General features: G+C 37.6%; 2 protein-coding genes across 30 annotated transcripts in view; both read left to right on the forward strand.

Annotated features, from left to right (window-relative positions):
• Positions 1 to 7,488: 7,488 nt before the first annotated feature.
• lrrfip1a (leucine rich repeat (in FLII) interacting protein 1a) lies at positions 7,489 to 59,506 on the forward strand. Of its 28 annotated transcripts, XM_026936090.3 has the most exons (25): positions 7,822 to 8,389; positions 15,917 to 16,003; positions 21,507 to 21,524; positions 23,759 to 23,815; positions 24,795 to 24,839; positions 25,386 to 25,436; positions 25,831 to 25,863; positions 28,898 to 28,975; positions 29,098 to 29,139; positions 32,052 to 32,108; positions 33,793 to 33,870; positions 35,033 to 35,134; positions 37,188 to 37,223; positions 37,343 to 37,468; positions 40,124 to 40,195; positions 41,269 to 41,439; positions 44,298 to 44,390; positions 44,549 to 44,641; positions 44,825 to 44,917; positions 45,242 to 45,350; positions 52,836 to 52,885; positions 56,508 to 56,628; positions 57,261 to 57,340; positions 58,030 to 58,134; positions 58,247 to 59,506. In XM_026936090.3, the coding sequence occupies exons 1-25, from the start codon at positions 8,300 to 8,302 to the stop codon at positions 58,352 to 58,354; spliced, it is 1,995 nt and encodes a 664-aa protein (XP_026791891.1). In that variant the 5' UTR covers positions 7,822 to 8,299; the 3' UTR covers positions 58,355 to 59,506. The 28 variants fall into 28 exon arrangements, with proteins under 28 accessions (XP_053090166.1, XP_053090172.1, XP_053090174.1 ...); XM_053234187.1 differs by lacking the exons at positions 52,836 to 52,885; positions 56,508 to 56,628; positions 57,261 to 57,340; positions 58,030 to 58,134; positions 58,247 to 59,506 and adding exons at positions 7,508 to 7,623; positions 48,651 to 52,296 and having other exon boundaries at positions 8,272 to 8,389; XM_053234191.1 differs by lacking the exons at positions 7,822 to 8,389; positions 52,836 to 52,885; positions 56,508 to 56,628; ... (1 more) ...; positions 58,030 to 58,134; positions 58,247 to 59,506 and adding exons at positions 7,489 to 7,623; positions 48,651 to 52,296.
• Positions 59,507 to 61,588: 2,082 nt separating this feature from the next.
• plbd2 (phospholipase B domain containing 2) overlaps positions 61,589 to 72,089 on the forward strand; it is an 18,072-nt gene continuing 7,571 nt past the window's right edge. The window contains exons 1-6 of one of the 2 annotated variants that reach the window (XM_053234221.1): positions 61,589 to 61,860; positions 65,724 to 65,817; positions 68,706 to 68,858; positions 69,580 to 69,680; positions 70,988 to 71,202; positions 71,286 to 71,380. In XM_053234221.1, coding sequence (XP_053090196.1) covers positions 61,604 to 61,860; positions 65,724 to 65,817; positions 68,706 to 68,858; positions 69,580 to 69,680; positions 70,988 to 71,202; positions 71,286 to 71,380 — 915 coding nt within the window. In that variant the 5' untranslated portion in view covers positions 61,589 to 61,603. The other variant, XM_026936233.3, reaches the window with a different exon arrangement.

Raw genomic sequence — 72,089 nt, forward strand, 5'->3', positions numbered from 1 at the left:
CCACCCACCTACACCCTAGTAACCACCTGAAATGCCATGGCGACTGGGTATCAACACCCTAAAAAACCAGGGATACCATTGCAACAACTTAGCAATACCTTAGCAACCAACTGGAATCCCACAGCAACCACCTGGGATACAATAGCAATTGTCTAGCAACACCTTAGCAACCACCTGAAATACCATAACAGGCACATAGCAACACCCTAATAACACATTAACAACAGCTTGCTTAAGCTGTGTAATCACTGCATTTTCTTCAGGAAAATGCACTCTTGTGTGAAAGGCCCTTTACCTTTTGAATGGACAAGTTTAACTTGAATGTTTTTAAGACCACATTATTACAGTCTACTGTGTAACTCCCATGGTTCACTTACAGTATATAGCCTTAGTAGTGCCAAATAGGTTCATGTCAACATACTTGCATGTTGATTTTTCAGTGATACAGGGTCTTAATACACTTCTAAATACATGCTATTTTTATTAATTGAATAAAAGGTATTTTCCTTCCTTAAATAAAATTAATAGAATGAATGAATTTTAAGGCAACATTAATGTGATGGAAATGTATCCTCTCTATAAACAAAAATACAATATGATGGTGTGTGCCAACATCTATGCAATATACTTTTGCCAGTGCTTAAGTGTTTATATATGTGCATTTGCCAGCATATATCTGCCCCCTTCTCAGATATAACGCCGCCTTAATATCCCATGGTCTACCATCCCCGCCTTACCTCCTTAACCACTTCACATCCAAGTACAGTTGCAAGAAAAAGTTTGTGATCCTTTATAACATACCCTGATTACTGAATTACTCATAACATGTTGTTTGAACTTCATCCAATTCATAATAATAGACAAATGCATTCCACCTGAACTGCTAATACATAAACACTTGTACACCATTTATTTCTTAACACTCTCTGGAAGTTCGCTTAGGGACTGCGGAGAAAGACCATTCAGTGCTTTATTAGTCAATAGTTGTATTTTATAATCAATGTAAAATTTTACTGGGGGTATTGCAGTGTGGATAAGATAGGGGTGATGTGGTCATATTTTCTGGTTCTAGTAAGGACTCTTGGTGCTGCATTCTGGACTAACTGGAGCTTGTTTATGCAACTATTGGAACATCTAGACAGTACGGCATTACAATAATCCAACCTGAAGGTAACAAAAGCATGAACTACTTTTTCTGCATTGTGTAGTGACATTATATTTCTTAGCAATATTTCTGAGATGAAAGAAGGCTATCCTAGTATTATATCTATAAGAGCTTCAAAGGAGGGAGTGGAGTCAATAATCACACCAAGGTACCAAGGTATCACACCTTTTACTGTGGCACATAATGCAACTGAAAGGCCATCCAGAGTTACTATGTAATCAGAAAGCATGCTTCTAGCTGCCTGTTGTCCTAGTAGAAGTACTTCTGTCTCTAAAAGCAGACCTTTTGGCATTTGGGTGTTCTAAATTGAAATTCGTCATTCTACAGTTAGAAGGATTGTTTACAAGTGGAGAGCCTTCAAGACAGTTGCCAATCTTCTCAGGAGTGGGCGTCCCAAGGTCAGACTGCTTAATGTTAAGTGATGTAAAGAAAAACCTACATCAGAAGAACTACTTTCATCAAAAGACTGAACAAGTATGTCTTTCATGGAAAGGCAGATAGGAAAAAGTCCATTCTCTCCAAAAAGAATATGGCAGCATGACTTAGGTTTGCAAAATTGCATCTGAACAAACCACAAATGATCTGGAACGATATCCTTTGGACTGATGAGACCAAGATTGAAACATTTGGTCATCATGCACAGCACCATGTTTAGCAAAAACCAAACACAGCGTATCTCCACAAACACCTCATACCAACTATCAAGCATGGTTGTAGAGGGGTGATGATTTGGGCTAGTTTTGCAGCCAGAGGACTTAGGAAACTTTCAGTCATTGAAACAACGATGAACTCCACTTTATATCAGAATATTCTTGAGACAAATGTGAGGCCATCTGTCCGGCAGCTAAAGGTGGGCCGAAATTGGGTCATGCTAAGCACACAAGCAAATCAACATCTGAATGGCTAAAGAAGAAAAAAAATCAATGTATTGGAATGGCCAAGTCAAACTTCAGACCTCAACCCCATTGAGATGCTGTAGTGGGATCTTAAGAGAGCTGTGCATGAACGAATGCCCTAAATCATCAATGAACTGAAGCAGTGTTGTACAGAAGAATAGGCCAAAATTTCTCCAAAACGATGTGAGAGACTGATAAACTTCTACAGGAAATGTTTACTTCAAGTTACTGTTGCTAAAGGTGTTTCTACATCTTACTGAATTGAAAAAAAATTGAATACATATTAAAATATGTTGTTTTTTTTTTGTTGTCACTGGAGGTGATTTGTTACTCAAAAGGAAACCCATCCTCATCTGGGTGACACTGGAGAGTGTGATTTTAAATAATCTTCCTTCTAAAACTGTATACTGTATAGTCAAAACGTGCAATTGTGTAACCAGAAATTTGTGAGCTTATGAGCAACGTATGAATATGAGCATCAGAGTTATTTCTTCCAAATTCATTATAGTTTTAACATGAAGTCTATTTTTTGAAATTATCCACTGTTCAATGATGGAAATTTAAGTGCAAAACTGTTCATAGCAATTGCAGTCCTAAGCCATCTTTATGGTTTCTATGTGGTGCCATCCACAGTAATCTCACTGATCTTTAGCAGTAGTGAGTGGTTTTCAGCTGATGAGAACTCCAACTAGAAGTAGGGCATCAGGATAGATCAGGCAGGTCTATAAGACTATATTAATAATAAGACCTGAACTAGGAGAGGGCCATTCCCTTAACTCCAACAACATTTTCTAGTCTATCTAGATGGATGTTATGATCTATGGTGTCAAAAGCTGTACTACAGAAATGAAAGCAATAAAAGGTCATTTACCACTTTAACCAGCACTGTCTCTGTAATGTGATGAGGCCTCAATCCTGACTGATAGATTTCATGAATGTTATTCCTATGCAAGTATGAGCATAACTGCTATACTACAACCTTTTTGAGGATTTTGGAGATAAAAAGGATGTTTGATATTGGCCTATATTTGGACAGCTGACAGGGGTCGAGGTCCGTTTTTTAATCAGGGGTTTGATAACTGCTAGTTTAAAGGATTTAGGTACACAGTCGGCATAAGTGAAGAATTAATTATTTTTAAAAGAGGTTTGATTGCTTCTGTTAGTATCTGTTTGAAGAAATGCGTAGGTAAGAGATCCAGTACACAAGTTGATGATTTTGATGAGGAAATTAGTGAAATTTGTTCAACCTTCATGTTAATACCAACATCAACCATCACTAACTAGCCAAGCCAAGTCTCTCTCTCAACTCAGCGCAACTGTGTCATATAGCTGCAAAGCATTTTGGAACGTTGTGTCCATCATTTGTTGTCTGCACTGTTTCTACAGTGTATTTTATTTTTAATATGAAGTTGAACATCACTGGAAAATAGTGAGTGAGAGAAGAAGCTTTTGCACTTTTTTTAGGAGCTAATAGCAAAACCTGAGTGCTATCTCCTATGTTTGAGATTGTTGAAATGTTTTATCCTAATAAATGCCATTGTAACTGCGCTAGCAATGTCCCCCAGTGATGTCCCACAGAAATAATGAAAATACAGAATCAACAAATTTGCACCAGAAGTATAATACACTGCCTGGCCAAAAAAAAAGTCGCACAATCTAATATTTTGTTGCACTGCATTTCGCTTTGATTACAGCACGCATTCATCCTGGCATTGTTTCAACAACCTTATGCAACTACACAACATTTGTTTCCATCCAGAGTTGCATTAATTTTTGGCTGAGATCTTGCATTGAGGTCAGGAGAGTTGGACCACTCCGTAAAGTCTTCTCCAGCACATCCCAAAGACTTTCAATGGGGTTAAGGTCAGGACTCTGTGGTGGCCCTGAATGACTCTTTCACAAGTTAAGCCTGATGAATGTTAGCATTTTCATCCTGTAATATGCCTGTGCCATCAGGGAAGAAAAAGTCTGTTGACGGGATAACCTGGTCATTCAGTACATTCAGGTGCTCAGCTGACTTCATTTTATTGCTGCACAATGAGGCTGAGCCTAAACCTGACCAGTTGATGCAACCCCAGATCATAACACTGCCTCCAGAGGCTTGTACAGTAGGCACTATGCATGACGGGTGAATCTCATGCATTTCCCTTCTTACCCTGACACGCCCATTGCTTTGGAATAGGATAAATCTGATTTTATCAGACCACATGACCTTTTTCCATTACTCCACAGTCCAGTCTTTATGCTCCCTAGCAAATTGAAGTCATTTTTTCCGATTAGCCTCACTAACAAATGGCTTTCTTGTGGCCACACAGCTGTTTAGTCCAAATCCTGTAAGTTATCATCACATTGTGCGTGTGGAAATGCTCTTACTTTCACTATTAAACATAGCCGTGAGTTCTCCTGTAGATTTTTTTTACGATGTGACATCACCAAGCGCTTTAAAGATCTCCGATCACGATCATTCAAGATTTTTTTCTGACTACATTTCTGCTGTAAAGGTTAGGTTCACCACTATCCTTCCAGGCTTTAATAATGCACTGGACATTTCATAACCCAGTTCCAGTGATTTCAGCAATCTCCTTAGTTGTTTTCTTTGCTTGATGCAGGCCAACAATTTTCCCCTTCAGTAACATCTTTTCCACGACAATAGGATACGTAATGTTTAAGAAATGAGACGCTACACACTGCATCAGTTAAGGTTAAAAGAACTGTTGCCAGCTGAAACATATTAATCACTGCAGTAATGATCCAATCATAGGCTCTTAAGTATTTGCTTATTTAAACCCAAACAGGAACCTTTTTTTTGGCCAGGCAGTGTATAAACATATTTAAAGGTGGAGGGTGGAGGTTATGGTGAAGGCTAACTTGTAATAAAGGCTGCAGGAAATTGAAATCAATGAAAGTAAACAGGAACATACACTCCATACAGTCCACTTTCATGCAATTATCTAATCATGTGGCCACAGCGCAATGCAAAGAATCATTCAGATACAGGTCAAGATCTTCAGGTAATGTTCAGATCAAACATCAGAATGAAGAAAAAGTGTGATCTCTGTAACTTTGATCATGGCGTGGATGTTGGTGCCAGATGGGCTGGTTTGACTATTTAAGAAACTGCTGATCTCCTGTGAATTTCACATTCAACAGTCTCTAGAGTTTACACAAAAGGGTGCGAAAAACAGAGTTGACTGAGCAACAGGTCTGTGGGTGGAAATGCCTTATTGATAAGAGAGGTCAGAGGAAAATGGCCTGATTGGTTCAAGCTGCCAGGAAGGATATAGTAACTCACAATCCCTCTTTACAACAGGAAAATGTGAACATCAATAATTATCAAAAAATGCTGACATGTTAACAACAATATGGCTGTCACATGCCAATCATGATTGGTTATATGGATTTGTACAAAATCTAAAAGGTATACACTGGAAACCATTCTGAGGTCATATGCAAAGTTTGTTAAGGGGCAGGGCTGGGCTAAGTTCAAATAACTATTTCTCAGGAACCACCTATTGAGCCTATTGTCCTATTGAGCTGAAATTTGGTAGAGTGCATATCTGGGCTAATCTGTAAGTGGACTTTTGATGATGACCTGGGACCTCATTTATCAACCGTGCATACGCATGTTTTTGTGCGTAAACTGTACGTCCACACGTTTCTACATATAGAATGGGATTTATCAAGTTTTTCTTGACTGCGAGAATGTGTATATTTGCTCCCACTCATGACCATGCATATACCCCTAGTGGTAGAAAAATGTATAGTGGGTAAACTGATTACGACAAGCTCCTCTCATAATTATTATCAAACAAATTGGCATAATTAACAGCAGACTTAGTGATTTTCTTGCTCACTTTAAGGTGACAAATTAATTGTTAAGTAAAATAAAAATAAAAGGCACATCTAAAGATTAATTGGGATGATGCAGACAATGGCCGACCTTGTCTTGCTTGAAGATTTGGCACATGCAGGTTTGCGTTGGGAACATGTTTTTAAGGACCACAGGAACCTTTTTGCTGAGAGTGACGATTTTATTTGCTCCATGCAATTTTAGTTGACCTCTGTCAGCAACTAGCCCCACTTTTGGAGAGGAGACAATAAAATGCAGCAAAAGCATCCCTGTACACACTCAGGTTATTTCTGCTGTAGGGTTTTTAGCCACAGGTACATTTCAGTGTTTTGGCTGATTGGTGTATAGTAATCCATTACAATACAGGGTGTCCCAAAGGTTACAAAGAAATGGTTATAAAGAATGTTTTATAAAGTCATATTTTGCTAAAAACTGTTAAAAACTGTATCTCCATACATAGGGGAAATTAACAGTTTTTAGCAAAATATGACTTTATAAAACATCCTGTACAAGATTGCCATTTCTTTGTAAACACAGAGTTGTCTCTCCCACTCATAATGAACTCACGATGAACAATGTTCAATCATGATGAAGATTGCATGTCCATTGCAACCTTGTGACAGCTTCTCGATCTAGCCATGAGAATGATTTCAATACATTTTTCTTTTGTCAAAGGCATTCTTCAAGGCTATCTGAAAAAAAAAAAAAATATATATATATATATATATATATATATATATATATATATATATATATATATATATAACTAAGTATAAACAATTTTGGAAGACATTTTGCTAAAAAAAAGTGTTAATTTCCCCTATGTATGGAGACTTTTAAGACACCTTTTAGTTTGAATCCAGTTTCTTACTGAAACCTTTTACATTTGAAAAAAATAACACTAATATTCAGATTTGATTATAATAAATTTTGGATGACCGGAGAAAAACTATCACAGGTAAATTCAGTTGTTTACACAGCCTACTGCAAGTGCTCCTATTGCTGTAAGTCCTTGATCGCTTAATACATAGGACAAAATTCCTTGAATGTTAAGCCATTTTATTAAATAGGACATAAACCTTCCCTCACACATTAGCTTTAATCTGACTACTTGGTGGCAGAGGATTGCCTGTGGAGTAGCCAAAAGCTTTCAGATCAAAGCCCTTTCCCATGTCAAAGGTCTCTGAAGGCACAAAGGTCAGTGGTGCCTTGTTGTGGACCCTTGCAGTCAAGTGCACCAGGCTCCGACCATGCCCTCTTGGCCTTCAGTGGATACATGTTGTGTCACCCAAAAGACCTATGGGGAAGGACCTGGAAGCCACAGTATTTGAAGATGGAATTTCAACTAATGTGAAAGTCTTATACCATTAAAATCCAAAGTCTCATTCGTGTTTAGTCACAGTCTAGCCAGAGATACCAGGCCTAATGAAAGCTGCAAGAAATGTCCAAGCTTACCTGAAGTTTTTTTGCTGACTCAATACCCACAAAGTTTTCTCTTGGTTGCAATTTAATGCGCGCTTCACTTTACCACTAGATGTCAGTAGGCACCCGGGTAGGATCATCTGACAAAACCCTCACTTGTATTCTAATTACTTCAAGTGATCATCCAATGTCCTTATAAAATTTAGAAGTAGCCTACCATACAGTACAACACCACAAACAGAAACAACGGAACCTACACGACCTGCAGCAGCCTGAGATGGGAGATGCTGGTGGGTTAAAATAAATAAGAACATTAAAATGGAACTTTAACATTAGTGCTCGCCGTGTGCATTTGAAAAGCATGGTCTTTTTGCCATGCTTTAATGTTATATAAGCGACGGGCATGTGACTTGAGAAGGGCAACGATAAGGTAGCTGTTTTTAGCACCGACCTCTCGCCACTAAAGTAATGAGAGTGTGTGCGTGCGTGTGTGTGTGTGTGTGAGAGAGAGAGTAAAACAGTGCAGCCTGGGAACACAACTTGACCGCGCACCGCTGTTACAGAGGAAGGAAACTGACGAAACTGAGCGTCGCAAACTCTGAAGTAGCTTAACTTTTAGGCTCGGAGTTGTTAAATTAACGAGTGGAACTGGTCGGCACGTGGCTGTAAACATGTGGATGTGGTAGTTCGAAATTTTACAGATCGTTTTAATTTGGTATATTATTTTATCTTTTTTTTGCCGTCTTCTTGCTTCGGTGTTAATTTTTGACAAACACCACAGAAAAGGAAGCGTGCGAGGAGCGGATACACGCGCGACTCTTCCGCACCGGAAACTCTCGAAAAGTTCTACATTTTTGGAGATTTTTCTTACACATGAAGAAACTGCGTTTGGAAATGCTGCAGTTCTCATGAAGGACTACCTCTTTTCACTCTTATAGGGTATACAGTAAAAAGTACCGATACCCAATGGCTTCTCAGGGGCCGGGACGCAAAAGAACTCCAAACAGAAATGGAGTGACTCCAGAGGAAGATGCGCTGAATGTAATAGCAAAAGAGGTAATATTATTGATTTATTGGTTGATTGACTGATTGATTTTAGTTTTTTTTAATAACACGCACATACAAATGGTTGTATCTTGACTGCTTCTGTGGCTACCCGGAACCAAGTTATCAAATCTAAATCTTCCTCCGATATGATACATTGGTAATTTGAAGACTTAATACCAGTGTAGAGGATAATTGAAAGTAGTTTCTTGTGTCAGGCAGGTAATACTGGGTCTCTGCCCCTGCATCACAGCTGGTTTAGTAGCAAACCTTGCACTGTTGGGTAATGGCCGTGGTTCCGGTCTTTTTTAATATCTTTGTTTTATCGGATGTATTGTACGTAGTACATAATAGTTGAGAAAGTTATTCTTGTGTAAGATTTTGGTGCGAACCTGGAGGGTCTCCAGCCATAGATCAGCACAAAGCTGACATACAGTCACAGGTGCTGTGTAACAGATGGTAAAAGTCATGCTAGGCTTGGGAGGTAGATTTTGTGCACCATGTGTACACAATGTAATACTACTGTAAAACGCTAATTTCACCAAGGTGTAGAGCCTGTACTGTAGAAGATCATTAACTTTTTTTAAACAGCAAAGCTGATTTCCATTCCCGTGTTTTATTTAGCATCTTCCGGTTCTCTTTTCAAATTAAGGCCACTGGAGAAAGGCTTGAATTATGTGACATCATATTACTGATCTCATGATAAATTTATCATGGGGTATTATGGGTATTGCCTGTATTTCTAGAACACTGACCAGATCCACTGTTACAATGACAAGCAGGGGATTAGATGGTAAATGTATATATTTTATCGAATGTTATTTTCTGTTAATTCTGCAGATTTTGTTTCTCAGGGTTTTTTTTTTTTTTTTTTTTTTTTTTTTTTTAAAATGATGTTTTTTTTTTTCTCGAAGCAGAGCATTGGGAAGTAAAGGCTCTGAGCACAAGAGATTTTTAAAGGAATGAACAGTGTATTAGACAAAGTAGAATGACTACAACTGGTTGCAAAAAAAAAAAAGGTATTTTAGAATATAGTAGTGAACTATAACATTAGTGAATATAGTGAGCAATTCAGCAAGAAGTCAGAGGATGATCATGTCACTCAACAAGAAATGTAAAACTAAACACTGCATGTACATCTCTTTGAGCAGCAACGTACTGGCCATGTGCTCTTGAAGAGATGGTCCACAATGCTGATCTGTCCTGCTGTCTTGGAGTCCTGGCCACAAATCTTCGGGATTTGAACTTGTGATTTCTTGACAGTTGGGCAGTTCCCTTCTGTTGCACCACATTTATAAAAGTTTACACACACACACACACACACACACACACACACACACACACACAAAAAATCACCAAGCCAAAGAACACACACATAATAATGAATGTAAATCAGGGAGAAATTATTACATTACACTTAAAAACATTTTACTTGTGTTTCTTGCACTCTACCTTGACTATAACATTAATACTCTTTACCCCCTACATAGTGAATGCCATTCAATGTCACCTATTTGTGAATGCTCACACACAATATATATGTATTTATATATTTACATACAATATATATTTCAATAAGTCTTGATACTCGGATAGTATATAAGATTTTACTTTTCTTACAGGTTCTACATAATTTTAATGTGACTCTAAAATATGTGTTGGGATAGGTTGAGTCCAGGGCCACCGTTAAGTGCTTGGAGTCCTACGCTGATTCTGTAACAAGAGTTGTAAAAATAGACGGCCCTTACCCTGTCAGCTGTCAGCACTGGCAGCTGTGATATGAGGCTCAGCACAAGGCCTAGAATTTCTACATAACACTAAAATTTTTGTGTCATGCATATATCCCTTTCTGACCATTTTACAAATATGAAACTCTTTGTTACTTTGAAAAATAAAATTTCATTAAAAAATGTGATTACAGAAGCAAGCAACAAACATCTGTGTTTCACTTTTTGGAAATGTCCCAGCCCCAACTGAAATTCTGGTTGAGAAAGGACTGCTGCAACCTGGATCTTGGGTGTTACTTTCCAGGAGTTTCTTATTGGTCCTTTATTGCACAATTCTTTCTGCTTTATTTGTTGAACCTAAGCTTTGTATGGGTGAGGGCAATGTGGTTTGATTTTGTATTATTTCGTAGGAATGAATAAAGTCTTAGCATTTTCAACTTTTGTAGTGTTTGGGGCTGAGGATGATCTTTCGCATGAAAAGTGTCCCATTCCCATTAGAGGTAACACCCAGCTACAGGAAGCAGCCAGACCATACCTAATGAGTTTGACCACAAAATGAAATAAAAACTCTAAACAACTGTCTCTATAAAACAAAGACCAGGATGACTTAGAAGTAACAATCTTAGAAGGAAGGACAGTAACTAAGAACAGATATTCTGAGAGGCACAGACCAAAACAAACCTGAAGTGGAGATAAAAGTTAATTTCAGCTTCTACTGTTTAGCCTAAGATGGAAGGTTTTTGTAGTGCTTAGAGGTGATATAGGTTTGAGTGTCTTTTGGAGTCAACACAGTCTGTGTGGATCTCGCTGAAAATGGCCAAATAAGGATAATCAGTAGCAGCTAGTTTTCTAGCCAAAAATCTAACAAAAACAAAACAGCAAAAAAAAAACAACAACACTGTAATAGTTTGAATTCTTCAGCAATTTGTTCAACCAGATGTTTCAGATAATCTGCTCTGCATTTGGGAAGTATGTTTGCTTCCCTAATGAAACCCATATTGCCAATAGTTAAGAGAACACTATTAATATATTTCTGTAATGTTTAACTGTGTGGTGCATTAATAATATGCTCAATGAATTCCCATGAAATTAACATAATTCTCGTTAAGCTTAACCTTGTGTCTTTGACCTCTCTGTGTCCTCATGTGCCCAAGAATCACAGATGCACTGCAGATGCAACTTCCAAATAATATTTTTAATGAAAATAAATAAATGAAGTTTAGCTTGCAATGATGGCAAAAATATTTATCAGGTTCTGTATGATAAAGCCATGGTGTATTCACAGAATTGTTTAGCTCCTAAATCAAATATAAAATAAGTTTGGATTTTACTGTCTACTAATTGGCCTTTCCACAAATGGCAGACTTTTTGATAATTATTTATGGAGAAAAAGCTTACACACACACACCAATCAACCATAACATTAAAACCACTGACAGTTGAAGTGAGTAATATTGATTATCTCATTACAACGACACCTGTCAAGGGGTGGGATATATTAGGCAGCAAGTGAACAGTCAGTTCTCAAAAATGATGCGTTGGAAGCAGGTAAAATGGTCAAGTATAAGGATCTGAGTGACTTTGGTAAGGGCCAAATTATGATGGCTAGACAACTGCGTCAGAGCATCTCCAAAACAGCAGGTCTTGTGGGTTGTTCCCGGTATGCAGTGGTTAGTACCAAAAGTGATCCAAAGAAGGACAGCTGGTGACAGGATCAGGGGTGTCCAAGGCTCACTCATGCATGTTGGGAGCGAAGGCAAGCCCATCTGGTCCGATCCCACAGCACAAATTGCTGAAAAACTTAATGAGGGCTGCAGCATATGGGGCTGTGTAGCTGCAGACCGGTCAGAGTGCCTATGCCGACCCCTGTAACACCGCGCAAAGCATTTACAATTGGCACGTGAGCATCAGAACTGGAGCATGGAGCAATGGAAGAAGGTGGCCTAGTCTGATGAATCACATTTTCTTTTACATCGTGTGTGTGGGCAGGTGTGTGTGTGTGTGTGTGTGTGTGTGTGTGTGTGCGCGTCGCTTGCTTGGGGAAGAGATGGCACCAGGATGCACTATGGGAAGAAGGGAAGCTGGCAGAGGCAGTGTGATGCTCTGGGCAATGTTCTGCTGGGAAACTTTGGGTCCTGGCATTCATGTGGATGTCAAAGGACAATTACACCCCTTCATGGCAACGGTATTCCCTAATGGCAGTGGCCTCTTTCAGCCGGTTAATGTGCCTAATCACACTGCAAAAAAGGAATGGTTTGAGGAACATGACAAAGACACATTGACTTGGCCTTAAAATTCCCCAGATCTCAAGCTGGTCGAGCATCTGTGGGATGTGCTGGACAAACAAGTCTGATCAGTGGATGATCCACCTTGCAACTTACAGGACTTAAAGGATCTGCTGCTAACGTCTTGGTGCACACCTTCAGAGGTCTTGTGGACTCCATGTCAGGTCAGAGTTGATTTGATGACACAAGAGCGACCTACGCAATATTAGGCAGGTGGTTTTAATGTTATGGCTGATTGATGTGTGTGTGTGTGTGTGTGTATACATATATATTACACACACATACAGTCAGGTCCATAAGTATTTCGATAGTGACACAGTTTTCATAATTTTGCCACTGTACACCATCACAGTGGATTTGAAGTAAAGCAATAAAGATTCAGCTTTTATTCTACGGGTTTAACAAAAGTATTGCATTAACAGTTCATGAATTACAGCCATTTTTTTTATTACAGAGTTTAACTTGTAGCAGAATGATGAGAAGAGTATGGTGAAGGAAAGGAAGGGCTCATGATCCAAAGCATACTACAGTATCTGTCAAACATTTGAAGGCAGTATTATGGCATGGGCATGTATGGCTGCTAATGGAGTAGTTGTAGCCTCACTAAAAATATTAATTGTACAAAAGAAATTAATAAAAAGTGCAGCATGCTATGTGGTGATGCCAGAAAGGACATATGTGAGGAGAAAGAAAGAGTGAGGCCTGCCATGGAAAAAAGCATTGGGCAGGAGAGTGCAGGTTTGGAATCAACTCCACACTTTTCATGTTACCACACAGTTCCTGTGTTAAGTTAATCGGGGTATCTGCTTTGTCCATAAGAGGTAATTTAAAAATATTAAGAGAGAGATTTATTTCAGCTTTTATATACTATATCAGATTTTCCGTGAGTCAGAAGTTTACACACATTTTTTGTTAGTATTTTGTGGTGTTGCCTTTTAATTGCTTGAACTTGAAACACACTCTTGGTGTTTTTTAGCCTTCCACCAGCCTTCCACGAGCTTTCCACAATACTTTGCTGAAATTTTTGCCCATTCCTCCTGACAGAACTGGTGCAACTCAGTCAGGTTTGTCTGCCTCCTTGCTCAGGCTATTTTTCAGTTCAATCCACAAATTTTCTGTGGAATTCAGGTCAGGGCTTTGCGATGGCCACTCCAATATTTTCACCTTGTGGTCTTTAATCCAAACTGAAATGTCCTCACAACATAATGCTGCCACCTCCATGCTTCATATTTGGGATGGTGCTTTTCAGATTAAAAACCTCACCCTTTTTTCTCCACACAAAGGGCTGATTATTGACACCTTCCATTAGGCTTCATTTATGAAGCTGGATACCAGTGGATTTATTTGTAAATCATTCGGGCGAGCATTTATACAAGAAATTTGGTGTTCATGAAAACATAAAGTTGGAAGGACATTTGTATCTTGCTCCATAGCGTCTGTAAATTTATGCATTAAAAGATGCACACTATGCGTTAACTAATGTACACCTTGATTGATTGGCAAATCATAAAATTTGCATGGCTTACTTCACTTTTATATATGAATTATGGTGTCAAGTTTAAATTGCTTATTTATTTACATTTACAGCAGATGCCTTTATCACAAGGGACTTATAGAAGTGCTTTGGAGTCTCTATCAAAAACACATCTTGCAAGTTCACTAGGTCAGTGACTAAGAGCACCATTGAGAACATTTTGTCATTTTATACTATTCGAATTAATTAAAGAGAAAAAAAAATCAAGTGAGCCAACACAAACTCATAAATTAAAACAAACAAAACTAGTCATTCAATAATGACAAAAGAAATGCTGCTGTATAAATGGAGGATGGGCTGGTCTGTCTGCGCAGAGCCGTAAGCTGTAAACAAATGCCTCAGCAGACAGAAAATTTAGTGACGGAAAAGATGATTAAAGGCTGGTATAATTTTTTTAGAGGATGAAAGCTGGCTTATAAATCGGGTTCTGTTGGCCATGTCATCATCTTTAAACGCTGTGCAACACTTTAGATCCAGCATGTCAACTGAGACACTTAAAACAAAGTAAATATAGCAGTTTCCCTGTAGGAAGTGCTTGATGTCCATGATCACCTGGGTACACTGTAGATCTTTTTTTTTCTCCTCTGTTTTCATGTATAACTATTTTCTTTTCACATAACTTAATTCACATCTAATTCACCTTCAATTTAGGAAATGTCTTAAATTAGAACATCTTTGGGACACCAATTCATATAGGTCATTAAAAATAGCTGTGAAGGAGTGAGAGAGATAAAAAGAAAGGTGAAAGAAATGGCCTAATTTTCTTGTTTTTTCAGTTTTTAACTGAGGATGTGTGGAAACCCAGATGACCCATATTTTTGGATGCTAACAAGTAGTGATTGAGTTCTTTTTACATCAGCTCATTTTCTATTAATAGTACAGGAAGGGTGTGCTCTGTGTATAAATGACTCGGCTATCTGACTTCCTGTTATGGTAAAATGAGTTCACTATTTGTAATGTGTGTAGTTTCTTGGTTCTTGCCATGATTTTAATTTCAGTGACAATTACTTTGCATTTTCTTTTTTCTACATTTGTAAATACATTGCGATATTTGGTGTATGTAGTGTTTGTGATGAATTTTGTTGTTTTGATTGTATGTGATGATAACATTACTGAAGTTTTTCACTTGTAGTAATGAGTGTATGGAGGTTCAAATATCTATCTTGTGGGTATTTTTTTCCTTTTTATAATTAGAAAACAAACTATGTGTACACAAGTGGACTGATATTTTGTGCCCATATATCCATTGAGGATATATTTGTAATTTACCATCAGACTCACCCAAAACTTAATAGAACACATAAATATTGTAAATACTATATATGTGGAACTAAAAATAGTTTAATTAATCTGCAAAAAAAAAAAATCTATAAAGAAAAAGCGTTATCAGGTTTTCATAATGTTTTGTAATTTTTTTATGACTCCACCACTAGAAAGTTTGTAGGATTTATATGGAATTAATGTTATAACCAGCAGATGAACTAATTAGACTTCGAAAGTGATCCAAAATGGTCAAGGTCACAGCAGGGTTAAATGTCTGAATTAGTTCTTCTTCATTAGCTTGTTTGAAGTGTATTTTAAGAGTATTTCTGGCACACAAATTAGATTTGTTGGCAGCAGAGGCATCTGTGTTGTACTTGTTTTTGTATTTTTTTTTTTTTTTTAGCCCAATTTAACTATCTCTCTTGATCCTGCTGTGTTTTATCAAGAGAGACTTTTGCTTCATGTAAATGTTTATATTTGAATAACAGAGAATATCAGATTTTAAGTCTAATAAACCTGATATTTATGTGATTATTTACTATCATTGTACTCTACTGAGGTCAGTAATTTTGGTTGTGCTATTTTATAGGGCCCTATAGATTCTGTTTTCACAGAATTGCAGAATTATAGAAAATTCATACGCCATCCTAAATTTTTGTTTCGTTCTGAGGTGGGAATTGTACACAAGGGTTGACAGATTATAGTAAAACAATTTCTCTTTCTCCTTCAGGCTGAGGCCCGACTGGCAGCTAAGAGGGCCGCCAGGGCAGAGGCTCGCGAGATCCGCATGAAGGAGCTGGAGAGACAACAAAAAGAGGTGAAATCTGATTAATATTATACTGTCAATTTTCACTTACAAATCATTGTGTAATTATTGCACTGAAGTACTGTTTCTGATCACACAGAAACTATATTTTCAACCTAATTAAAATTTAAATTAAATTCAGCCCCAATTTAAAATGGTAATTTCATCTCTAAAAATGCTTTCAGTTTCCGTTCATAATAATATAATCTGTGAGGAACCAGATGGCTGCTGCCTTGTCAGGGTTGTTTCTGCCTGCAGATTTTGCTCAGGTTAAGACTGGCAGTTCATCCTCTGAACTCTTTAGCTGAATGGTTATGGTTTAATTGGCTGGCTATATTGTCTGGTTTTATCCCATTATTTAATTTCTAATAATTTGGGGTTTATTTATTTAGGTATTTTGTTGTTCAGGCATTTCATAGTATCATGTCAGCCCTTTTAAAGGTGACTGATGAGTCATTCTCTGGCTGTGATTCAAAGGTTTTACTGAATTGCAGTGCCCATTGAGCATGATATAACCAAAGAGTCTTTGGAACAATGCATAAGCACATAATTAGCTTATTTCCTATTTCAAACATTGAACCTTTTTAATTAATATTTAGTGATTTTTTTTTCCCCCTTATGATCTGACCATAATTTTCTAGATTTATGATCTAAGATTTACAGGGGGCACGGTGGCTTTGTGGTTACCATGTTTGCCTTGCACCTACAGAGTTGGGGTTCCTGCCTCCACCCTGTGTGTGCACAGTTTGTATATTCTCCCCGTTGCCTGGACGTATTTTTTTATTATACAGCTGATGCCACATAGATGTTTAGATTGCTGATAGATCTTGTGTGCCTGTAAAAGCCTGTGAAAACAGCACATTAAATTAAATTAAGCAGTCTGCACAAATTTAAAGGAAATTCCGGCTTAAAACTACAATTAAAAAAAAATTTTGTTAGCGTGTGTATTATTATGTCATGTGATATTGCATCACTTAGAGTGCTTGCACTATTCATGCTTTTCATGAATTCATGATTTTCTATCAGGTTCCTGTTTTCCCAATTCTTGATGTGGCAAAATTAGGATACCCAACATGCATTGTACAAATATGTAAGTCCCTATTTGATCAACCAATCTGGACCTGACACCTCACTCTGATGCTCCTAAAACCGGAAGAGCATGCCACACTGGAAGAGCATGCAATATCAAGGACAGCATGCCACAATTTGTTTTCAACAATGTCACACTGTGCTGTCAGGTGTCAGAATCGGAAACATGTTCATAAGTATATTTGTTTTCCTGCATACTGTCATATTGGACAACTTTCCTAAAGAAGACAGTTGAAGGAAGGATAATCCTGTTAACACTAATTGCAATGCAATGCTAGATGCTAAAGACAACAGTAATTCCATCTGCATTTAGTACATAATGCGCAGAGAGAGAGTTGCATGCATGCTCAACCTGTCAAATAGGAGCCAAACTGAGGTAGGACAACTAGCCTATACACCAGCAAAAAATGATGGATATTTGAGTGTGCAACAAGCAGTTCAAACCGGAAGACTATAAAAGAGACTTGAAAGTGGAGTAACTGGGTTCTTCACCGAAGATGATGATAAATGGCAATTCTGTCTGTCTGTAGTACAAAACAGAGAGCAGAGAAGCTCCATGCCCCGAAAATAAGAAGCTGAACTGAGGCAGGAGAACTAGTTGTCTGTTAGCAAATACATGTCTTCACCCATTTAACTACTAGTAAGATGGCTAGTAAGGTCACTAACCCAAATGTGTATAATCATGAAACATGGTTAGTTAACAGTATGGTAGCTACTTGTGGTTTTGTTTGAATTTTGAAAGACCTACAGTTTCTCTCTGCTTGCCTCCTGTTGCTCTTCTTGCTAGTGCAGTTCTTCTTCTGTATATTCTGGCTCGAACATGTATGGCTGGATGTCGTTGTGTAACAGGCACTCAAAAAATCCTCATCTGTTGAGTCATTTCTGTCACTTGAGTAAGTAGGCAGCTAGCTCATAGTATCCTAGTGAGCACTGCCCCATTCTCTCCTTCTCTCCCCATTCCCTTCCCACCAAAAAGTTACCCAGTATTCAAACCAGGAAATCTCGCTACAGAGCTCACTGCAACTTCGCTGTAAGATGTGAGTATGCATGTTTACAGCAGCTGTATAGATGGTTAAACTTTAGATTTTGTCCATCTCTTTGGTAGCTGTTCATGGGAACTCTCAATATGTGGTGTTGATGCAAGTGAAGGGGGCTATCATTAGGCTGAAAAAACAAAACAGACCCATCAGAGAGATAGCAGAAACTTTAGGAGTGGGCAAATATTCAAAAAAGAAGGAATGCTTTGGCGAGTTCAGCAACACCCAAAGGCTTGGAAACTGTAGTACTAGAATAATAGTTTAAGCATGCAAAAATATCGAATTCCTAGCTGCTCATCAACATTGGTCCTTCTCTTAAATTTGAACCCTTGTAACTAAGAGTCGAAGCAATTGAAGTCAGTTTATTTCTAGAGCACATTTAAAAGAGCTGAAGCTGACCAAAGTGCTGTACAGCTGAGAGCAATTGAGATTAAAAAGGCACATCAACATTACAGCAGCAGACAAGATGACATAAAACAAAACGATAATGAAATATTCAAAGTATAAATCCCCTTATTAAAATAACTAAGTGGACACATGACATAAAATACTAAGGGTTAGATACAGTCATATGCCAAGGAGAAAAGATGGGTTTTAAGGCAAGATTTAAATTTGTGAATAGCTGAAGCAGATCTTACTTTATTCCACTATTCTACAGTCTAGGGGCAGCTGCTGAGAATGCACGCTCACTCTTGTGTTTTAATCGTGAACATGGGACGGCAGTACTCTATTAGTAGATCGAAGTGCCCTGCCTGATGTACTGTGGAGCCAAACCATATAGTGCCTTAAAACCAAAGAATAAAATATTAAAATCGATTCTATACTTGAGCGGAAGCCAGTGTAGAGATGCCATGGCTGGTGAAATACTGTCTCTTATTGTTGTACCAGTAAAAAGTCTAGCTGCAGCATTTTGGACAAGTTGCAGATGGGAAAGCAAAGTCTGACTGACTCCCATGTAAAGGGAATTGCAATAATTGAGGTCTGATGTAATAAAAGCATGCAAAACTATCTATAGATCCTTAAATGTGAGGATAGATTTCAATTTGGCAATATTTCTGAGCTGATAAAAGATACTCTTTACACCAGAGTAAAGAGTTTGTTTGTCAAATTTGTTTGTCAAATTTGATGATTCAAACACCAGATGATTCAAAAATGACCCCAAAGTTTTTTGTGCAGTTAGACAGGTTAGAGAAAAAAGCCTTCAAGTTGTCACCAATAATTTGAATGCTCTCAGAAGGACCAAAAATGACTACATCTGACTAATTATCATTTAGCTGGTGGATGTTTTTAGCTAACCATGACTTGACATCTTTAATGCAATCAAAGAGGCTAAAAGAATAGTTATTAAAGAATTGTTATCCCCAGGTTTCAGTGGTAAGGCACAACTGGGTATCGTCTGCGTAACAATGATATGAAATTCCGTATTTCTAGAGGATTTTAGCCAGTGGGAGCAAATATAAAGAAAACAAAACAGGGTCTAAAGTGGAGCCTTGGGGTAAAGCATAGGCAGTAGGGCTGAAGATGACATACATTTACCCATCTGAATGGTAAATGTGTGTTCTTTCAGGTCGGATGAAAACCAGCCTAATGCTTAACCCTGAATCCCCACTGCAGGATTAAGATGATCAAAGAAGGCTGTAATCAGTTGTATCAAATGCAGTAGTCAGGTGAAGCATGATTAAATGGCACAATAGGCATAATAGCAAGTGAATGCAGTAAGTCATTAGTCAGGTTTAGCAGAGGTGATGCACCCTAAAACCTGACTGAAACTTGTCCAGAATGTCATTTTCACGTAAGTGTGAAGACAGCTGGGAATAGACCACTTTCTTTAAAACCTTTGATAGAAACAGGATTTTCGAGATTGGTCTGTAATTATTAAAAGAGGTCTGGCCCAGGTTAAGCTTTTTGATAAGAGGCTGAATGTTTAAAACAGGATGGAACAGTTCCACTAGTGAGGCTACAGTTAATGATGGTCAGAACACTAGGACAACAGCATCCCAAACTTTTTTTAAGGAGATGGGAAGGAACAGCATCCAAAGAGGAAGTGGTAGGCTTCATATGAGTTATATCAGATAACGGAGAAAGTGGCACAGGGTCAAACTGAGTCAGAGAAGCAGAGCATATAATAGATTCAGAAGGCTCATAGACTGGTGGAGGAAAGACAGATCTAATGACCTTAATTTTAAGGTCTTCAAGGTATGGAGTCTCTGGTAGGTTTAAAACTGCATTAATAGTACTAAAAAGGGCCTTGGGGCTAAAATTTGTTAGACAATCTTTTAAAACTTGGAGTTTATCTTTCTTCCACTTGTGCTTTGCTCTCCTGCATTAGGGAATGAACATGGTGATGGGGAGTCAAACACAACTGGTCTATGATCTGATACAGATATCTTGAACATTACAAACTGGAAAACCTAAAGAAAGCATTAGGTCAAGTGTATACTTTGTTTGTGCATAGGGCTTGAAACAGACAAAGTGAGGTTAAATAGAGTCCAACAAATTTTGGAATTCAGCGTCCAGTGGCATGGATGGACAGCAAAGGTGAATATTGGAATCACCATGAATCAGCAATAACTCGGTACTGGGTACAATCAGGGACAGAAAATCTGACATATACATATATGTTTCAGATAATTTATAAAATATAATTTGATTGGAGTTGATAAGTGTACAAAGCAAATGACTGGGCAGTTCCACTTTAAGTAACTGGACCTCAAAGCTCACATATTTTTCCACCGGTAATAACCGACATTTAAAATGACTGCCCTTGGTGAGCCAAAAAAATTTAAACCCGAAGGAGCATGTTCAGAAAGTGGTGTTAAATCCCAGGGTGTAAACCAAGTTTCAGTCACAAATAAAAAGTCTAGGACACATGATATAATTGTTTAAAACAAAAGTCTTATTTGAAATTTCATTTGGTTGATTTTTTTTTGGCTTAGTATTTAGTATGATTTTGTTTTTGAGGTTTAGTTGGGCTAGAAATTTGGATGAAACAGCAACTTGGCAATTACAGGGTTACTATAAAAATTAACTATATAGTAGCCTATTGCATAAGTCAAATGTGATAGCCCCTCGACCTAATTTTTTTCAAGGTTATGATATTTTTAATCTCTTTCTGCCCAACTAAATTTTGTGGTCACAAGCCTCTGCTGTAGACTGGTCAGGTAAACTAAAGTCATCCAATTAATGCTTAGGTCATTCTGAAAATCACTCAGTCTTTAGGCTAATTTCAAAATTATTGTCTGACATTTAACATTTTTTTTTAAACCAAACAGCCTCTTGTGAAAAAGTGTCAATGCTCTTTTTTTTTCTCTGTCTCATGTTGTTTTGTCTTTCCTGCTCACCTTCCAATCCTGCTTTTCTGATGTTCCTTCTGTCCATCTGTCCTGCAGATTTATCAGGTCCAGAAGGTAGGACCCTTGCTTGTCTATGTGGTCCAACTCCAGAAATATTGACACCCTTTATGGAAATGAGCAAAAATTAATTACACATGGAATGAGTGCTGAGGGCAGACTTTAATTGTGTTTTTAACTGCTTATGTATGTTTCATATCATTGCAACTTTAACAATCACCCCCTTGTGTTGAGGGCTTTTTCTCTATAGTGATAAATTGCTAGTTGATTTTATGTGTGTGCAACCTTATATTTGGTCAAGGCAACAACAACATTCTTGGACATTAAAAGCAAATTAAAAGTGATTTCACGGATGTTAGCACATGATGATTTACTAATATTATTTAAATTTTTTACAACCGTTTACAAGAAAATAAAGTTCTTTGAATATTTTGAAAAAATTTAATAAAAACATTAAAATAGTTTCTCCAGTTACTTTTAATGGAATATTTGGATCACTGTGTGTTTATATATTCTGTTGCTCATACTCTTGCAAGGTGCTAATAATTCTGGAGTTGACTGTAGATCTGCATCTACAGCATAGATTTTTGATATTTGGCTTTTAACTGTGCACCCTCTATAAATATCACACATACAGTCATGGGAAAAAGAAAGTGCACCCTCCTTCAATTCTGTGTTTTTATTTAACGTGGCCTAAATAACAATTGTGTGGTCCTCACCAACTTCTAGAAACAAACAGATAACCTCAGGTGACAACAACAAAACATAACAGATTTCAATATGTAGTTATTTTTTCCAGAAAAGTAAACCAATATTCAGGTGGGAAAAATAAGAAATCCCTATAATACAGTAACATGTAGAACCACTTTTAGCAACAATAACTTGAAGTAAACATTAGTTTACTAAGTCTCTCAAGAGAAAATTTTGGCCCACTCTTCTTTACAACATTCCTTCAGTTCATTGATGTTTGAGGGCATTCATTTATGTACAGCTCTCTGAAGATCCTGCCACAGCATCTCAGTGGGGTTGAGGTCTGGACTTTGACTTGGCCATTCCTACACCTTGATTTTTTTTTTCTTTAGCATTCAGATGTCGAATTGCTGTGTGCTTGGGATCACTGTCCTGTTCCATGACCCAGTTTCAGTCCAGCATAAGCTGCTGATCAGTTGGGCTCACATTTATCTCAAAAATATTTTGGTATAAAGTGGAGTTCATCGTTGTCTCACTGACTGCAAGTTTCCCAGGTTCTGTGGCTGCAAAACAAGACCAACTCATCACCCCTTCACCGCCATACTTGACAGTTGGTATGTTTGTGATGAAATGCTGTGTTTGTTTTTTTGCCAAACAAGGCACTATACATGATTACCAAACATCTCCACCTTGGTCTCATCAGTATCAGTCCAAAAGATATTGTTCCAGAACTTTTGTGGTTTGTTCAGATGCAGTTTTACAAACCAAAGTTGTGCTGCCATATTTCTTTTGGGCTTTTTCCTGCCCACCCTTCCATGAAAGCCATAAGCATAAATATTTAATGTGGCTACATGATGTAGCTCTTGGGTTTTTACCTTATATTTCTGAGCAGTAAATGGTCTGACCTTGGACTGAATTTGCTGGGATGACCACTCCTGGGGAAAATTGGCAACTGTCTTGAAGTCACTCCATTAGAATACAATCCTTTTCACTGTACAAATTGTTTGGAGATGGCCTTATAACCCTTCCCAGATTGATGAGCAGCAACAACGTCTCTGAGGTCATGGCTGATGTCCTTTTTTCTTGGCATGATGTAGACACACACCTGCATGCTCCAGAACAACAAACTTCCAAAAGTTCTGCTTTTGTAAAGGTAGTCACACTTCTTAATGATTAACTAATCTTCTTTAGTAACACCTAGCTGCTAATTACGGTCTTAAAATGCCAACATATTGAAACATACTTGGTTTACTTTTTGTGGGAAAATGACAACATATTGAAATCAATATATAGATTTATAGAATATATAGTTCAATATATAGATTTCAATATAACATACTGAAATCTGTTGGTTTTTTTGTTGCCACCTGAGAGATTTGTTTATAGAAGTTGGTGAGGACCACACCGTTGTTACTTAGGCCCTGATAAATAAAAACATAGAATTGAAGGAAGGTGTACTTTCTTTTTCCCATGACTGTAAATATACACAGCATCAGAAGCCTTCAGTTTGTATTACACATAAGGTTTTTTTTCCTACCTCAGCTTTTTTTCCCCCTCTCTCTGTGTTCTGTCCTTTATTGCCATGTGCACTCTTTCCTCAGAAATACTATGGACTGGAGAACCTGGACAACAAATGGGGGGACATTGAGCAGTGGATGGTATTACTAGAGTTTGTTTGTGTCCAGAGCAGCTCTGGGAGTTAATGTCTCATTGTTTTTTTTTTTTTTTTTTTTTTTTTTTTTTTTTTTTTTAAATAGAAATTGTGACTTGATGAGGTTTCAATGCAACAGATTCACAGCATTGGGTCATAACACTGTACCATATAGAATTATAATACAAACAATTCTAATCACATTATTATGATTATATGTTTATAATTCATGGTGCTACAAAAATCTGGATCCATTACTAAGAGCTCTTTTCATTTTATCAGTTTTGAAATTAAAAAAGTGACATATCAACTGTTTAAAATAATGAAGCAAATGGTGTGCAAATGGGACTCATGTTATTGTTAGCAGTTATTGTTCACCTATACAACTGACATTACATTTAGGTTGTACAGTCAGGTCCATAAATATATGGACATTGACAAAGTTATTGTTATTTTTGCTGACTACCACAGTATATTGGACCCCCCCCTACTGCATTAAAGTGACCAAAAGCAACTGGACAATTACAAAACCGAAGGCAAAATGCCCCAGTTGCAAGCAGGAAGTGAAGACAGCTGGAGTAAAGGACAGGCAGAGCATCATCAGGGAAGAAATCCAACATCTGGTGATGTCTTTGTTCCAGACCTCAGGCATTCATTGACCTTAGAGGATTTACAACCAAGTATTGAAAATGACAGTTCAATTTATGATTGTTAGTTTGTCTGATTACTTTGGTTCCTTAAAAAGGGGAGACCACATTTAAAAAGTTCGTAATCATTATTTAGTTTCAACTCCAATATAATGTGGTAGGCAGTTAAAATAACAATAACTTTGTCAATGTCGAAATATTTATTATCCTGACTGAAGTCATATGTTTGTTTTACCATGTTACAAAAAAACAAACACATGCTGTGAATTGTGTTGCCTATCTTTCTTTGCTTTCTTTGCTTTTTCTCCCTCGACACGTTCCTTTTTTTGGTCCTAACAGGAGGACAGTGAGCGGTATACACGCCACTCACAGAGACATGTTTCGGTTCGTATATTCTTCTCTTCTGTTTCTTCACCTGCTGATCCTTTCTAATTGTGCTTTCTGTCCTTTTTATGTTACCCTAGTTCTTCTCATACCAGGTTGGCAAATCCTTTAGGAGACTTTGGAGACAATAAGCAATCCTTACTGCAGCAGCACAAACTAATATTTGTATGATAGCCATACCTTGTATATGACATCTTTACATGACAGATATATTTATTATCATTATGGATGATATTAGGTTCCTGTGGTCATGACGCATAATGCAAATTATGCGTCATGACCACAGGAACCTATTCTATACAAAAACATATACGCTTTACATGGACATGAGTTCATGAACCCAGAAGGTCTGACAGTAACATGCAGCAGATCTTTGGATTAATAGATCTTCATATTATTTGTAAAATTTTACTTAGTTGTTATTCAGCCTGCATTGTGCAGCCATATTATATACAAAAAAAGCCCCACAAAATATTGGATTAGGATCATCTAAAATTATAACGTGACTTTTTTTTGTTTTTGTTTTTGACCTGTGTATCTTTACAGGTGTCAGATGATGAAGAATGTATGTCAGTGGGTAGCAGGAGCAGTGTGCGGGTGAGTGGACAGTTTTTTTTTTTGTTTATTTATTTATTTATTTATTTTTTTTTTTTCCAAATAATATATAAACGCAAATACACTGTATAGATGTTTCAGCTTCCACTGCAAGTGTTTCATTCACAGCCACCTATATCACACCATTCATAGAAGTGTGCATTGCCATTGTGTCCTGCCAGATTGGAAAAGCAGTGACATGAATGGAATGACACCTATGTTAGAAATTTGCGTGAACAAATTGTTTAAAAATATCTGCGTGTGAGTAGTGGTCATTTTCTTCATTTTGCGGACGTGTGGTCTGTGAGGATTATATTATGATTGACTGTTTAGTGGTTGCATGTTTGGTCATAAAAGCTATTTGTGATTATGCTGATGGTCCCGTTTCTCTATATAGTTGGATTTGGATTCAGTTGGTGCACAGGCTGGGGTAAGAATTATGCAAATGTTATTTGTCAGATAATGAGGATTTTAGGCTTATCTGTAACTGATTAACTATCTGCTGTAAATCAGTGGTTCTCAACTGCAGCCCTGCCTATTTTATTGCTTCCCCTACTCTGACACGCCTGTTACAACTAAACAGCTAAATTCCAGGCCATTCTTAAATTAACTTGGGTGTGTTCGGGCAAGGAAAACACAAAACTGATTAGGGACAGGGATTCTCCATGTGCCCAGCTGAGAAGCACTGCTATAAATGACAACAGTAAATGCGCTACTGTGTTACAGTGTTGTGGTGTCTTTGGTTGCATGTTTAAAAAGTGAACATTTTGTAGAATGAGATGATTGGTTTCTTTTGTGTTTCGTATTTGTTATTGTGCCTTTGTTGGTTTTCTGTTCCTTCTTAGTAAGCTGTATTATATAAGCAGTTTTTTAATCTTACTTAAAAATCTATTTTAGCTGGTACTATGAGGAAAACTACACAGCTGTAACTTCAAAAAATAAGCACTGAACTGGTCGGGCAAAAAACTATCATATACAGTAAGGTCCGGAAGTATTTGGACAATGAGTTTTTGTGATTTTGCATTTATACACCACCACAATGGATTTGAAATAAAACAATCAAGATGTGATCGGAGTGTAGACTTTCAGCTTTATTTTAAGAGGTTCCACAAAAATATGGCATTCACCATTTAGGAATTACAGCCATTTTCAACAAAGTACCTCCATTTTCAGGGGCTCAAAGGTATTTGGACAATTGACTGACAAGAAGTGAACTGACCAGGTGCGGTCCATTCCCTCATTACTTCAAGACAAATGAAGCAGATAAAAGGTCTGGAGTTGATATCAGGTATTGAGTTGGCATTTGGCAGCTGTTCAACTAGAGCTACCAATATGAAGTCCAAGGAGATCTCAATGCAAGTGAAGGAGGCCATCATTAGGCTGAAAAAACAACATAAATCTATGAGAGATAGCAAAAACCTTAGGTGTGGCCAAATCAACAGTTGGGTACATTCTTAAAAAGAAAGAACGCACTGGTGAGCTCAACAACATCGAAAGGCCTGGAAGACCACGGAAAACAACAAAGGGGATGATCACAGAATCCTTTTCTTGGTGAAGAAAAACCCCTTCACAACATCAACAGAAGTCAAGAATACCCTGGAGAAGGTAGGCGTATCATTGTCAAAATCTGCAATCAAGAGACGCCTTCATGAATGTAAATGCAGAGGGTTTACAACAAGGTGCAAATCACTGGAAACATTCAAGAACAGGAAAGCCAGATTAGACTTTGCCAGAAAACATCTAAAAAAAGCCTCCCATGTTCTGAAATAAGATTTTTTGGACTGATGAAACCAAGATTAACTTGTACCAGAATGATGGAAAGAGAAAAATATGGTGAAAGTAAGGAACAGCTCATGATCCAAAGTATACCACAAAACATGGTGGAGGAAGTGTTATGGAATGGGCATGTGTGGCTGCCAATGGAGGCTCACTGGTGTTTATTGATGATGTGACTGCTGACAGAAGTAGCAAGATGAATTCTGAGGTGTATAGGACAATACTCACTTCTAGCATTCAGCCAAATGCTACAAAACTGATAGGACGCTGCTTCACAGTGCAGGCGGATAATGACCTTAAACATACTGCGAAAGCAACTCAAGAATTTTCGAAGGCAAATGGAATATTCTTTAATGGCCAAGTCAGTCGCCTGATCTCAACCCAATAGAGCATGCTTTTCATTTACTGAAGACAAGACTGAAGGCAGAAAGACCCACAAACAAGCAGCAACTGAAGGTGGCTGCAGTGAAGGCCTGGCAATGCATCTTCAGGGAGGAAACTCAGAATTTGAGTTTTGAGAACATGGGTTCTAGACTTCAGGCAGTCATTGACTGCAAAGGATTTTCATCAAAGTATTAAAATTATGGTTATATTTACAATTATGTCACTTTGTACAAATACCTTTGAGTCCCTGAAAATGGAGGTACTTTGCTGAAAATGGCTGTAATTCCTAAATGTTAAATGCCATATTTTTTGTGGAACCTCTTAAAATAAAGCTGAAAGTCTACACTCCGATCACATCTTGATTGTTTTATTTCAAATCCATTGTGGTGGTGTATAAAGGCAAAAATCACAAAAACTCTGTCATTGTCCAAATACTTCCGGATCTGACTGTATAAAAACTAATATTGAACATAGTATTTTTGAACAATACAGTAAAGCTTTGGACTTTATTTGTAGCTATAAATGTACACAGCCTGAGAAGATACTTACAGTTATGGGGAAAAGAAAATATCCCCTTCTTCATTTCTATGTTTTAAGTAACAATTGTGTAACAATTCTGTAAACAAACAAATAACCTCAGGTGACAACAAAAAACCACAACAGTTTTCAATATGTAGTCATTGGCAACTGTCTTGAAGGCTCTCCATTTGTAAACAGTCCTTCTCACTGTAGAATGGTGAATTTCAAATTGTTTGGAGACGGCCTTATAACCCTTCCCAGATTGATGAGCAGCAACAGTTGCTTCTCTGAGGTCATGGCTGATGTCCTTTCTTCTTGGCATGATGTAGACACACACCTGCATGCTCCAGAACACCAAACTGGCAAAAGATTTGTAGCAGTAGTCACACTTCTTGATGATTAACTAATCTAACACTGTCTTAATGATTGTGGAAGTAGGAAGGGTGTACTTATTTTGTCTGGTTTCTGAAAGTTGTTTTACTTTTTTTTGGAACAAAAATGACATATTGAAATCTGTTTGTTGTCACCTGAGGTTATTTGTTTGTTTATAGAAGTGAGGACCAGGATTGAAGCAAGGTGTATTTTCCTTTTTTTTTTTTTTCTTCAAAACTGTATATTTAAACTGCATGATTTTCTTGCAATTTACTGTTTGGGTTTCAATGAACTTGATGTATTAAGCCAGGTCTTAAACACTAAATAGTTACAGTGTAACCTGGATTTAGCATCAGTTTGCCATGCTCTGATATATTTCTAAATTTTTTTTTCCTGCAATCAATCCCATGTAGCTATCCCATACGTCTTATTTACATTCTCACAAGAGCACAAAGAAGAAGAAAAAGAAGTGGAAGCACTCTTCTGATATTGTATGTTTACAACACTGAAGAGACTGTTTCTCAAAATTTTTAGTGCATATTTACCTTGAACAGTGGTAGAAAAGGTTTTAATGTTGCATGTTCCTTTGTGCCATTATTTTTTTCCCCAACAGAGTAATGGCTACGACAATGATTACAGCACAATTTCCAGTCGGGTTAGTATCACCACTAACCCTGTGCTGGAAGGTCTTTTGTGTGCTATAGCATATTACATTTTTATTTAAATAATTTTCAGCATGAGTTGTTCTCGATGAATATATTTTGCAGGCGTGTTTCCATGAAGCATGAATTCACATTCGGGAATTTCACTAGGTGATAACTAATGCTAACAGAAATTAAGTTGTTAGTTCTATTAACAAAACTGTAGTGGGATACATGGGTTGGCTCAGAATGAGGCTAATAAACATTCCTTTTAAGTGATATTGCAAGTTTAAATCTTGGCAGTGCTTTAGCTGTCTGTGTCAGGGCTCTGGGAGAGCAACACTAGACAATCATGGGCATCACTTAGCTCATTTATTATGAAGACGGCAGTTAGTGTCTCCTCCAAGAGTATTCAGCTTCTCTGTGACGCTGCATTAGCATCAGTTAAAAAAGATACATTGGCTTCACATGTCTTGGCGGTAGCATCAGTTTTCCCTCACCCTCCCTAGGTGGTGGCTGTTATGTGAAAGGGGAGAAAACGTGGGGTGGAAATTAACATTGACTAAATTGGGGAAAAAGAAAAATGATTGGCAAATTAAAAAAGAGGCAGTTGAGGTAGTATCATAGGTTATTTGCTGTGTGTGGATGGTGGGTGGCTACACGCTCTGTATAAAAATTCTTTAACACTTAAACTTACCGTGGCTTATGACTAATGACTAATTTGCCGTTAACACTCCAGTTACCTATACATGTGTTGTGTGTTAATAGCAATGAGTGAGTTGTATTTTGCAGTTGGATTTGAATTAATGATACTCTAATTAAGCACCAGAGCTTAACCTTAATTATCCTTTGACAGTGTAACAGACTGTTATTAGATCAAGTTTTTGTCCAAACCTATGCCTTTAAAACTGCTTCAGTTTGGATTGGTTTGAAGAGACATGTGTAGAGGCATCTTGGTTGACTGCTCCATGCAGAGCATTTTATGCGTCTTTATATTCTTCTGTATCCTCTGTGCTCCTCTTTAATTCAGACCACATGTTTTTAGTAGAGTTCAATTCCAGAGACTGAGATGTCATTGCAAACCTTGGGGATAGAATATATGAATGAGAAGTTCTGAGTGTATGTAAATAAACATCTAATAGGAGTCTCTTATATTGTCAGTATATTGCTGCTTGAATAGTCCTAGTTGTACCATTTACATTAACTGCAAATTTGGTTTAACTGTATGCCTTCCACCCTCCTAGTGAAATAGCACTTAATCTATCACATCCTATAATTTTGAATTAATTTTTTTATTTAACTTAATGTAGCTACAAGGTACTAATTTAATGTTATGAAAATGTAAAGTGTGTGCAACATATAAGCTATTTGTATGATTTGTAAAAAAAAAAAAAAAAGGCAATTTTTTTTTAACTTGATGTGCTCACCTGTAAAGAAAACATGAACATTATTTAAATGATAAGCTAACTGAGCATGCATGTGCTATGTCATAGACCACTTTAAGCAAGTGTAGTTCATAACTTGCCAACAAAAAACTCCTTTAAACTCAGCCGACAAAATTAGAAATATCTCTGATTAAAACGTCTCTTTCTATATCCTCAGATAAAAAAAAAAAACTTTTCATGGACTTTAAAGGCACAGTAATATTAATTACTTAGTAGTGTTATATTTGTGTATACAGTATTGGCTTCAAAATGGCCTCATATGGCATTCCATAGATTTTTTTGAAAGCTTTTACAATGGCCACATCATTTCAACGTGACATTTTGGGGTTACATCCAACTGTCAGACAGTAGCACTGGATTTAATGCTGCTGCAACTCACACAATACTGAGCAAGAAAAATGTGCTCAAATCCAAGGTCAGAATCTGAAGATCAGAAACTGAGACATGCCTGTTTTACGCAAACTCCACCTCGCATGTGCAGTTGTTGTGCACTATTCTCTGAATAGTGCTTAAGTTCATAATTAAAACTGTAGCTCAATTTTGGCATTAACTCCTCACTACACATGTCTAACTCAGCTCTGAATATGGCCCCAAATATTGACCACAACACACAGTGCCAGCTGTAGTTCTAATGATGCTTGGTTCACGAAGTTCAGGAGTATGGCTGTCACAAATATTTGATTATAAAAATCCTTGATGAAAATTTTATATCCGGCAAATGATGTGCCAGAAGGTGGCTACAATGCGCAGCCAAGATTTTCATATTTGCATACAATTGTTTGTACAGATGCTTGTTGTATCTGCAGTTGTTTGAAAATTGCTCCTTGCTTGGACTTTCCCATGGTATCAAGGGCAAAAAGTAAACTTGACTACAGTCACAGAGATCAGTTTTTCTTTATTCTGATGTTTGATGTGAACATTAACTGACGCTCTTGACCTGTATCTGCATGATTTTATGTATTATGCTGCTGCCGCAGGTGTGCAGATGTTCCTAGAGGTATGTGACCTTAAGGGGATTTTCGTGGTAGAAATATATCATTACATATAGCTCACAGAACATTTTGTGATGTGTGTGCTGTATACGTAATAATAATTAGTTATATTAATATTAGCTATCTATCTAGAATAATTTCAAAACGGATTAATATTAACTGCCAATTATATGTAATACGTCTTATCTGGGCAGCATGGTGGCACAGCGGGTTGTGTTTTCACCTCGCTGCTCCCTGGTCCCTGATTCAATCCTGAGTTCTGGTTACTATCTATGGAGTTTTGCAGGTTCTTACTGTGTCCCTGTGGGTTTTCTCTGGGTTTCCTCTGTTTTCCTCCTACCTCACAAAAACATGCCAGTAGGTGGATTGCCTACACTAAATTAGGTCTGAATGAGGGTGCATAAATTAAGAATATTTAATAATAAATTAGTCAGCCAAAGAATGTATTTGTGTATGTTCTCTCTGTCATGTTTCTTTCATGCTTATTAGGGATCTTTATATGAAAACAGTCTCTGCAGTAGCTCTCTGCGCTCCAGTACCCGTACTGTAAGAAAAATATCTGATGTGTTCTTTTCCTTGTATGCAAACTAACAGTGCTTCCTTTGCAAAAAAACATCATTATTTTCCATCAGTGGACATCATGTAAGGGGGCGTGCTTTTATAGGAAAATTATCCACAACTGGGTGGTGGGATATGGCCTGACTCGAGGCCAAATTAACACCCTGAAGTGGATTATTTTCCTGTAACAGAACATTCCATCACATGTTATTCCTCTTATACCACAGTGATTTGCCAATGATTACAATTTTTAATTTATTAATAACTGACTTTTTTGGTACATAAATGACTCTTAAAAGAAAGCTTCACAATATCAATGATTGTATGTTTTTCTTTGTTAAATGACAGCATGTTTTAATCCGTTTTTATTAGCCTAGCTGTTACTATAGGAACAACAACATATTAGAACGAGTAGCTGGAGCTACTGTCAGAGCTGTGCTGTTATAAAAAATTTTAATGCATTTTAATGATTTGAGAACTCACCAGTACTGTGGTATATATATATAAAAAAAAAAAATCAACACCTGCTGCCCAGTCAGATTCGGGAATTCTATATGACATATTCAGCATGACAGAATTCAATGTTCAACACTATGTGGCCAAAGGTTTGTGGACACCTGAACATCACACCCACATATGGTTCTTCCGCAAACAGTTTCCTCAAAGTATGAAGCGCACAATAGTCTAGAATGAATTTGTAGCATTTCTTTCACTGGAACTAAGAGGCCTAAACCTGTTCCAGCATGACAATGCCCCTGTGCACAAAGCGAGCTCCATGAAGACATGGTGTGTGAAGGTTGGAGTGGAAGAACTCGAGTGTCCTGCACAGAGCCCTGACCTCAACCCCACTGAACACCTTTGGGATGAACTGGAACACCGACTGAACCCCAGACCTCCTCACCAACATCAGTGCCTGATCTCACTAATGCTCTTGTAGCTGAATGAACACAAATCCCCACAGCCACGCTCCAACATCTAGTGGAAAGCCTTCCCAGAAGAGTGGAGATTATTATAACAGCAAAGGGGGAGTAAATCTGGAATGGGATGTTCAACAGGTACATATGGGTGTGATGGTCAGGTGTCTATAAAATCCTGGCCACATGTGCATGTATTGTTGCCATTGCAATATTACATAAACAAATATAAGCATGTGTATGCGATTGTCACTGTACTAATGTCACCTTTTATTTGTTAGCTTTTTAATCTATTTAATCTACTGACTTATTTAGTACTTTTTGAATATTTGCAGACTAGGGATGCACCATTTCTTTCTCCCGCCAATATTGAGAGTAAGAATCAGTTATTTGGCTGATACAGATTTGATAACCAGCTTCCCTGCACTCTGCCAGCTTCTGTTCATGATCTTGGCAATATGACAATATAATATCAATATCATGAAAATTATTTCAGAATGTGCTTTCTGAGATATAACAGGTATAGTGATATCCTTTTCTAACATTTTCTAAATAACAGTTTCAAACTCTGATTGGAAGCAGCTGATTTGATGTTAAAATTCTGGACTGTATTGGATTGGTGCATCTCTGTCATGGATTGACTATGGATTGTTGGGAGGAATCACCATTTACCAAAATGCTACAGTTGACCCAAGTAACCCCAGCCCCATTTTTGGTTTCAGTAAATGAAGTGTGTGCGTGTGTTCACATTCCCCTAGTTGTCAGAGTATAGTGGCCTTTTGGGCTCAAGCTCCCGGACATCATCCGCGGCAAGTTCCAGATGTGCTAGCCCAGTGGTGAGCTTCCGTTTCGGTCTGAGTGTCACTCATCTTCTAGTCATATTTACCCGTGTCTTGTTAGCATCTCATTTAGGCATCAGGATTTATGATGAAATGTATTCTAACGTTTACTGTGACATCACATTGTATAATTGCTGCAATTTTGAGGACCGAATGGGGGGCTGACTGCACTAATGAGATGCCTTCAATTTGCTATGATTTTGGTAGCAATAACATTAAACAAGCAAGGGAATAACATTTTATTTTACCATCATTATAAGTAGATTGGCGCCATAAAGAGGCACCACTTGACCCCAACAGAACTCTCCCCACTGTGTAATTAGCGTTTACTTCAGATATGCCATCAGTTAACACTATCCTGCATTAGCTAATGTTATTGCTTTAAGAAGTACACTAACATTAGCCGTATTAGCTGTGCAGGGAGCTCCTGAGCTCCCAAGCTACATTTGTTAACCACATCTGTTGAAACAAAACATTTTCTGAGCTATGTTATTTAGTGTTACCTTGAATATTTGCTTCTCCCCAATTCGTGCAGTTAAATCTTCACAGACAAGTTTCACCAGCTATATTACCCATCATGCTATGTTCTTGACAACTATTAAGTTCATCGCAGCAGCAAATATTGGTAACACTAGCAAATTTGAGTTAGTTAGCTGATATTAACTTACCCTCCCTAAAATGACAGAGTTTATTCTTCTGTCTAACACCCTGGGATCCTTTTCCCACCCAGATGTGAAGAACCACTTGGCTTCTGTGCTCTTAAATGCTTTGAGGCACTCTATAGGGAGATGGTTGTTCATGAGGTAATTATATATTTATCAGGAAAATGCAATTTTGGTAAGTTCTTCCAGTTTAATTGGAATCAGCAGTTCGAGGGAAAGAACATATGGATCACAGCTTATTTTACTGACTTTGTTTTATTCTTCTTCAAAGAAAGGTGAGTAATTGTAGCAATCTTTCACCTCTACTTATGTTTCGTTGTGCAGCAAAGCCTGAAATTCGGTCCCAAACATGGCGGCCACACAGAAACAAATCACGTGACTAAAATGCTAGGATAGCGGATCTGTGTGATTTTATTGTTCTCTATGGATGTTCTTGTAGCTAAAACCCTGTGTGTGTATGTCTGTGTATATTTTTGGTGTCTCCTGGTGGTTTCCAGGAAAATAGCAGCAGCTCGGTGGCCAGTTTTTTGCGAAAGTCAGCTAGCAGCGGTGGCCTTTCCAGAGACTTGGATCATGTGACCATTCCTGACGTGCCAAACGTGAGTGGCATATAGCTCAGTGTGTGACTGTTTGTTTTTTATGGTGTGAAATAAAATAATGGTTTCGGAATAATATGTTCCAGCTGAAACAGGAGTTTGGTGATTGCACTAGCTGCATGGTATTGTTGTGTTTGTGTCTTGGATGCTGGAAGATCATATTGTTTTTATTATTTGCATGAAACACTTGCTTTAGGAAAACTGAGAATACAATGTCTGCATGAAATGGGAAGAACCTACTAGGCATGAGATGATTGACGATAGTATCAAGAATTGCTGAGAGATGGAATCTATCACAATGGCTGTCAAGTCAGACATTTAGAAAAGCATGATGTCTGTGGCTTTAAGATTGACAAAAATAAATTGTGTTGTATCTCATTGCATTTGCTTCCTATTAGCCTATTTTGTATCATATGAACCTTAATAGCCTGTGTTGTCTGACTTGGAAGCAGAGCAACAAAACATCTTTCTCTGATGCAATTTAGCTTCCCTTGTCCGTGTTGGAAAAAAACATGCTAGTCTTCCATGTATGGAATGTCTTCACTCACAAAACATGAATGGGTACATTGCATACGGTACACATTTCTGGCCGTGGCTCCTTCTTTTTCCCTGAGTCAGCTGCAAGAGTCACAACCAGAAGCTATTGTCAGTTGGCGATAGTTGGGGGGCATGATAGGGTATTGGTACAGTGGGTATAGAAAAGAATGACCTCCTTTCAAAATGTTCACTTTTTATAGCCTGAAATGAAAACACAAACAAACAGGATTTTTCCAACTTTATTTATTCATTCCACCATACAACATCCATGCAAGAGAAAACTTCCAGCATTTATGAAAAATAATAATGATTTTAAAAAATACTAAAATAACTTTGATAAAAGATCACCCTCTTAGGGAATCATTTGTAACTTAATCAGGTGAAAAATAATCACATTCTTGATCACACACACCAAGGTTAGAGGCTTCCATCACAATTGTAATTATTTTGTTTAGTTCAGAATAAAAGGAGCTATTCCTAGTGAACTCCAGGGCTTGGTTGTTTTATTAAAAAGCAAACATCTACTATAGGTGGCAAGGCACTTTCAAGCGAACTTGGAGATTTACAAAAGGATTTCCATCCCTGGGAGCACAGTTAAAATCCATAATTAAGAAGTAGAAAGAGTTTGCTACCTCCAGATTGGATGGCAGAGTGAGGAAGAAACTGTTGAGAGGCTACCAAGAGGCCAATGGCAACTTTGAAGGAGTTAGAAGATTTTATGGCAAAGAATGGTCATTGTGTGCATGTGACAACAATATCACAAATGCTCCACAAATCTGGCTTGTATGGGAGGGTTGCAAAAAAAAAAAAAAAAAAAAAAGCCATTCCACAAGAAAAGCCACTTTAAGTCTCATCTGAGTTTTGCAAAAAGCAACTTGAAGATTGTGAAGTGGAAAAAGCCAAATGGAAAATGGCATTACGGTCAGATAAGACTAAATATGCCACGTTGCCAAACAGTACATCTGGCAGAAAGTCTATACAGCTCACCATGCCTCCAGAGGTAGCATCCTGTTTATGGGAGTGTTTCTCTTCAGCAGGGACTGGGACACTAGAAAGTTGAGGATGTGAAGAAGGTTCACCCTTCAACACGACATGAAGCACAGCACTAAATTGACCATACAGTGGCTAAAAGAGAAAAAGGTGAATGTCCTTGCGTGTTCTAGTCAGAGCCCAAACTTCAAGTCTACTGAAAATCTATGGAATGACTCGAAGATAAAGCTGGAAAAATCCTGTTTTTTGTGTTTTCATTTGAGGCTGTAAAGCAACAAAATATGAACATTTTGAAAGGGTGTCATTATTTTCTATACCCACTGAATAGTCCACAAAATCTCATAAAGGCTTATGAGAGCTTACACCTTTGTTCATACCTGAAAAATAATTTCAGTGTCATTCGTTTTCATGTAGAGAACCTATTTGATATTTACATATCTGTATTTGCTGTCTTAGGAAATACATGATTTTAAAAAAGTGGCATGACTGCAATTTCTGGGTTTTTTATTTTTTTTTGTTCTGCTTACAGTTGGATGATGGATTGGACAGAGATTTTTTCGAAAAGGTTAGCAAAGATACTTTTTCTTCTTGGTTTTTGCTAATATTTAAAGTTCTAACGAAAGGTTGGTATTAACATCTGTAATTGACCGATGTAATTCATGGATTCATTGGTTTTCTTTTAAGGGCTCTTCTCGAGCATCTACTCTATCCACTGCCACTCTGACTTCACTGGGTGGGGCTTCCTCACGCAAAGGAAGTGGCGGTTCATCTGTCACTGCAGATACAGAGGCATCCTTACAGGATCTTAAGGTACCCTCTCTGGTACCTCTCTAAGGTACCCTCTACTACTTTATCCAACGCTGCCTCAATCTCTTTTTTTTTTTAGCCATTTATTACTTTATTCATACAGTTAGTACCAGTAGTATGGGTAAACACAGAAGGATCACAGTTGTATCACATTATTTTAAATAATAAAATAAAGTTCAATAATAATAATAGTAATAATAATTACTGTATAATTGCTATGGTAAAGTAAATGCTACAAGAATGAAAATCAAGTATTGATACTGCTCTTGACTGAGGATAAGAAACACTCAGTATTTAGATAATGCTTTGTGTTGAGGGAGAGAATCACTCAAACTCAGCAGCATTCAGTCTGTAAAATTGAGACTGTGTTGTCAATATCTTTGGCAATATCTTGTCAATATCTTTGGGTCCAGCCACAAAGTGACATGTTTGAACTGCTATCTCTAACACAGACATTGCATTGTCCATCATTGCATGAAATTTACCAATTTGTCTGGCCATGGTGGCCAGTAAAAATGTCTCTCTTGTATAAGCCACTTTATATCTGTGTCTTTAATTGCTTCATATGGCAAGTTGTACAAATTGTTTAACACCAAGTCTTGGTCTCATTGTGAAAACACTGTTTTGTGTGGAGGTCGGAGATATTCCGTTTCTTTATTTATTTGATTATTTATGCACTCCAAACAGCAAACTGTCAATCTGTCCCTGTTGCACAGAAAATGCAGCTATGTACACTTTTAGGGTAGACCAAGAGATGATTCTAGTCAGCTCCAAATTCCAAAACAATGCTCCTGGTGCAAGATTATAGGTTTATCCCCAATGTTTTGCATCTTAGTCACACCACTTTTCTACATACAAGTCTCATATAGACAGAGCACATGCACTCACAAAACTGTCTAACCTATTGCAGTTACCATGCTAGTATGCTGGGGTTCATCATTTGTGATTTTGTGCCTCCTTGGTGTCTAACGTAAAACCCCACCTTGTGAGAGTGCCTAGGGCTTCCTTAAAAAATTGCAGCACTAGCCAACAGATTTCATTCTGAGACTTTAAAACACCATCTTTCAGACTTATTTTCCTCCTTTCATTTACCTTCACGTTTTTCCACAGTGGGGCCTCAAACTTAGAGAATGAGGCACAGACACTGAAAGTACATCTATCTCTCTGTATGCAAAGCAACTGCAGGCTTTGCACTTTCAATATTGTTTTTTTCAATAATGGCTTTTTTTTTTTTTTTTAAACCTCAGCACTCTTCATAAAGCCAGCTTTGTGAAGTGGCTAGGCTATTTACACTGGCTGTGGCCTGTATGCTTCAAGCATCTGGAGAGTGGATTATTCATTTCTGTGCTTTCTTGCACTGGACTAGTAAATATAATGTTCTGCATATTTGACCCCTTTCCAACAATGGCTATATGATGTTGAATTTGTTATTATTTTGTTTAAAGATCTTATTTTTTCATTTAGTACTGCCCTTCAGAAGCTACATAAGATATTTACATGTTTCCCGGAAGACAAAACAATTTACACCGAACATCCTGTTCAAAAGTTTACACCCCCCTGGCTCTTAATGTAGTGTGTTGCCTTCTTGAGCATCAGTGAATGTTTGCACCTTTTGTAATAGTTGTGTACAGTCCATCAGTTGTCCTCAGTGTGAAAAAATGGATCTCAAAATCATATAGCCGCTGCTGGAAAGGGATCGAATATGCAGAAAATGCTGGAAAGCCAAATAATGTTTGGAGGATTTTTCTGAAGAACAGTGTTCAGTTTACCTGCTAAAAACAAAAAAGGGCCTCATGAACAACAATCACAAAACATAAAAACAGTCGCTGGTTATCCAGGTAACACACACAGTATTAAGAAATCAGCGTATGTAAACTTCTGAACTGGTTCATTTGAGTAAATTAACATCTGTTATGTCAAATAGCTTATCCAGGGCAGAACTAAATAAAATACAAAATGCAATTTTTATGAGCCCTCTTATTATTATTTTTTTAATTATTAACATTTTGCGGATTCTACAAGGCGTATGTAAACTTATGACCACAACTGTAAATAAAACTAAAAAATTTTTCTGGACAATTAACATGCACAGTCATAGCTCCTAGTAGTCAATGTGCTGTGCGAGTGTAGATGTTGAGTGTAGATGTGTTGAGAATCTGATAATAATCTTGCATGTGTGTTCTGTGCTGTATGTTTTAGTGTGTGCTCTGTATGTAAGCCATATCTGCTTAAGCGGTCTGAAGTAAAGTCACATGATTGCTGGAAGTTAATCCATGATACCCTGCAAATAGTAAAGATGAAGGGCTGATTTAAGTTCTGCCTTAGTACGCAAACGTTAACATGGGTATCTTTCAACATACTCCTATGAGTGTATACACTAGAGGGCAGTGTGACATTTGCCAAACCACAATTTACAGAAAACAAAATATGAAGATCAAAGTCTCACTGTTTCTTTATTACAGAAAATATATAGAAGAAGCAACAGACTGGATCATGATAATTTGTAGTTGTGTACTCTGCACTTGAGGATCGTTTGTCAACACTCACAAACATAAATCAACACTAAGAAACAAACATTTTAAGTAGGATCTGAATACTTCTGCATTAAGACTAGAGCTTCAGGCTCTTTCCTCTCACTCTTCCATACTGTTTATTTAGGAGATTCATGAACTTAAGGATCAGATCCATGATGTGGAGGCCAAGTACATGCAGAGCCTCAAAGAAATCAAGGTAAACTGCACAGTCAAGGCAATGTGGAAACTAGGGTGTTTTTTTGTGTGTGTGTGTGTGTGTGTGTGTGTGTGTGTGTTTAAGTTATTGCAGGTTTTCTTTTTCTGTGTACACAAATGTGTTTGGAAGCCATTTCAGCGGCATTGAAGAATTAATAATAAAAAAAAACATACTGCTTTCCTCATTGTTAACAAAGAAAATCAGATATACATTATTTTCACACTCAGTTTATGTATCGTGTTTTCCAGCTAATTAATACGAATACAAGACACATCACTATAAATCCAGTCTGCTTAGAAAGAAAAATAAATATATGCATTCAAGACTGTAAATATTTGGACATTGACAAATTTACTGTTATTTTAGCTGACTACCACAGTATATTGCTCCACACTTTCAGCTCATATTCATTATTTAATTTCAGCTCTGATATACTGTAGTAGACAGCTAAAATAGCAATAACTTTTTATAGACCTTATTTGTGGACCTACCTATGCTGCCATTTGTATAAGTCACATTATTCTGATGTCATTGTACAGAGCTATTTAATGCTGAAGCCTCATAATTCACTTAAATAACTTTTTTTTATCAAATTAATACCATTATTATAATGCCAATTTCTGCTAGCATGATGGGGTTTTACTGTAATTTTAACAGCAAATTAGTGTTCATTTACCATATTTGAGTAGCGGAATATGGTAAAGTAGCACACCAACCTAAAAAGCCCCTAACAAATGATAATATTATTATTAAATTAACAACCCTTTATTGTATAACTCTTAGCGTCTACAAAAATTTGGTAATTGATCATTATTAAGATGTGTACATTACTATTCACTATACACTACCTGGGCCTTTTGCCATTTTCATTACCTTGTGTTATAAGCCTAATTTTAGCAGTCATTATCCTGACTTTCTTCTTTGTTCTCATGTTTATGGCCTAAAACACACACTGCAGAGCCCTGCTCATGCCTTCCATTGTGTCTGTGTGTATTTGCATCTACTTTATAATTATGTAATTCAATGTGTGTGCTTATGCCTAAAAAGTGCTCATGCTTTTATACTGCTTTTAGGATTCTCTGGCAGAGATGGAGGGGAAATATCGCAAGGCCATGGTGTCCAATGCTCAGTTGGATAATGAGAAATCCAATCTGATGTATGAGGTGGACACTTTGAAAGACTCGCTGATGGAGCTAGAGGAGCTTCTTGCTGAGACTCGGCGAGAGTGTGAGGAGAAGAGTAAGGTATGTTCTAATGAGAGTTAGGCCTGCATGATTAATATTATTTTTATTATTGAGTGTTCCTATGAAGAACCCATTAAGGAGCAGAGCTGTAAACAAAGCTGACAAGAAGATTTAGCGCTTGGTTTTTATTCTTAATATTATGTATTAATATTGGCATAGAAGTGAGTCAAAGTAACTTCCACTGCCCTTCAGCCTTCACTCTTCATTTCGTGCTCTCAGCTGTCTGTGCACTTTTATAGAGTTTTGTGGGTGTCGCTACATGCAAATGAGCTGTGTCACGAATGCACTTTACGGGTGATCAACAAACACACGCGAGTATGAATAAAATCAGTGGTTCCAAAACTTTTGTAAATCCAGTGGAAATTTTAGTTTTTTTTTGCTTACATGAGCATTTACACACAAATTTACTAAAAGATTTATAAAGCTGGATACGGACAGATTTTTATGTAAAGTGTTCATAGGAGCGTTTACACAAGAAATCTGGTATTGGTGAAAATCCTGTAATTTCAGAAAAACTTTTGTATACTACTCGTGCTCCTGAGTTAGTGTATATTCAGGGGCGGACTTAACCATTAGGCAAAGGTCGGCAATTGCCTTGGGCCCCCAGCTACCTAGGGCCCCCAAAACCCATATTAACTTATAGTTAAGGTTTTTTTTACTTAACGCAAATTATATATTTTTAAAACTCTATTGCTAAAATGGCATCGGAATGCTTCATTTTTTAGTGTTGCACAGGAGGGTGCACCCCTATTCCATTGGACAATTCCATTATCTCACATTACTGTGCAGCTGCGGAAGTGACAGACAGACAGTGTTCAAAGTAGATGGAGCGAATTTCTGTGAAAATGAAGCAAAACTATCCAAGCGTGCTGAGAAAAGGAGGAAGCGGGAGGAAAACAAAAGGATTATAGCAAAGTTGCCAAAGATAACAAGCTTTTTTGTGACACGTACTGACGACGCAAAAGCTGAAGAGCAGAAAGAAGCCGAAGTCAAATCTTGCGAGACTACGCGTGCTAGCAATAGCAATGCTAGTGAGGACATCATCACTGTGTGAGGAGTGCTGAGAAGAAATTACAAGTAGGTCTTAGATAAATAAGGAGTGACAAAAGGGTGGAACAAGAGATGTGGAGGGCCCCAAGTCTGTGTTTGCCTTGTGCCCCAAAATGACTAAATCTGCCCCTGTGTATATTTACACATAAGAAGATTAACTAATTTTTAACTAACTAACTTTCATCAGCTTCAAGTCATACAAATCACAAAAAGTTACTCCACATTTATATATGGATTATGCTCTCAACTTTCAATAGCTTGTGTATTTCAGCTACGCACAGAAATTTACTGAACCTTTAATAAAAAGCCATTCAATTCATATTAATGGCATTAACTAAAGAAATATTCAATATAAAAAAATAAAGAAAGTAAGCCAAAATAAATTCATAAATTAAGACAAATAAGACCAGTCATTCAACTAAGATGTGAAAGGAGGACGGATTCAGGCAGTGTACAAGTGTACATAGGCTGTGCAACACTTTATTAGAGTCAGCACTAAGTGACCGATCTGGTATGTCTCAAGCTACCATGTGTTGTATACTCCGTATTATGAGCCCTTCTGCGCCTGTATATTTCTTTTTCAGTTTTCATGTCAATGAAAATTTTTGAAAATGGAATATTTATACAAACCCCTTCCCTCCCCAGCTGTCCTATCAAACCAAGTCTGTACATTCCACATCTATACATCATGGATCACTAACGTTATGATGGAGTGAAAAAAGTAAATAAAGAAATAAAATAGAATAAAATAAATAAATATACAGTAAAAGGTGAATAAAGAAAATGATACCATAAAAATTGATGATTTTATACATTGATACACTGAAAGGTCACCTAATTTGTTGTGAGCCTTAAACCTTATACACTGTTTTAAACTCCAACATAAAGCTCAATGTGAAAATAATTGTAATTTTCATAAGTAACAGCATGCTCAATGTAGCAGTTTTTCACAATGAAGCAGTAGTAAAACATTTCATTCAAAAGGTGGAGCTTATGTTGAAAATGGTACGTGTGTGAGCAGAGGAGACTGCATGTGCCCTGTGTGCACCTTTTAATATAGATTTTGAAGTAATATAATGTATTCAACATGCAAATAATAAGTTGTGGACAAAAAGTGTGGCTGGATAATTTAAAAATAGCTTGATTCTGTCAGAAAACTGGAAACTTGGCAACGCTAGGTTCTAAATAACTCTTGATGTTGTCGGGGATAGATCAGGACACATTCCTGTTCTCTCTACAAATGAAATGTGGGCAAATGCATAATAGCCCACCACTGCAGGTGGTCTGAGTTATCAGATCACAAGACGCATTTGACCCCATTCAGACTGTTTGTAGAGGCGCCTGTTAATACCAAGACTGAGCAGGACCTAAAATGCATACAACACCCTTATGTTATACCCTAGGTAGAGTGCAAAAGACGTGAATTGAAAGTCACTTGGACCAGCCTTACTGTGTGTTGGCAAAGCATAAATAAAAAAAATATATACTCTGTAAAGATCCATGGATGATAGCATCCTAAGGTTGTTTTTATTTTGCTAATATGCACAATAGTAATTTTGTTGTTTGCTTTAAGGAGAGAAATATTGGCATTATTGCACTCATTTTCATGTTCTGTATCACATCCAGTCAGACTAATAAAATAATCATAATTCAATTGCTCTTCATATCGTCATTGTGATATGCAATACATATCGCCCTAATGAGAGTTCTGGCAATAGCATTTACTACATAAATTAAAAGAAATAGCAACAGCTACCCTTGCCATAGCTTTTGTACACCCCTTTTAAAGCTATGCACCATCCTTTCAGGATCTGGAGCGAGAGAAGCATGCCCACAGTATACTGCAGTTTCAGTTCTGCGAGCAAAAAGAAACACTGAAGCAAAGTGAAGAGCTACTGACTGTGAGTACTGTGTCTGACAGTTCTCTTAAGCTCATTACCATTTAAAACCCTTTGTCTTGATTTATTATCTTTTGCATTTTCACTTTCCTCTATGCTCCTTATTTTGCTTCTTTCTTTCCTTACCCTTCATGTTCCATACTGCTTCACACTGCTACCAGGAGATCCGTCATTTACGCTTCAAACAAGAGGGCTTTGTTAGGGAGATTTCTGACCTGCAGGAAACTATTGAATGGAAGGATAAAAAAATTGGGGTATGCTACATGAGGCTGTTCATCTAATGAGTCAAAAACACATTAGCTCAGAGCACAGTATTACCTGAACAGGCTGTAATAAATAACATTAAGCCTGTGTGTGTGTGTGTGTGTGTGTATATGCATGTATGTATATATGTATACTATTTAATCTTTGCCAAAACACTTTTTGGTTCTTCTCAGGCCTTAGAAAGACAGAAGGAGTTTTCTGATGCCATTCGAAATGAGCGGGATGAACTCAGGGATGAGGTGGTTCAACTCAAAGACATTTTAAAGGTAAATGTAAATGGGTAAATGCAAAAATATATGGTATTTAGACAGATGTAGCTTTAATTTTGAAGTAGATTTACATTGTAGATTGAATTGCATTTCATCCAGCATGTAATGTTTTCATTTAATTTATACAATTATATATGAAAAAGTTAACCATGTGATACTTCAGAAGAAAACCATTTCAACCATCCCACTTTGGAGTGGGACATACCCCTCATGTACCCTCACATACCCCTCACGTACCGCTCACATACCAATGTCATGAACATATTAAGCTAAATATTTGGACTGGAACAATCATTTCACCATAAAAAAAAATCTGTACAGAAACATGGCATTGTACTTGGACCAGACTTATGCACCAATGGGGAAGTGGAAGAAAATGTGATCGGTGGATCAGCCTGCACTGAATTGCAACAGGGGAGCAGTGTATTAGGTAAGCTTCTGTTGGCCAAATATAAGTAGATTTCTTTTTGCTCTTGCAGTTTGCTAGCTTAAGCTAACAGGTGCTTTTGGCATTTTGCACGTCTCAGGGCTTTGGCATTTTGACTGTGATTTCTGGATATTAACTCTCACAGCTGTATTCCCCTTCTGCTTTAAATAGTTTTTCTGTAATGCACTCCCATTTCCATCCTGCTTTTTGAGTGTAAAAGTTTCATCGTCTGTATTTTCAAAGTTGCTAAAGGTATGTCTCCCGGAAATGAGATACTTGAAATGTTGCATCTATAACTTTTCTAATTGTACCTGATGGCAAAAGCTATTTTCTCCTTATCCAAAAGTTGTATCTTCGAAGGTCTCGTGTGAACATTTGCACTCTGAGGTGAATAATTACCAACTGCAGTAATTGCTTTGGTGATATTTTATGCATACAACCAAGGTTAACCTTCTGGCAGAATTGATGTGGTTTTGGGCAAAGATATTCTGGTATAAGAGCCCTAGGCACCAGGCACAAAACAGTACTAAAGCATGAATGATCCACCACTATATTGTTTGGGGGCTTTTCATTGCATTCTTCACCTTTTGTCACCAAGCATATCAATATTGCTAATGGCATAAAGATGTTTTTGGTCTCATTTGACTGCACCAGATGATTGTAATTGTAGCTTCAGTTATGCTTAGTGAAGTCACATGCTGCATTTTGTGAGTTTCTCTCAGGAAGGTCTTTTTTGTTCAGTTGTTTCAAACAGATTATTGTCATGGAAGTGGCATTTAACAGTTAACTGAAATTGACAACCACAAGAATCAACTAAATTGTACAATTCTAAAATGAATGCTTTTTGGATTCTTTTTGCCCACTCATTATCTTTCCTGACAACTTTGTAAACTAGCGTTTATTATATCTGTGTTTGTGCTTAATGGCTTGTGCATGTCAGCAAAGCTCTTTGTTTTCCTCCATGGTGATGGATGACAATTTTTCATGTGTACAAGATCACATTGGTCAGAGGCAACAGCTCTTTATTTGAGCTTGAAAATCACTGAATGAATCATGTACACCAAACAGCCATAACATTAAAACCACAGATGAAGCGAATAACATTGAATATCTCGTTACAGTGTCACTTGTCAAGGGGATATATTAGGCAGCAAGTGAACAGTCAGTTCTCGAAGTTGTTGGAAGCAGGAAAAATGCACAAGCATAAGGATCTGAGCGACTTTGACAAGGGTCAAATTGTGATGGCTAGGCGACTGAGTCAGAGCATCTCCAAAATGGCAGGTATTGTGGGGTGTTCCCGGTATGCAGTGGTTAGTATCTACCAAAAGTGGTCCATGGAAAGACAATTGGTGAACCACGACAGGATCATGGGCACCCAAGGCTCACTGATGTGCGTGGGGAGCAAAGGCTAGCCTTTAGTCTGATCCAACAGAAGAGGTACTATAGCACAAATTGCTGAGAAAGTTAATGCTAGCTGTGATAGAAAGATGTCAGAACACATGAGCATCAGAACTGGACCATGGAGGAATGGAAGAAGGTCGCCTGGTCTGATGAGTCACGTTTTCTTTTACATCATCTGAATGGCTGCGGTTGCGTCACTTACCTGGGGAAGTGATGGCAGGCTCTGTGAAGTTGGCACCCCATATAAATAAATTGTCACCAAAACTATACCATTAGTTTGTGCTGGGTTTGTGCTGATTTGTACCGCAAATCATTTCTACCGCATTTCTACTCCACGTTGTCTAAATCGCTTCTGTTTTGTGCCGTAGAAAGAAACAACAACTTGTTCCCATCTTTACAGATTAGCTATGTTTAGACTTCACGCGGCGCTGCGCAGACTGATCGGCGTACACACCAAAGTATCGCGAGAACGAATCGAGAATTACACAGTACTGATCGCAGAACTATGCTCTTGCGGTACTTTGGTTACGGTAGTTATGCTGTTTCTTTGTACGGCACAAAACAGAAGCGATTTAGACAACGTGGAGTAGAGAATGACGTAACGGCACCTGAAGGAAGGTTAGTTGTTTGTTATATTTAAGAAAAAATCCCTGTAACCGCATTTCTTTTAACAGCACAAACCGGCACAATTCGAGCACAAACGAACGCCACCTGTTTTGGGTGATTTAAACGATATGGTTTGGAGAGTGACGTCACCGCTCCCAAAATTCTTCTTGTTATATCTCGGGAAGGAAAGTAATTACTGGGTTTGTTTTAATAGCACAAACCGGCACAAATCGAGCACAAACGAATAGCACCAATTTGATACGATTTGGACGACATGGGGTGGAGAGTGACGTCACAGCCAAAAAAAGAATGTTTAATATCTTGAACGCCAAACCAGCACAAACGTTTGTTTTTGCAGCACAAATCAGCACAAACCCAGCACAAACGAATGATATAGTTTTGGTGACAATTTATTCATATGGGGTGCCAACTTCACAGAGCCGCGATGGCACCAGGATGTACCATGAGAAGAAGGCAAGCTGGTGGAGGCAGTGTGATGCTCTGGGCAATGTTCTGCTGGGAAACTCCTGGCATTCATGTGGTTGTTACTTTGACATGTACCACCTACCTAAACATTGTTGCAGATAAAGTACACTCCTTCATGGCAACAGTATTCCCTAATGGCAGTGGCCTCTTTCAGCAGGATAACGTGCCCTGCCACAATGCAAAAATAGTTCAGGAATGGTTTGAGGGCTGTGACAAATAGTTCAAGGTGTTGACTTGGCCTCCAGATTCCCCAGATCTCAGTCTGATCAAGCATCAGTGGGATGTGCTGAACAAATAAGTCTGATCCATGGAGGCCACACCTTGCGACCTACAGGACTTAAAGGATCTGCTGCTAACATCTTGGTGCCAGATGCCACAGCACACCTTCAGAGGTCTTGTGGAGTCCATGCCTCAATGGGACAATGGGACAGAGCTGTTTTGGCAGCACAAGGGAACTGGCCACCTACACAATATTAGGCAGGTGGTTTTAATGTTATGGCTGATTGGTGTATAGTTCTTATGTTATGTAATAATTTTTACAGGTCTCTTGAAGAGTCCCAATAACTGTGAAGTTGACTTTATCTTGTCTTATGCTTTTCACGCTTTTGATGGATTAACACCAGATTAGACATTTTGGTGCAGCATGTTTCTCTCTCTTCAATATTCACATTTGATCAGTAGCTATGCTTTGGAAACTGAGTCTCTCTTACTTCCTTCTCATTTTTTTAATTTCACCTATTAAAATGTATAGATTAAACAGGAGACATTTTCTTATGTCCTCTACCACTGATTCCTCAATCAATCTCCCAGGCACTCAGGAGTTGCAGCTGTTTAGAGATGAAAATGTAGGGGGCTCCAGAGGTGGCCAGTTCCAAAACCCACAGGATTTTGACCATGGAATTCAAGGGAATCACCTGCCTCCAACTGCCTCTGGCAGTTCTTCTGAATCTCCTGTTGTAGCGCGAAATGAGGATGGGGGTCTTGGGAATTATTTAAATGACAGCATAGAGAAAATTCAAAATGTTGAAAAACCTCAGAATGTTTTTGAATTTGAAGCAGAGGAACAATTTGTATTGGAAGTTTCAAAAGGTAATGTTGTAGCACCAGAACCTGTTGCAATTATTATGGAAGGTATGAGGACAGATCAGCAAAAGATTCCACTGTATGTTAAAAGAAGTGAGACTATAAAAGAGGGAAATCCTGATTCCACAGAAAAATTCACATGTGAGATATCAGAAAAGGATGGAGATCACCTTGATGAAACTGTGGTTGGAGATTCTCAGATCAAAATGGTTTCTGACAGTTTGCCATCAGCAGAAAAAGGTACATCATCAAATTCCCAAAGTGCCAGTGTTTCAGGGAAAAAAAAGAAGAAAAAAAAGAAAAATAAACAGAAACCAAAGCATAGTTGTGATGAAAAAGAGGTTCGTTCAGAAATTGTGGACAAGAACGAAAACAAGCTCATAGAGAGCAGTTCAGTTCAGATGGTAGTGTCAGTTTCAGAGCACAACTCTGTACATTCAGAGGAAGCAACAATAAATGAGAAAGTACCAGATAATTTGAATAGTGATGAAAGGAATGACCTGATGGACAAAGGAGCAGAATCTCTCGAACTACAAAGCCCTAACACTGGCCCTGAATCCCTTTTAGGACCAATCGTTAATCCGACTGATTGCATGAGCAGCACTGACTCCATCCCACCTGTGGACTCCAAAACAGAAATTAATATTGACATCCCTACTTATGACTGTCCATTGGAAAGTAATACTGGTGAGTTAAATGCTTCTGAACAGAATGTTAAATACAAATTACTAAGCAACACTGATGATGCTGAGCCGAAAGACATTGTGGCCATCTGTGCTGATTTTCCTGAATCTGAAAACTCTTTTGAGGTAAAACCTGAGAAAGATATAACTGAAACTACCAAAGATGTAGTAAAAATAGGAACAGTTGATGAGAGAATTCATCTTGATGAAACCTACACCAGTGCAGGAACATCCACAGGCACACAGCTGGGTGACACATTAGTTACAGCTGAAGTACCTGAAGAAGAGCAAGAAACATCCACAGGCCCCCTGCTGAGTGACACATTAGTTACAGCTGTAGTACCTGAAGAAGAGCAAGAAACATCCACAGGCACACAGCTGGGTGACACATTAGTTACAGCTGAAGTACCTGAAGAAGAGCAAGAAACATCCACAGGCCCCCTGCTGAGTGACACATTAGTTACAGCTGTAGTACCTGAAGAAGAGCAAGAAACATCCACAGGCCCCCTGCTGAGTGACACATTAGTTACAGCTGAAGTACCTGAAGAAGAGCAAGAAACATCCACAGGCCCCCTGCTGAGTGACACATTAGTTACAGCTGAAGTACCTGAAGAAGAGCAAGAAACATCCACAGGCCCCCTGCTGAGTGACACATTAGTTACAGCTGTAGTACCTGAAGAAGAGCAAGAAACATCCACAGGCCCCCTGCTGGGTGACACATTAGTTACAGCTGAAGTACCTGAAGAAGAGCAAGAAACATCCACAGGCACACAGCTGGGTGACACATTAGTTACAGCTGAAGTACCTGAAGAAGAGCAAGAAACATCCACAGGCCCCCTGCTGGGTGACACATTAGTTACAGCTGAAGTACCTGAAGAAGAGCAAGAAACATCCACAGGCACACAGCTGGGTGACACATTAGTTACAGCTGAAGTACCTGAAGAAGAGCAAGAAACATCCACAGGCACACAGCTGGGTGACACATTAGTTACAGCTGTAGTACCTGAAGAAGAGCAAGAAACATCCACAGGCCCCCTGCTGAGTGACACATTAGTTACAGCTGAAGTACGTGAAGAAGAGCAAGAAACATCCACAGGCCCCCTGCTGAGTGACACATTAGTTACAGCTGAAGTACGTGAAGAAGAGCAAGAAACATCCACAGGCACACAGCTGGGTGACACATTAGTTACAGCTGTAGTACCTGAAGAAGAGCAAGAAACATCCACAGGCACACAGCTGGGTGACACATTAGTTACAGCTGAAGTACCTGAAGAAGAGCAAGAATCACAGGAGCCAACACACAGAGATCAGGAATTCAAAGTAGAAAAGGATGAAGGTGAAGTGGAGTGTGGAGAATCTTTTGAGTTTAATATGCAGGTTATCAGGCCAAAAGGAAATTTGCTTGGAGATCCTGAGTGTCAGCAAGAACATAAAAGCATTGCTGGTTGTGCTGAGCAGACTTGCATAACCAGTGAAATACAATTCACAGATACTGAAGATGGACATGAAGACCAAAAGCTACAGATAGATGAGCAAAATGCATTAATAGAAAGAGACAGGGATGTACCTGTGGAGCAGAAAGCCACAACAGGGGGTGATCATAACAAATGTCAGCAACATTTTGTAACAGGAAATGAGAAACAAGGATCTCAAGATCATGAAGAAATTATATGTTTTGAGCACTATGAAAGAGCCAAGCAGGAAACAAGTCTGGCAAATATTGTACAGGTCATTGATGATACACTTCCTGAGACAGCAGAGTTAGACCAGGAGACTAATAGTGTCATTCCGCAAGAAGGAGGTCAGAAAATGGGAGAGCAGGAAGTCAGGGAAGTCAAAGAGGGTACATCTGAGAGAAACAAGGAAGATGCAAAGAATGGCTCCAAAAGGGAAAGCAAGAAAGGAAAAGGGAAGACTAAAGAGGACTGCAAAATGTCCTAATACTGTGCCAAAGATGTTACCGTAAAAGTAAATAATGAAGTCTTAAAAAGCCTGACTAAACCCCACTTCAGTGAGAATTTGTTTGAAAAGCTTCTTATTCTGAATAACTTCACGAGTGCAGAAAAATCAAGTCACACAATGTGTATATTTACTTAAATCTACACCAAAATGATCTTTAAGAAAGGAATAATCTTTAAGAAAAAAAAAAACTCTCTGCCTTTGCACATTTAACTGAAATGAAACTAAACAGACAGCTCATTTCAGCATTTAAATGTTTTGCTGTATGTAGGTTCCTATACTACGTAGACATTACTAAAAGCATCAGAACACATTTTTGTCCTAGAACAAATTTGTTTAATGAATTGTGGAGCTCAGTGAAATTCATATGGCTTATTTATTTTCTAATTATTATTACTGTGGCAGTTTACATGATGTGCAGCATTGTGCTACCTTTTTGCACATGATATAAAATAATAAAAGTGTTTTTTTTTGTTTTTTTTGTTTTTTTTTTTGATAGAATTGCCATCAGGGATTTTGGCTTTTCACATTATACTGATTTGTATGTGCTATTTTAAAATAACAGGTTCCTTATTAAATGTCACTTATAGAAAGAAAGTTTTACAACTGTTTAACATTCCATTCACTGATATCACCATTCAGTCTGACCCATTCTGTAAGCAATGTCAGTAGTTCTGGGAGATTGTATTGTCATGATGGAAGACCTTTAAAATAAAGTATCAGTAAAGTAGGCTCATATTTGTGTGTGTGTTTTATACAGACTGTTTAAACTATTTTAAATAAATGTGAACAAATCTGACAGAATTTAGTAAACAGGCCCTGCTGCATGAAGCGGTATTTGTTGTTCCATGTTCACTCCTGACATTCCTGCATGTTATCCATCCTCACCTTCCACGTCCCATATAGATCTCATTTGCATGCACTGAATCCTTCTTCCCATAAACCTGGCTCCTCCTACTCCTGTAAGTCTGATTTCTTTTTTAACCATGGAAGAACTTTTTGTATTGAATAGATGTAGGTATCAGTTCTGAGACATCTTTAAATTTAATTTAACTCAGGAAAAAGAACTGAGTGTTTTTTAAACAGGAGCCCTCAAATGCTTTGGCTCTTTAGGACCAGCGAGGGCATCTCTAGACATGCCTGTAATATACTGCTGATTAATAATGATTAATATATTAGACACTTATGAGTAAATAAAGTATAAAACTTTATGTATGTAAAAACCCATTATGTACTGTGTATAGATATAAATTCTTGGTCTGCTTTGCAGAAATCCGTCTACGAAAACTGGTGGATGAACGAGAGCATTTGATAGAACAGGTAAGACTCACACATTCGTGAAATGCTCACTTTATTTGTACATTAATTAAGAATGTAGATTAATTGAAAATGGAACTCAGTGCTACAAAAACTACATTTATCTGTACTTCACATTATTTTGCCACCTCATAGTGGTTGATTGTCAGAAATCTCATCCTTCTGATATAATTGCTCCATGTTTTCTTGCCCATATTATGCTGTGAGATATTGACCTTTAATGACTGACATTTAAATGGCAGTCAGAGGCATAATGATATCTAACAGTAGCTATGATAAATATGGCAACGTGTTATGAACAATGTAAACATATTGTGAAGCTTTGTGATTGTGTATCTTTACTTGCTGACATATGGAACTTCGATGTATAGAGTGATGTATAGAATTAACCATAAACATAAGTGTTCCATTCAAAGCCACTTGAATGTGATCTGGACCCCAAACCCCCAAGTGGAAGGTCAAAGGTGACTGTGGTAACAGAGGAAGTGACTGTAAGATAACCCAGTCATGACTTTAACCCAAAGTTAAAGTATAATACATCAGGGGAATGATTGGAAAGGATTTACTTTGTGGAGGATATTATAAATATTAGTATACTTAGTATATTAGTATAATATTTCATGACACAACTCGGGTGTATCAGAAGGAGGTAATAGAAGTCGTCTCTGGGAAATTTTTGTGAAATATTGGCATCGAATAATGATATGCTACATGTCCGCTTTTCCTAAAAGTGTGGTAGCTACAATAATTTAATATTAAGCTTTGCTGAACTCTTCTTGCTGTATGGTGAGCTACATTTTTGCCAAGGGCAACCATCATACATTGTGCGAACACAAACCGTAAAAGCTTCATGGGCTGTAAATACATACATACATATATATACACACAACGGAACATCCTCTATGCACATGCATTGCACATGTTTTGCACATGTCTTATTATTGCTGCTACTTCTATGTTTACACTGTTTACACTACCTCAGCTGTAATATTTGCACTACTGTCACTTTATCACTTTCAACAGGACTGTGTACTGGTCGGCGTCGTAGTTATGTACTGTCTGTTCTGTCTTGTGCTGTCTGCACATGTTTGCACTTGTGCACTTTACGTTTAATTTATGTAATTTATGTAGTCCCTGTAGTTCTGTGTTGTTCTGTGTTGTCTTATGTGGCACCTTGGTCCTGGAGAAACGTTGTTTCGTTTCACTGTGTACTTGTATATGGCTGAAATGACAATAAACTCCACTTGACACTTAACTTGACACTTAAAGTGATACAGTCGGGTCCATAAGTATTTGGACATTGACACAGTTTTGGGAATTTTGCCTCTGTATGCCACCACACTGGGTTTGAAATGAAGCAGTCATGATGTGATTGAAGTGTAAGACTTTCAGCTTTAATTCAAGGGGTTTAACAAAACTATTGCATTAACCGTTTCGGAATTCCAGCCATTTTTATTTTTATTTATTTATTTATTTTTTTAACAGGCTCAAAAGTAATTGGACAAACTAACATAATCATAAATATTAGGATTATTTTTAATACTTGGATGCAAATCATTTGCAGTCAATGACTGCCTGAAGTCTGAAACCCATGAACATCGCCAAATCACCAAAGTTTCCTCCCTGGAGATGCTTTGCCAGGCCTTTACTGCAGCCCGCCTTCAGTTGCTGCTTGTTTGTGGGTCTTTCTGCCTTCAGTTTTGTCTTTAGTAAGTGAAAAACATGCATTTGGGTAGAGGTCAGGTGACTAACGTGGACATTTTAAGAACATGCCTTAAGAAGCTCTTGGGTTGTTTTGCGGTATATTTTGGGTCATTATTCACCTGTACTGTGAAGCGCCGTCCTAGTTTTGCAACATTTGACTGAATCTGAGCAGAAAGTATCGCTCTATACACTTCAGAATTCATCTTGCTACTTCTATCAGCAGTCACATCATCAGTAAACACCAGTGACCCAGTTCCATTGGCAGCCAGTCATGCCCATGCCATATGGTGCAAGTTAATCTTGGTTTCATCTATAAAAAGAATCTTGTTCCACAACTGGGCAGGCTTTTTCTTTTAGATGTTTTGTAGCAGTCTAATGTGGCCTTTCTGTTCTTGAGTGTTACCAGTGGTTTGCATCTTGAGGTAAACCATCTGTATTTACATTCATGAAGACATCTCTTGATTGTAGACTTTGACAGTGAACAGCCTACCTCTATGTTGTGAAGGGTTTTTCTTCACGAAGGAAAGAATTCTGCAATCATCCTCTTTAGTTTTGTTCTGTGGTCTTCCAGGCCATTTGGTGTTGCTGAGCTCACCAGTGCATTGCCTCTTTTTAAGAGTGTACCAAATTGTTGATTTGGCCACTCCTCAAGTTTCTGCTATTTCTCTGATAGTTTCGTTTTTTCAGCCTAACGATGGCCTCCTTCACTTGCATCGACACCTCTTTGGACTGCATAGTGAGAATTCCCATGAACAGCTACCAAATGCAAATTCAAAACTTGGAATCAAGACCTTTTATCTCCTTAATTTCTCATGAAATAATGAGGAAACAGGCCACACCTGGCCATGGAACTGCTTATCAGTCAGTTGTCCAATTACTTTTGGGCCTATGAAAATGGAGGTACTATGTAATATTTTTGTTAAACCCCTTGATTTAAAGCTGAAGGTCTATGCTTCAATCACAGCTTGATTGCTTCATTTCAAATCTATTGTGTTGGTGTACAGAAGCAAAATTATGAAAATTGTGTCACTGTCCAAATACTTATGGACCTGACTGTATGTGATTAAGGCAACTAGTGCTTATGTGCAGCCAAATCAGCTACATGAAGAAAAAAACGTCAATTTATGTACACTCATAACCTTTTAGATTTTGACTATGTAGCCAAATTTTGGAAGCAGGAACGCATACATACAACTCTTAAGAAAAACAGTGCATTATATTTATATGTAGGTTTAGCGCACACAGTTAGGTAAAAGGGGGGATTGTCAGAGGAAGTTCTATAGTCACTGTAGGTATATTTATATTAATGGTTTTTGATTAAATCCTTCTGGTGGAATTAATTTGGCCATTTAGATTTGTCAAAGTGTGAATGTAGTCAGTGTGAAGGACCCTTATCAACACAATTGAGAGTGGGCTTTACTCATATAATATGTCCTGCATACTAAGAGTGCCTTATTGCAAAATAAAAACTGTCTTTAGTTACACTAGACATCAGTAAACCTGTGTGGATCATTGGTAATATGTTACTGTAAAAATATTTTTAAAATGTAAAAACTGACTGCAGTGTAGTATATGAAAGAATGCATAACAAAATACATTCATTCATTCATTCATTGATTTTCAGTAACTTTATCCATATGGGTTCAGGAGCTGAGAATACTGGGCACAAGGCAGAAATACACACGGGATGGGATGGCAGTTCACCACAGGGCACCACGCACACACTAAATGTAAAATAAAATATCTATTTCCCTTCAGCTTTTTTCTAAACTTTGACCAGGCATCTCAGAGGTCTATAGTGTGACCATGCTATCACATTATCTTTCAATACAAGGGTGTGTTGTGAGATTAAAATCAACATTTGATATTTTAGTATCTGTCAGGAGTGGGTTGTAAATTGACCTTCAGTGTTTATATTCAGGTGAAGACTCTAAAAGAACAACTTGAGCAGAAGAAAAACAGGCATAGAAGAGACGAGAGCTGCAGTCCAGAGGGAGAGGTCCTGGAGAACAGCACTGATCCAGATGTCATGGACATACAGAGTATGAGACACACACACACACACACACACACACACACACACACACACACACACACACACACACACACAGACACACACCATTTTTTTTTTTATTGTCTTATAGCACTAGAGATAGCACTGATCCTATACCCAGGAGTGGTATCTGGGCAATACCAGCATAAAATGGACATGATTAAAAGAGACATGTTTTATATTTTTTCTTAGGATTTATTTTATGAATACGTTATACTTCATTATATTTATTATATTATATACATGTACATGATTTCTGTGTGAAAGAGTTTAATCAAATAAATAAAGCTGTTATATCTGTCATGGTTTTAGTTGTGGTTTGCTATTTCTTTTTCTTGTGACAGTTAAAAACAAAAGATTTCAGTATCAGTATTGGAAAGGAAAAAGTGGTATTGTGCCATCTCTGTTTACATATAATGCTATGCCTACCCCTAATCCATCTAAACTTAACCTCTGTATGCTAAAGAAGGAATAAAAACACTTTTCCTTGTTGTGACCACAACATCAAAATTTTCACAAATTTCTATAATTATGAGGTCCATGTATAGGTTCCATATTTCAGTGAATTTATATAAAGTGTGGATTTCTATATTTGAAAAATGTTTATTTATGCTTATGTAGGAGATGCACACAGGCAAGTCAGTGACCTCAAATTTAAGCTGGTCAAATCAGAGCAAGAAATCACAGCTTTGGAACAGAATGTGAGTGATCTGTGATATTTTTTGTCTGCTTGTATGCATTCTTATGAGTCAGCTGTTTTCTCCTGAGGCCAGTTGCACCTTACGCCTAGGCAAAAAACTGATAAATCTGTATTCAAGATGTAACTTTATGGGCAGAAGTGTCAAAGCATTGCACCAAGGTGAATTTTCACTAAGGCTGAAATATATCTGGCTAGTATGCTTAGCCAGAAGCAGATACATAAGTCAAATTGTAAACTTTTTTTAATGATCACTACTTTAAACATTAGCTAGTTCATCACAACTGCATTTGGTCTTCCAGATTTGGTCTGTCATATTGAACAGGTGTTTATGTGATTCTCCTCAAACACATCAAGCATCACATGACAGTAAAGAACTATACATTCTTTTATGGCATTGCCTGGCAATTTTTTTCTGGGATTGTACTGTTGTGTTTAGTCATTAGTGTGCTTTTGTGAAAACTTTTTAATTCAACTTTTTTAAAAAATAAATTTCAATGTTTGCTGTTACTTTTGTGATTTTTTTTTTATAAGGTATATACATATTAGAATTTAATTAACAATTAAATGCTTAAAATGTAAGACTTGGTTGGTATGGTATAAAGTCCTCTTAACTGGCACACAGAATCTATATATTCTATTGGACTAGAATAGGCTTTCATCAATTTAATTCTTTTCCGTGTCCTACGGCAGGTCACAAGACTTGAGGGTCAGGTGACTCGGTACAAATCTGCAGCAGAGAATGCAGAGAAAGTGGAGGATGAACTAAAAGCTGAGAAACGCAAACTGCAGAGAGAGGTATGATTTTTCATAGTTCACCTGTTGATAACAAATATCCCAAATGCTGTACAGTGACGTGTATAATAGTTTTACATTTGGTGTACATAAATGGATTTTTTTTTATTGGCAGCTCCGATCTGCATTGGACAAGATTGAGGAGGTGGAAGCAAGTAACAGCCACCTGAACAAACGGCTGGAGAAGATGAAGGCATACCGAGGCACGGCGGCATCACCCTAGTAGCCTCTAACTAGACCCACTCAAAGTTGAACGTCCACTGTGCCATTCACTGACTGCTCTGAAGCATGTTGCCGCTTCTGTGTACAGCTTCCCATGATTTTACGAGTTCAATACACAAAAAATGCACACACACTGCAGTAGTGTATGATGATATGCCATTTCTTTCTTATTTATACCTATTTAATGGTTGAGTTCTAGGGTTGAAAAAAAACATACAAGAATTTCATAGGAAGTGTGGGGAAACCTTAGTGAACCTCTTAATACATGGAGATCAAAAGGTTTTTTTTTGCAGTTGCTTTAACATTTGGTGGCAGTTCAAGGGAGCGTGGGAAAATATGGTAGAAGACATGGTTTTGGTGACTGATTTTGTTTAGAACAGACAGGTGACAAATCAAAGGAAAAACAACAGAAGATGTGTGGGTAAGGTGTTGGGCAACCACAAGCTGCCAGAACAACTTCAGTCCTCCTTGGTATAAACTCCAGTGTCTGGAACTGTACAGGAGGGATGAACATTCTTCCTAAAGATATTCCATTAGCTAGTGTTTTAATTATTTGATGATGGTGGTGGAGAGTCATGTCTAACATTCCAAAATCTCCCACAGGTGGGTTGAGATTTATTTTCATCCTCATTAGTCAGCCCTTGTGTCCTGTGAATGGGAGCTTTGCCATCCTGGAAGAGACAACTCTCAACAGGCTAGAAATGTTTCATCATAGGTGAAAGGTGATCATTCAGACAAGCAGACTCAAATTCTGCCAAAAAATTTCCCCCAAAGCATAACAGAACCACTGTTTTTTTTTTTCTTTCATTTGTCTCCTGTCTGTATGTGATTTATTTTTTTAATTTGGTACAAGGCTGTCTTCAAACTGCATCTAAAGTTAAAGCATGTGGAAACTTTAAGTGTGCGTAAAGGTCCAAGTTTTGGACTTGAGCTACTGGTAAAGTTCACTCCTGAATCATACTGATCTTATCCACATTCTGTAATAACAACCAAAGCAATTAAGAGATCCCTAGAAAATATACACCATGTAATGACATTTAATGCTGCCATATCCTTGGTAAGAAATTTTGTTCTTGGATGAAGATTTAATCACCTTTATTGCCTCAGGTATGAGCTCAACATAAAACTTGCCAATAAACAAAATGAATATTAAGCCTCAAATCCTTGTTTGAATGTTTTCAGATTATGGAGTGATCCATTTCTTGAAAGAGGCTCTAAAGTAGTCATGGTGCTGTTTTGCCCTGTTTAAACAGTTTAAATCCTTTGTAATGGAAATTTTAATGTATAGTGTGCAGTAAAATGTCCAATAATGAACAGGCAAGATTAATTTTTCCACATAATCCTTACATATTCCATAACGCATTGTTTATCAAAGGACATTTAAACCCCCAAGTGGGAAAATGTAAATAAAATCTGAGGGGGAAAAAAAAAAAAGAATCTGGAAAGGTAGGAGAAGGGAATAGAACAGAGGCCAAAAACCCATAAACACAAGCTAAGTTTAGCTACAATCCACAGGAATTGTCAGCTAGCACAATTAATGCAAACAAAGATTGTGATTAAAATACAGTACGTTGCATAATCTTAATTTTTATATAAAAATATTTTATATATTCCCCGGGAAAAAAAACATTATTATTTGTCCCATTATCTGTTCCCCGAGTGTCATAACCCATGATGCTTCTTCCATGCAGATAATCACAAGCTCCTTCAAAAATTTTTGAAAGGAGGAGTAGAAATATTTGTTATTGTTCTAGTGTTGTAGCAAAGATTTTATTATAACCCAAATGATCCAATTGTAGCATTACAGTTCAGGTTTCTAACATTTTAACCCACCATTTCACCAGATTTCTTTGCTTTTACCAAATAAAAAGATGCCATAAGTGCCACCTACTTCCATGGTATTGTATTTTAATCATAACTGCACAATTTACTAAAACGACTTTTTTAAATTCTAGGTATTTCAACTCATCTTCACACAATTGATGCCAAATAGTCACCAGTGTCTGAAGTTCAATGATTATCAAGGACATATTAAATGATGTGGTCCTACACACAATAATCAGTATTTCCATCTTTTAATTGATTACTCTGTAGGACTAACACTTGGCTTCTTTCATATAAGCAGTTTGCAGCTGGAATTGGCTTAAAATCTGAAAATCATCACAAAATCTGAAACATATGTCCTTCTTATGGATGCTGCTTTCCAGCACACTCTCATCAAAAAGCTGCTCAATAATAATAATAATAATAATAATAATAATAATAACAATTATTATTATTATTATGTTTATTGTTTATAATGTTCATTTTTATATGGCACTTTAATTTCAGTAAACAATCTCAAAGTGCTTGACATAAAAGTTTAAAGGCTAAGCAATGTATTGATGATCGAGCACATTAAAGAACCAATGTTCACTTCCTAAAGAAATGACTACTGAATATTCCTCTAGAACATTACTCCATTGTATAGGGGTGATACTAGAAAAACATATTCCACTGACTGAGCTGCGACTGATCCTCAGGAATAGCAGTAAGCCTGCATCAGATGAATGAAGTGCTTAGGATGGGCTATACTGCTTCAGGAAATCAGCAATATACAGTAGAGCTAAACCATGTAGAACTTTAAATATAATAAACAGGGCTTTGTAGTCAATGCAGAACTTAATAGCGTAGCTTGAATAAGACACCAGTTTAATAAAGATTAGGGATATGAAATGGACGTCAGATGATGCTGAACTTCCTCTATATTTTGACAGAAGTATTTCTGCTAGAGCCACAGGCAGCTACCTAGAAGTAACTCTGGATGGCCTTTCAGTTACATCATGATTACTGACTCTCTCATTTGGTCGATTGCAACACCTTGCTGATATTCCAGTAGCTGCATAAACAAGCTGTAGTCCAGAATGCAGCAGCCAGAGTCCTTACTAGAACAGACAGTCTGACTGTATTATGCCTATTTCATCCACACTTCACTGGCTCCCAGGAAAAATTTTAACTGATTGTAAAATACTACTTACGACCTAAAGCACTGAATGGTCTCGTCATCAGGATAGTCACACGTCAAGCTCAAAATTATTTAAAAAAAATATTATTTAAAAAAAACTTGTAATTTTCTTCTTATTTAGTATTTTGATGGTGTATTGCACAGTATCTCTTAAATGACTGTCAAATTTAATGAGTCCGAATGAGGAGAAAGATAATGGCAGAGGAAATAAGCAGATTATTGTGTAAGTGATATTAAAGTGCTTCAATGCGCCACCTACAGGCGAGAGAACTACAGGATCTGGCGAATAACTGGCGACCTCTTCAGCCTCGTGAAAAGCCTATAAAAACCTGCCTATTATCAAAACCCTGCGTATTTGTCCAGTCAGGCGTTTTGGGAAGGAGCTGTTTCTCTTGTCGCTGCAGGGGCTTGTGGGGGAGATTTGGGACACAGACTGAAGATCAGGACTCACCGTGGAGGCGGTCACGTGGCTGCCGCTGGAGTCGGGGATCACATGATGAGCAGTAAATAAGCGAGTTTTTCATGCAGTCGCACTAAACGCCATGTTGCGCTTTCTTGTGTCCATACTATTCGTGTGTGTGATTTCACCTGCGGACACACACCTGCGGTCTGCAGTATTTAACCAGCAGACCGGAAAACTGCAGTTAAAGGAGGATATTCAGGCAGACTATGTCGCATTCGCCAACTTCACGGATGCCATTGTGAACACGGGGTAGGCCTGTGTGCTTCTAGCTCAGAAATCTCCCTGGTTGTTGCTCTTTTGTTTTGTTTTAGTTTGTTTTGTTTTCATTATGCTTATCTTTCATTTACTTGACATGAACTTTTTTTTTATTATTACTCTATGATTAGTCTGTGGTTAAATAGACTGGAGCTGTGCAGATTTTTTGCCTTTAGGTCAGTGACATGACATGACATGCATATTTTTGTGTCCGAGTGCATTATTTACTTTTAAAATAATTTAATAAATTCATGACATGTATCACTTTATTCTGTAAAACAAACTTCAGTACATTCAAATAATATATATTATTTTGCTTTGGCATCTCAAACCCCAAAAATGTCGGGCGGCGCGACAGGTGAACAGACTAAGATTATAATGATTGTGTGCGTGTTTCTGTTGGGGTTTTATTCCTAGTTAATTTTGCTACAGTATTAAATAAGAATCTAGGATTATTTTTGTTATCTTCTGTTAAGGTGAGGAGATGTTGATTTAGCAGCACTAAGCTTTTCTATGGCACAGGAGGCTCTCCTTCCATGCAGTTTGAAATACTACCAGTTTAGTTTGGTGCCATTTACGTTCTAATTTTCAAGTTGTCTGTTTTAAGGTGAGTGTGTGATCGTTATACCAGGGTGCTAGCTTTTTCTCTCTAATTGTGGAGCTATCTTATCTAGCGTGTAGCGGAACATGTAACTGTAAGCATTCAGTTGCCTGATCAATTTTTTCTTGATCAGACGGTGATCCAATCGTGATTTGTAACTCTGGGAGATTATTGGTAAAACTCTGTGCAGTAGCTGATGTGAATGTATGTTTGATGCTGTAATGTGGAAAGGTGGATATATTATGATTAAGACACACTTTAAATGAGATAATGATCTGAGATAGCTTCAGACTGCAGAAATGTGACTATATTTTCTATATTGCACCACTTGACAGTTTTTGGGTGGTAAAGTTAAAAATACAGTCAAAAAATGAATTTAAAAGCTTTGAAATGTTATTTGACAAATGAGACTTGTTTAATCACATTGTTCCAGACTCAAAAAAATATGCCTTGCATCCATTTTGAAAATATTTTTTAAAAATACCTTTTTAGAAGCTTTATTTGTCATTGACCCCTTTGCTAAAATCATCCTTTTTTTTTAGGAATACAATCTAAAATCATTAACTAGGTCCTCCACATGCATTACACCCTGAAGTTATTGTTACAGAATTACTTAATGTGGTCATAAGAAGCAATTTATATCGGTGTAACGAAAATAACTGACGTGAAATTTTTACAAACTCAATTGTATTTTATTTCGGGGCTGTGCAGAGAGCTTTAGAGGGGGAGGATGAACTACAGCAATCAATATTCAAAAGAATTTAAAACTAAATTTTATAACAAACCACATCTTACTTTATGATTACACCTTCCAAGAGTTTGGCAATTATCAAAATGTATTATTTTAATTATTACTTGAAGTTTACTCAGTTGCAGACTACACTCAGGCTGTACTAGCCTAAAAGGTGAACCTCAGAATCAGACTGCTATATTGGTGGCTAGCTACTATACTGCAGCATGATTTCCCACTAATGTATAATACTATGGGCTTTAATATAATGTGACCGCAAGCAACATCTCTCAACATTGCGAAGTAGCCATCTCTGTCTAAAGAGTACAAATAGTTTAATTTAAACTGGCAGTTATGGAGAATAAGAAATGACTTACCTTTCTGTTAGTCAGTGTCACTGCTTGTGGTTGTGTGCTTAATTTCTATTGGCTAATGGTCCTTCATTCAAAGACGGAGGTGGAGGCGCAAATAGATAACATTATAAACCCATGACTACCAACAACTTCAACCTAATGGGTGGCAGGCCTTTACCCGTTTTTTATTTATTATTTATTTATTTATTTATTTTTTGTTTTTTTTTTAATGGCTGGCTAAAAATGAGCACCATGGCACCATAGAGGGGAAAAAGTAATGATTTATAATCACACTAGTGTCACCCAGAAGAGGATGTGTTGTATACCCGTGGTATTTTTATAGTGTTTTTGAGTTGTCTTCTGTGATGAATGAGTTTTATAATACTTTCATATATTTAATATGTGACAAACAACTGAGAGAATAACATGTGATATTTCAAGAAATATGACATTTCAACACTTTTTATTGACAAATATTCAAAAATCGCCATGTTCAGAATTATTCATACCCTTTATATTACAGTGTTTCAATAATCAATAGAAAAGCCTTTGTTCTTAATGACGGCCTGCAAACACTTCTTGTAGGTCTCCACAAGATTTCTACAGGTCTGCTGAGGAATGTTTCCCCACTCTTCCTTCGCAAAAGCGAAGAGATTGGAAGGCTTCCAAGCCCTGACCCGGATCTTCAACTCTCTCCACAAATTCTCAGTTGGGTTCAGGTCAGGGCTCTGACTTGGCCACTCCAGAACATTTATGTTGTTGTCGCTGAACCATTGCTTGACCACTCGTGCCGTATGCTTCGGGTCATAATCCTGCTGGTAGGTCCAATTCTCTGGCAGGTTGAGCTTGTGTGCTGACGCCACCAGGTTTTCATCAAGAATCTTGAGATAGTCCTCCTTTTTCATGATACCATCTATCTTAACAAGGTTCCCTGTACGACTGGCAGAGAAGCATCCCCATAGCATGATGTGACCGCCGTTAGAATTGAAGGCTTCTCCTTTCTTACGCCAAACATATGCAACATCCATATGTCCAAAGAGCTCCAGTTTAGTCTCATCTGTCCAGAGGATGGATGACCAGAAGTTCAGATCTCTATCTAGGTGACCCCTCGCAAAGGCCAAGCGTGCATCCCAGTGTCTCTGGGTGAGGAGTGGTGTCTTTCTGGGGCGATGTCCATGGAGACCACCTCGATGAACAGTGGATCTTGATACCGTCTCCCCTGCTTGGTTGAGGGTGTCTATTAGAGCTTTGGTGGTGATATGGGAGTTGTTTCTAGCGACTCTAGAGGATACTTTGCGCTTCCTGCCACGCCCATCCAGGTTTTTGACAGTGTTGAACATCTTGAACTTCTTGATGATACTCTGTACAGTTGATACAGGGACATCCAGTTCTTTGGAAATGGCCTTGTAGCCTTTGCCTCCACTATGGGCATTCTTGGCCATGGTGACAGTGACTTGAGAATAATTAAACCTTTGCCCCCTTAATTATAGTTTACAGAGCAGGTGTTACCATTTAACATTATTAGGCCTTAATTGATTAGACCTAAATTGATTAAATTGATTATAGTCACTGGAGTATGAAACCATGTGCACTTTCACAAAAGAAGGATTTTTTTTCTGAGATTGGGAATAGGGTATGATTAATTTTGAACAGGCTCAAAAGAGAATCTCTGGCCATATCTATTGGTATACAAATGAAGTTTAGCTAACATATATGTGGGACTGTGCATAGCAACTAATATACATTGAATACAATGGAAGTTTTGCCAAAGTAGTTTTTATAAATGAAAAAAATTAAAAAGTATTGATTTGTCCAAGGGGTATGAATAATTTTGAGCACAACTGTACATCCTGATATCCGTAAAGCTGCTTTGTGACAAAGTACACATAGCTGTACAAATAAAATGCTGTACAAATAAATTTTAATAATTTTAATTAGAACCTCATTTTTTCTGTCCTTTTCAGGTGGTCATATCTGGAGGTTGTAACAAATGGCAAGTACAACGACACGCTGCAGGCTTATGCTGCTGGAATTGTGGAGGGAGCGGTCACCTCGCAGGTAACACTTACATTTTTTTTATTCTAAGTCTATCACATCACATATTTTATCTCATCTGGAGACTGATGGACAAACTCAGATCATCACCAGTAAAAGTAGTGACAAGAATTTTAACCTAGCTTCCATATCTGAAGAGTCATAATACATTCAATTAATTTTATTTGTATATCGCTTTTAACAATAGACATTGTCAAAAAGCAGCTTTAGTGAAACCTGGGTGTAGATTTAGGTCCCTAATGAGCAAACTAGAGGCGACAATGGCAAGGAAAAATCTTGAGTCAGTGTCTTTGTCTGGAATATTAATTGGAAGGCTGTTCCATAGCTGAGGGCTTCGTAGGAAAAAACTCTGCCCCCGGCTGTAGTGTTCATTATTTAACGTACTGATAAAAAATAGCCTGCTGATATTTCAAAGATGAACAAGGCTATCTTAGTAATATTATCTAGAAGAGTGTCAAATGAGAGACTGGATATAATCACACCAAGGTCTTAAATTTCTGCACGCGGTGTAACTGAAAGGCCATCCAGATTCACTACATAATTACATCTAGCTGCCTCTGGCATTGGTAGAAGTAATACTGTCTTGTTGGCATTACAGTAGGAGGAAATTACCGAACATCCAGTGTCTAATGTCCTTTACACAGTCTTCAACTTTATTCAGCTGGTGTCTGTCATCTGGTTTGGTTGAAATATAAAGCAGTGTGTCCTCTAGGGCTGTAGTCAAGACAGCCATTGTCATGTCCAAGACAAGCCAAACACCAGAACTAACCAAGATTGAGTCAAGACAGAGTCGTAACGGGGTCAAGACTGAGTCAAGATGACAGTATAAAAACAGTCATTGTACAACTAGTTTTGGAGCTGCTGTTTTAATGAGTAATTTTTTTAACAGAAAAAAAATCAGTTTGTCTATGTGGGCAGTAGTTTAGTTAGTTGGAGGGGTTTGCATTTCGTAGCTCCTGTGCAACAAGACCTAAAGACTTAAGACAAGACTTAAATCAGGAAGTTGCTGATGTCAATCTTTTCATACTTTTCTTTTTTGGCACACTTTAGTGTTGTTTAGTATGATTTCATATTCAGCAATTCAAAATATGAAACTAACCCTGCCACAGTAAAAGAGACACAATGCCACCAGCTTAGCATCAAACCTCTATGAAGCTGCACCACACACACACACACAACAAACTCTGTTCTGGCTAGTTAATGTGTTCTGTGAAACTAAAACTGGTCCAAATTAAATCCCTAAAATATAATACAAAGGTAGGTCATCTAAGCAAATCAAATGTAAATATTTATTCATAGGTTTTGATTTATTCGGGCCCCTCTTTTACCCAGAGCCCTGCTCTACAGCTCAAGTTAGCCTGTGCATAATTCCGGCCATGCTGGAAGTAATTACTCTGAGTCCTCCAGCCCTAATGTCATCAGCAAAAAGATCAACAAATTATTGGAAAACAATTAACTCCACTTTGTGTCAGGCTGCATCACACCACCATGAAGTGGATTATTGTCCTATAACAGCAAGCCCTGTTGTGTTTTAATCCTTACTTGTCAGAAGTTTGTTTTAACTCATTCTGGGCATTCTTTTAACTTTACTTTCTTGAATAATGTCTGAATTATTAGGGAAGAAATCAGTTAAATAAATTTATTATACAGTATAAAAAAATAAGCAAGAAATTGAAAATTAAAAGCAATAACTGGAATGTGACAAAGACTGATAGAATAAACAGACCTGAAGCCTGGAATTGAAGATAGATGGAAATAGTGTCTCTTCTGAAATTCTCTCTAATGCTGTATGTGGTAGCAGTTGCATGGACTAATTCACTAGGTGACAAATACTCTCACAGCAAGACAGATGGTAAGGAAATGCAGGCAGACGGTAAACACAGGGTTTCTTCTTTGTCTTCTATACTTTGTTATTCTGAAAATATTTTGGACTAGATGAAGCCAATTCTACAGAGACCTTTTTTCTTTTACTTTAATGGAACATTAAAGGATTTTGTTGTATGAAGCGTAGAGCTGTGTGCCAGACTATTTTTTTAATCCCTCTCCCACTTTCTCCTGAAGATTTTGTTCATGCAGTTATTATTGTTGTACTTGGCTAAATTAAATTTAAATAGAATGTGGCCTGTTTCCTCATTATGTTATGACAAATTAAGGCCTGGAGTTGATTCCAAGCATTGAATTTGCATTTGGTAGCTATTCATGGGAACTCTCAATATCAGTCAAATGTTGCAAAACTGATAGGATGGTGCTTCACAGTACAGATGGATAATGACCCAAAACATACTGTGAAAAGCAAACTTCAGATTTTAATTTAATTAAAACTAAGCACAGACACAGCAGCACAATAATATTTGTGTAGAGACAGGTCAAAGTGCACACCTTCAAAATCCTAAACACAAAAAGTGCATTGTGTGTACAGTACTGAACTTCAGGAAAACAGTTATCCTATTCTTGATGTTCTCATGAGGCCTTAAGCAATAGATATGCGAAGACCAACAACTATGGGCAATTTTTTTAGCAAATGGCAATGAGCCAAAAGAGTTGGCTCTTCCTGGTGAGCTGAGCTAATTTAATCCGAGTCACTAAAGAGCCAGAGGAGAAGTAAGTGACTCATTCACCATTGAGGGAGCGAGTGTCTCAGGTGGAAAGGTGACACACAGTAAAAGGTTATTCATCTTACAGGTTAGGCCTTGGGTCTGTATTTATAGGTCTGTATTTATCAGGATGAAAATCAGGTAAAAAGCAGCTTGATCTTTCACTTTTGTATTTCTTTACCAAGATTCTATTCTCACGCAGCTTTTTCACGCCCTCTCTCTCAACTTCTCTCACTCTCTCTCTCACGCTCTCTTTCACTCTTTTTCTCTCTGTTTGTGTGTGTGCATGAACTTAAGCTCATCTATAAGCATTGGATGAACACGCTGATGGGATACTGTGGGCCATTTGACCAGGGCTACTGTCAACGTCTGAAAGAATACATTACCACTAACCTGCGGTGGGTGGAAGAGCAAATCAAGACAGCTGCAGAGTCGCCTTACTGGCATCAGGTACACTGGGTTAATTTCCAGCTGTAGTTGTGGTGATTAGCCATAGGCCAGTGACATGGAGTGTAAGTTCTCTTCAAATGTTACTGCTTATCGGAGGCTCTGGATTAAAAGACCCATCCTGTCAAATTCTATCTGCTTAGAAAAATAAAAACAATATATATTAGAGCTGGAAAATACCACTAATACCACTGATAAAATTTGTTATCCTAGGTTGGCAGTCTTCAAACGATGTATAAAGACCTACCTCTTCCTAAAGTACTTAAATAAGTACTTAGAAAAAAATCTGTGTTGTCTTTGTGCTATTTACTATATTACCTCCCCAAAAGAGTGTTTAGACTAATGGTATTCTTAGTCCGTGACCCAGTGAACCAGTATCAGCTCTGGATAAAGGCGTCTGCCAAATGCCATAAATGTTTATCTAAATGATTTCAGTAAGAGGTTAGAGGATTATTTCCTAGTAAACAATCACACATGAACATATGAATTAATAAATGCAGATTAAATAAGAGCAGGTGGTTCTGTGGGTAGCAAATCTAACCAGTGTTGATTCTTTAGAGCAATGTGAGGTCAGACTCCCCTGCAATCTAGATCATCAATATGAATTTCGTTAATAGCTATGAAGAAAGTATGTTCTTTATCTCCAAACACTGATGCACACTAATCTTAGGCTTACTTTGAAGTCCAACTGGGGTCAAATTCTAAATAATCTGTTCTCCTTCAGGTCCATTTGTCTCTGCTGCAGCTGAAAGGTTTGGAAGATGGTTATAATGGACAGTGTACATTTCCAGAGCCAGGGGTCTACTTTAACCCCTTAGGATTTCTGTGAGTGGGTTGTAAATTTTCTCTATTCTACTGTGGGTGAATCACTGACACCCCAATCTCAGAACACTTACAGCAGGGAAATTCATGTAGACAGAACCACAATGTGTTGCCAGTAAAACACCACTAGGCTAACACATGTTGTGGCTGCTAACGTAAAGCTAAAGTATGTTTCAGTCTAATGAAACTGAATCTGACTTCACTGTTGAGATCTAGACATGTTGTGTAATTTAACATTAGCTATTCTGATGCAGATTGACACTTGACAGCACAGCATATTAAGAATTGAGTGGTTGAAAGTTTAGACAAATTCTGTTGAATAGAAATGCGTAATTTAAATTTGCTTGTTTCATATACAGTAAAGTTACTAACAAGAAGTCGTTCCAGAATATGACACATGCTCTAAAGTCTTAAACCAAATAATCAGTATAGACTCCCTCGCTTTTTTATGTGGTGCATTAATATTCTAGACGTTTTTACTTTCCCTAATGTTAATACTACCATCCTTTTCTGTTGTGCTCTACTTTAGTGTTTAGTGTTTGTTAGTGTTGCTGTAGCTCAGTGCTGTCTTGTTTCCTGAGCTGAAACTTTTGTTACAGTCTCAGTTAATTTTGATTTTATATATTTTAATCAATTGGTTAATGTTAGTTTTAGTCTAGTTTTAGTTGAAAATGTGGAGAAATTGTAGTCTTGAGCATAGAAAATGAAAATTGTACAGAATAGCTTCTTGTTAAGATTTCAAACAGAAAATGCATTAATTTCCCATGTTTCAGTTCTGACTAAAATGGTACACCAGAAAGCTTTACAAATGCAATCACCATTAGTGGTCTCCTAAAGCCTTCCTGTGCAGATCTTTCAGAGCTGTGCTTAATAATATTACTCTGATGAGGACATTTACAACACTGCATATATAAAATTTATTTATTTTTTTATCACATTACATCTAATGGTAGTGTAATTTTTTGAACATGTTTGATATGTACAGAGGTTCTAGCTTCAGATGCACAAGACTGTCTTTTGTTGTTTGTTTTTTTAAATGTTATAGTTTTACTGTTAAAAGTAAGGCTTTATACAAAAAGTTTTTGGTGAAGCAAAGCCATGGGCGTATTATAATTGGGGTAATTTAGTGATTAGAAGGTAGACTTCTACTGTGCAGCGTTTTCACAGTACTGAAGAAATAAAATGGTCTTGTAGTCTGAAAGCACAGTCACTGGTGGTCTAATGAATAAATTATAATGGTCCAATGTTTTTGTTCAAAGAGACCTGCCTTTTGCAGCATTTCACTCTTTTATTTTCAATTCATGGCCCAGACTTTTCCAGATGGGTGGAGACTTGGAGGATTTGGAAGCTGCACTGAACAAATCCAGTCAATCACGTACAGTGGGATCCGGCTCCTGCTCTGCTCTAATCAAACTCTTGCCGGGTAACAAAGAGCTTCTTGTTTCCCATGACACGTGGAACAACTACCAGTCAATGCTTAGGATCATGAAGAAATATGTTTTTTCATTCCATACATCTGTGAAAGGTGATTCTCTGTCTTACTCAGGTAACATTCTGTTACTGACAGCTCAACTGATTTAAACACTTCTTTCACCACTGTTTCTTCAGATCAGACATTGATTCCTGGTAGTACTCAGGCGTTCTCCTCTTACCCTGGCTCCATCTTTTCAGGAGATGATTTCTACATTCTCAGCAGTGGCCTGGTAAGATGCTGTTTGTATTTGCACAGAAATAATAATGCAGATAAGGAAGTGCAGTTTGGCCGGCAGGTCTAACATAATTACACATTTATATATAAACAGATCTCACTTTAGGAAATATTAATACTACTTCCTGTTGAGGAAGAGAAGCACTCAAAGTGTTGATATTGTTCTTTAGGCTGTTGAGGATGAAAATATCTCTTGTGCTATTACTGTACTTTATTGAGAAGAAGAATCATTTAACATTATGATGCTGTTTTCCACTGAGGGTGAGTGAGAATTGTTGTGTTTGAAATTATACTCTGTTGAGGATAAGAATTGCTCAGGGTCATAACACTGGCCTGAGTGAACTCCATGTCAGTGCTTTACAAATGTGCTTTACCCTGTTTGCAAACATGGGTTTCATTGGAAGAAAGCACATCTTGACTTTCTTTCCACATTCTGAAGGTTGATGTGAACATTACCCGAAGCGCCTGGCCTGTATCTGCATGATTTTATGCATTGCACCGCTGCCACACAATTGGCTGATAAGATAATTGCATGAATGAGTAGGTGTACAGATAACATACAGAGGTGTACAGAGTTCCTAATAATGTGCTCAGTGAGTGTATATTTAAAGACAATAAGTGTCTGCCAAAGTGCTGTACATTAAAATAAAGTAATTTCATATGGCATTGAAATAATATACAAATAAAATTAAATAAATCAATAA

This window comes from Pangasianodon hypophthalmus, chromosome 5 (assembly GCF_027358585.1).
Source record: "Pangasianodon hypophthalmus isolate fPanHyp1 chromosome 5, fPanHyp1.pri, whole genome shotgun sequence".
NCBI classification, from domain to species: domain Eukaryota; kingdom Metazoa; phylum Chordata; class Actinopteri; order Siluriformes; family Pangasiidae; genus Pangasianodon; species Pangasianodon hypophthalmus.

What these genes read in the sequence shown, in the direction of transcription:
- lrrfip1a (XM_053234187.1), top strand. Translation starts at nt 8,300, where the DNA reads ATGGCTTCTCAGGGGCCGGGACGCAAAAGAACTCCAAACAGAAATGGA. An exon ending in ACTCACAGAGACATGTTTCG is followed by an intron (nt 24,840 to 25,385) that starts GTTCGTATATTC and finishes GTATCTTTACAG; the next exon opens with GTGTCAGATGATGAAGAATG. An exon ending in GTAGCAGGAGCAGTGTGCGG is followed by an intron (nt 25,437 to 25,830) that starts GTGAGTGGACAG and finishes TTCTCTATATAG; the next exon opens with TTGGATTTGGATTCAGTTGG.